At 46.5% G+C, this 71,747-nt stretch overlaps 3 protein-coding genes and 1 long non-coding RNA gene across 4 annotated transcripts in view; all 4 read right to left on the reverse strand.

Annotated features, from left to right (window-relative positions):
• LOC116980251 (immunoglobulin superfamily member 11-like) overlaps positions 1-6,582 on the reverse strand; it is a 21,068-nt gene extending 14,486 nt beyond the window's left edge. Inside the window, exon 1 of the mRNA XM_033032304.1 lies at positions 6,415-6,582. Within this exon, the coding sequence (XP_032888195.1) occupies positions 6,415-6,567 (153 nt within the window). The 5' untranslated portion in view covers positions 6,568-6,582. The remainder of the gene's footprint in view (positions 1-6,414) is intronic.
• Positions 6,583-35,845: 29,263 nt separating this feature from the next.
• LOC116980801 lies at positions 35,846-37,539 on the reverse strand. The gene is made up of 2 exons (XR_004414066.1): positions 37,308-37,539; positions 35,846-35,909 (listed from the first exon to the last, which is right to left on the reverse strand). It is a non-coding gene; the product is annotated as an uncharacterized LOC116980801 (long non-coding RNA).
• A 3,127-nt stretch (positions 37,540-40,666) lies between these two features.
• On the reverse strand, positions 40,667-55,960 carry LOC116980253 (immunoglobulin superfamily member 11-like). The gene is made up of 6 exons (XM_033032305.1): positions 55,856-55,960; positions 55,428-55,527; positions 46,827-46,999; positions 42,875-43,088; positions 41,536-41,594; positions 40,667-40,825 (listed from the first exon to the last, which is right to left on the reverse strand). The coding sequence occupies exons 1-6, from the start codon at positions 55,922-55,924 to the stop codon at positions 40,667-40,669; spliced, it is 774 nt and encodes a 257-aa protein (XP_032888196.1). The 5' UTR covers positions 55,925-55,960.
• A 14,935-nt stretch (positions 55,961-70,895) lies between these two features.
• The window catches only part of LOC116980800 (cell surface A33 antigen-like), a 21,472-nt gene continuing 20,620 nt past the window's right edge, over positions 70,896-71,747 (reverse strand). Inside the window, exon 7 of the mRNA XM_033033394.1 lies at positions 70,896-71,354. Within this exon, the coding sequence (XP_032889285.1) occupies positions 71,314-71,354 (41 nt within the window). The 3' untranslated portion in view covers positions 70,896-71,313. The remainder of the gene's footprint in view (positions 71,355-71,747) is intronic.

The raw sequence follows: 71,747 nt of genomic DNA on the forward strand, positions 1-71,747 counted from the left end.
CTTCACCTTGGCTCCTAACAATCTGTATAGGTTCCAAAGCCTTCAAAACATTCATTCCGATAAGTAGATCAACACTAGAATTTATTTCAGTTATCTTGACATCCTTCAGGTAAGGCCATTGGTTTATGTCTTCATATCTTGGTATATTTTGACGACCAACCGGCATAGTTCCATGCGTAAACACTTCAGATATTGGTATGAAATGATCTTCATCCAAACTGGATATCTCCATACTCGTAATGTAATGACTCATGCTCTCGTTATCTTTATTCATGGTACGTAATCGAATCTTAGTCTCTTCTCCTGTGACATTCAATCTTCTCGTCAGGCTTTCTGTACAAAAGGTAGTCGAACCTCCGTGATCCAGGAAAGCATATGTTTGCAACACTGCATTCGTCTTGCTGTTCCTTACTTGCACTGGTAAGATAGAAAAATTACAAGCTTCTACCCCGACCCCAATTTGAGCAGTTATTAAAACTCTGATCATGAACGCTTTTGGCCCACTGTGCTGCGATTTCCAACAGAACGCCGCCACCTATGGCCATTTTGGCCACCTCGCTCAGAGCCCCCCTCCGCTTTACGGGTGCGGAGGATTTTTCCCATCGATGACAAATCAGAGAGATATTAATGTTTTTTTAAAAATCTCCATTCTCTCTGCTGCCCCTGCTGGAGGGAGGGGGAGGGACTATAAAACCAGGAAGTGGTGTGCCTCACTCAGTCTCTGCAAGATGGATGAAGCCAAGGGTCACGTCTCTCTGAGCTCTGAATAGCACTGAACAAATGTCTACACAACTGTGAGTCCCCTTAATGTGGGTTGAAAATGAAAATATGGTTTGTTTGAAGTAAAAAGGCACTGCCTGCAAATGGTTGTTTGGGTGCTTTGGCTTGAAGTCGAAAGGCACTACTTACTGCAAATGGTGGCTTGGGTGCTTTGGCTTGAAGTTGAAACGCACTTCTTACTGCAAATGGTGGGTTGGGAGTTTTGGCTTGAAGTTGAAAGGCACTACTGACTGAAAATGGTGGCATGAAGTTGAAAGGCACTACTTACTGCAAATGGTGGCTTGGGTGCTATGGCTTGAAGTTGAAAGGCACTACTTACTACAAATGGTGGCTTGGGTGCTTTGGCTTTAAGTTGATAGGCACTACTTACACCAAATGGTGGCTTGGGTGCTTTGGCTTGAATTTGAAAGGCACTACTTACAGCAAATGGTGGCGTGGATGCATTGGCTTGAAGTTGAAAGGCACTACTTACTGCAAATGGTGGCACTTGAATTTGGTGGCCTTGCACCCTGCTTGAATAGGAATTTCAAGGAATAGTCATGAGTCAACTGCCAGCCCACCAGCCATGAGTGAGCTGCCAGCAGATCAGGCTTGAGGGACTGAGATGCCACCCCAAGAACCCATACCAGCACTCAGGAAAGCCCCCCCACTGGCCACCAATATTGGAATTGGTGGAGAGGTGAAATATTGCTTCGGGGGACCCGCCCTCCCGTGTGAACACTTAGTCTAGTATCATTTAAAAACGCATTCAAAGACCTGGACATTTTACATGAAAGCTAGTAATGACACATTACTACTAAGCAAGCTGAAATCTGCATAGAAATATTTTCCGAAGCCCTTACCCAATACAGTCACATCCACTGTTTCTTTCCGCGTACCAACCAAGTCAAAAGGTGTTGTGATTTCTACCACGTAGGTTCCAGTGTCAGTTATCTGCGCATTCTGGATCGCTATTGAACAATCTTCCCCGTTGGCATCTCCTGTAAAGTTTACTCTGCCCTTGTAGTTTTTTCCAACGCTGTATAATCCGTCGTAGAAGTACTGGATTACATCGATCTTAAAAGAACAGTAGAACTTAGTATTGGACAAAGCAGACACAAAGAACTACAGATGCTGGTTTACAAAAAAAGACACAAAGTACTGGAGTAACTCAGTGGGTCAGGCAGTATCTGTGGAGAACGTGAATAGGTGACGTTTCGAGTCGAGACCCTTCGGCATATCCTGTCCATCATGACCAAGTTGTCCCTACTTAACCTCTTTTGCCTGCATTTGCAGCTTCCATAAGCAGCTCAGTCCAGATAAGGACTACACTGTGAGTGAAAAGGTTACCCCTCTTAAATCTCTCACCTTAACCCTGTGCCCTCTAGATTTAGAATCCTCTACCCTGGGACAAAGACAGTGAGCGTTCACTCTCTCCATGCCCATCGTGATCTTGTAGACCTCAATAAGGTGGAAGTGGATCCTGAGGCTTAACTGCCACCCAAGAGGTGCTCGACCGATGGGATACCTGGGTCAGTTTCTTTTTTTTTTTCAATTCAATTTATTGTCATTTGGACCCCTTGAGGTCCAAACGAAATGCCGTTTCTGCAGCCATACATTACAAACAAATAGACCCAAGACACAACATATTTTACATAAACATCCATCCCATTGCTGTGATGGAAGGCCAAAAAAACTTTTCTCTCCACTGCACTCTCCCCCCCGATGTCAGAGTCAAAGTCAAAGCCCCCGGCGGGCGATGGCGATTGTCCCGTGGTCATTTAAGCCACGCCGGGTGATGCAAGGTCGCACACCGGGTCTTGGTGTTAGAGCCCCCGGCGTGCGCTCGCAGAGACCCGCGGCCATTCCAAGCCGCGCGGGGCGGTGATGTAGGCCCCGCTCCAGGAGCTCCTCAACCCCGCAACTCGGGCGGGAGAAGTCGCCGTTGCGGGAGCCCCGAAAAGCGGTCTCCCTCCAGGGACCCGCGGGCTCCCGGTGTCGCCGTCCGCCAAACCCGCAGTTGCAGCCTCCGAATCTCCGGGGGTCGGGTCGCAGCAGCGTCCACCACAGCTCCACCCGCTCTGGACTCGGCCAGCTCCGCGACGGCGAGGTGAGTGTCGGCACTGGAGCCCCCGGTCTTCCTGTTGGAGGCCGCTCCTCGTTGCAGCCCCAACGACAACGGAGACCCGACAAAGAAAAGGTCGGGTCTCCCGTGCAGGGAGAGATTTAAAAGTTACCCCCAACCCCCCCACACCCCCCACACACATACCCCAACAAAAATAACAAAAACTACATTAAAACATAGACATAAAATAATAAAAACGCAGACGGACTGCAGAGGCCGCTGCTGACGAGAGTCGCGCCGCCTACCGGAGACTTGGTTCCAAGGGCGGAGGTGGTGAGAACAGCCGCTGGATGTGAGGGCGGACATTGGACACACTCCTGCCCATCTTTATTGACAGTTCTGAGATACATAGAAACATAGAAATTAGGTGCAGGAGTAGGCCATTCGGCCCTTCGAGCCTGCACCGCCATTCAATATGATCATGACTGATCATCCAACTCAGTATCCCATCCCTGCCTTCTCTCCATACTCCCTGATCCCTTTAGCCACAAGGGCCACATCTAACTCCCTATTAAATATAGCCAATGAACTGGCCTCAACTACCTTCTGTGGCAGAGAATTCCACAGATTCACCACTCTCTGTGTAAAAAATGATTTTCTCATCTCGGTCCTAAAAGACTTCCCTCTTAAGACTTCCCTTAAACTGTGACCCCTAGTTCTGGACTTCCCCAACATCGGGAATAATCTTCCTGCATCGAGCCTGTCCAACCCCTTAAGAATTTTGTACGTTTCTATAAGATCCCCCCTCAGTCTTCTAAATTCTAGCGTTGCAGCGGCCTCTGCAGTCCGTCTGTCTTTTTATTATTTTTTGTCTCGTTTGAATGTAATTTGTTTTTTTTTTAACTGGGTATGTGTGTGGGGTATGTGTGTGGGGGGCGGGGGGTGGTGAAACTTTTAAAATCTTTTCCCTGTAAGGAGAACCCGACCTTTTCTCTGTCGGGTCTCCGTTGTCGTTGGGGCCTAGCACCGTGGAGCGGCCTCCAGCAGGAACGACCTGGGGCCCCAGTCACGGAGCTGCGGACCTACTCACCATCGCGGAGCTGGCCGAGTTCGGAGCGGGAGGAGCGGTGGTGGCGCACGGCTGCGACCCGACCCCAGGGATTCGGAGGCTTACTGCAGGTCTGGTAGACAGTAACACCGGAAGCCCACGGGTCCCTGCTGGGAGACCGCTTTTCGGGGCTTCTGCAACGGCGACTTCACCCGCCCGAGTTGCAGGGTTGAAGATTATCTGGAGCGGGGCCTTACATCATTGCCCGGCGCGGTTTATTGACCGCGGGACACTTACCATCGCCCGCCGGGGGCTTTGACTCTGACATCGGGAGGAGAATGGGGAGAGCAGGGGAAAGATAAGTCTTTGCCTTCTATCACAGCGAGGAGGAGATGTGCTGTGATGGATGTTTGTGTAAATTGTGTTGTGTCTTGGTTCTTTTCCTTGTGTGTATGACTGCAGAAACCAAATTTCGTTTGAACCTCAATGAGGTTCAAATGACAACAAATAAATTGTATTGTATTGTACAAGCCGAGTCTATCCGTTCTTTCTTCATATGAAAGTCCTGCCATCCCAGGAATCAGTCTGGTGAACATTCTCTGTACTCCCTCTATGGCAAGAATGACTTCCCTCAGATTAGGAGACCAAAACTGTACACAATACTTCAGGTGTGGTCTCACCAAGACCCTGTACAACTGCAGTAGAACCTCCCTGCTCCTATACTCAAATCCTTTTGCTATGAATGCCAACATACCATTTGCTTTCTTCACTGCCTGCTGCACCTGCATGCCTACTTTCAATGACTGGTGTACCATGACACCCAGGTCTCGTTGCATCTCCACTTTTCCTAATCGGCCACCATTCAGATAAAAGTCTACTTTCCTGTTTTTGCCACCAAAGTGGATAACCTCACATTTATCCACATTATACTGCATCTGCCATGCATTTGCCCACTCACCCAACCTATCCAAGTCACCTTGCAGCCTCCTAGCATCCTCCTCACAGCTAACACTGCCCCCCAGCTTCATGTCATCCGCAACCTTGGAGTTGTTGCATTCAATTCCCTCATCCAGATCATTAATAAAAAAAGTAAATAGCTGGGGTCCCAGCACTGAGCCTTGCGGTACCCCACTCGTCACTGCCTGCCATTCTGAAAAGGACCCGTTTACTCCTACTCTTTGCTTCCTGTCTGCCAGCCAGTTCTCTATCCACATCAATACTGAACCCCCAATACCGTGTGCTTTAAGTTTGTATACTAATCTCTTATGTGGGACCTTGTCGAAAGCCTTCTGAAAGTCCAGATATAACACATCCACTGGTTCTCCCTTATCCACTCTGCTAGTTACAAAACACTGAACCTTTCCAGCATAAACAGACTGCACCCATACAAAAATAAATTCAACTTGAAAATCCTTTATGACTAAAAGCAATGGATATGTGTTTAGTTTTGAGACACAGCATGGAAACAGGACCATCAGGCCACCGAGTCCACGCTGACCATCGATCGATCACCTGTTCACACCAGTTCTATATTATCTCCCTTTCCCCATCCACTCTCTACACACTGGGGGCAATTTACAGAGCACCAATTAACCTACAAACCCGCACGTCTTTGGGATGTGGGAGGAAACCGGAGCATCCGGAGGAAACCCACACGGTCACAGGGAGAACGTGTAAACTCCACTGTCCCGCCAAAGATATTTAAGAAATAAGGCACAAGCAAGGTGCTGTAGACTATTCAATTCAATTACTAGATCTAAACATCTATCCATTTCTTAAGAATAGATTAACATTTTTAAATAGCCTAAGTGTCCAAATAACATTCACACAAGAATTCAGAATATAACATAATTTTTAAATCTCATTGTCTTGGGTTTATAGGCCAAATGGAAGGAATTTAATGTTTAATACCTGTAAATTAATGGCCATTTAAATCAGCTTGCGAGTGGGGTTTTCTGGAACGCGACCATTTGGAACGTTGAGGCTGCGGTGCTTTTATTCCCCCATATTGGCAGCAAATACACTGCCGGTTCTTCGGGGAATAAAATCACCGTTTCGCAACTTAAAATGTGAATTAAATGCATCTTAAGAAACACTTTTATATATATAAATGAACTACTTTCTTTTACCTGTCCCCTACATAAAATCCGGCCCCGTTGTCGGCGTTGATGGCTTCAGAAGCTGATTTTAAAATCACTCCAGCGATTAACTTGTCGGGCGAATTTTTTTTTTAAAACACACAGAACGGCCGTCAGAACGATTCTTTAGCAAAATTTTGCACTCCAACAAAATATAATCCAGGACCAGGTCGGAAAAAAAACGCGTTTTAACCCAGCCCCCGCCCCCCTCAAACGCGCCAAAATCGTGCACACGGCCAGTGGCAGAATTTCAACGCCGCTGAAGGTAAGTATTGTAACATACCTACTCACTGAGTGACGGAACTTGTGAATTGACTGGCCATCTCGAGTGTATGGACATCACCATTAATAGTACTTGTAAGCAAGTCATTTCAAGAAGTACTACCGCAGAGACAAATGCTTACCGTTGGTTCCTCTTCACTCGGTACTTCTTCGACTAGAGTCCATTCAATGTTAAGATGGTTTTTCGTTGGTGCGGTGGTTTGATAGGTACATTGTAAATGTAAAGCATCTCCTCGAGCTATTTCCATGTGCGGGACCTTCACGTTGACCATCATTGCATTCAAGGATGTAAGTGCTTTAGATTTTAAAAAAGAGAATAAAAAATGTTAGCCAAATTATAGGCCCAACTGAATCTCAAAAACATCATTTACCATTCTCTCAAATCATCTGTGATCTACATACAGCTCCGACACCACAATCCTGATTAGAATTCTCATCCCACCAGCTTGCCTGACACACCAATACATTTGGTATAGTCAGCTCTCTCTGAGAACTATGACCCTGACAAGCGCAAGTGGACCGGGATGCCTTCTCCGGCAGTGTGAAACAGAATGGTGGTAACTGGGAAGAGATTGAGAGCTGAAAAACCTATAAAGACATTGTGTGAAATCTTTTAACTTAAAAAATAGGCCCAGCCCTCCACATCATCAAATGCAGCCACAACAGGCGCTGCCTCAAGAAGGCGGCATCTATCATGAAGGTAGTGTTGCCAACTGTCCCGTATTAGCCGGGACATCACATATATTGGTTTGTCCCATACGGGACCGCCCTTGTCCCGTATTTGACTACTACTCGGCTCGAGGGGAATGTCGGGTCGGAGCTCCTCATCTGGCACCGCCTCACCCATCCCGATGTAGTGCAGCCCATGGAGTGCAGCAGCAGCTCCTTGCCCGTGGCCCCGTCGTTCAGTATTCCGGCCTTTGGACCTTCGCTTACCGCCGACACCACCACCACCTCTCCTTCTCATGGCCTCCTTCATCATCGGTTCATGAGTTGGACGGGGCGCTGGACTTTGCGTGGCCTGGGCCAAAACTCCTCAACTGGGCTGGGCTTTGTGTGCAGTCCAGCACCCGGGCCAACTCATACACCCAGCCACGGCGAGTCAGTCAATGAATTGCTGTCGGGAATTTGTCCCATATTTTGACCTTTTGTCCCTTAGTTGGGAGTGAGAAAGTTGGCAACCCTACATGAAGGATCCCCACCATCCGGGCCGTACCCTCTTCTCATTGCTACCGTCGGGCAGGACGTACAAAAGCCGGAAGTCCCACACCTCCAGGTTCAGGAACAGCAACTTTCCTACATCAGACACAGGCAACTTTAATCCAACCTCCCTACAGAATACCACTGTACCACTTATTTGGATTGATTGAAAGATACAGCATGGAAACAGGCCCTTTGGCCCACCATCGATCACCCGTTCACACTAGTTCTATGTGATCGCACTTTCCTATCCACTTCCTCCACACTAAGGGCAATTTACAGAGGGCCAATTAACCTACAAACAAGCACGTCTTTGGGATGTGGGAGGAAACCAGAGCACCCAGAGGAAACCCACGTGGTCACGGAGAGAGTGTGCAAACTCCACGTAGACAGCATGAGGTCAGGATCCAACCTGGGTCTCTGATGGTATGTGGCAGCATTTCCACCCACTGCATCACATATGCCTAAATGCTGCTGCAAGATTTTCACTGTCCCCTCGACTTAAGTCTATGCCCTCTAGTTATGGAATCCTCTACCCTGGGAAAAAGCTTGTGAGCATTCACTTTATCCGTCCTGCTCATGTTCTTGTGAACCTCCACAAGCTCAGCCCACAGTCTCCTACGTTCAAAAATAAAAGGTCCCGGCCTATCCAACCTTTCCCTACAATTGATTTCAGACCGATGGTCTCAAAAAGGGTTCCAGCACAAAACATTGTCTGCCCATCCCTCCCACAAGTGCTGCCTGACCCGCTGAGTTCCTCCAGCACTTTGCGTTTTTCTAGACTGTGACAGTTAGTTGACTGCAAAAGTTTATTTTGATATCTGAAGATGTTTTGTCAGCAAAGAGTCTGTTTGCTGACATAAATGATTTGAACATCCTCTCCCTGTTTGTAAGGATTGAAAAAAATCCTCAGTACAGAATGGTGATAAGGTTTGGTTAATTTAAAGTTTTGAACATACTCGTAAATAAAATTGTACTTTAATACAAAATTACAGAATTACAAAATTCTTAAGGGGTTGGACAGGCTAGATGCAGGAAGATTGCTCCCGATGTTGGGGAAGTCCAGGACAAGGGGTCACAGCTTAAGGATAAGGGGGAAATCCTTTAAAACCGAGATGAGAAGAACTTTTTTCACACAGAGAGTGGTGAATCTCTGGAACTCCCTGCCACAGAGGGTAGTCGAGGCCAGTTCATTGGCTATATTTAAGAGGGAGTTAGATGTGGCCCTTGTGGCTAAGGGGATCAGAGGGTATGGAGAGAAGGCAGGTACGGGATACTGAGTTGGATGATCAGCCATGATCATATTGAATGGCGGTGCAGGCTCGAAGGGCTGAATGGCCTACTCCTGCACCTAATTTCTATGTTTCTATGTTTCTAATAATCTCTAATGTAATCAGGAGCACAAGGAAATGCAGTTGTTGATTTACAAAAAAAGACACAAAGTGCTGGAGTAACTCAGTGGGTCAGGCAGCATCACTGAAGAACATGGATAGGTGACATTTCAGGTCAGGACCATTCTTCAGGGCTGCTGTTCGAAGTTCAGTCTGAAGAAGGGTCCCGACCTGAAATGCCAGCTATCCATGTTCTCCAAAGATGCTGCCTGATGCACTGAGTTACTCCAGCACTTTGAATTTCTAATGTAGGTTACAGATAGCTGAGCTAGTTATCTTGGGTTGCGTGTAGCTTAAGGTTGGAGACACCTTCATAGAGTCGAACTGCACAGAAACAGACCCTTCAGCCCAACTCATCCATGCCGACCGAGGTTCCCATCCAAGCCAGTCCCATTTGTCTACTTTTGGCCCATATCCCTCCAAGCCTATCCTATCCACATATCTGTCCAAGTGTCTTTTAAATGTTGTTATAGTCCCTGCCTCAACTACCTCCTCTGGCATCTTATTCCCTACACCCACCATCCTCTGAGTGAAAAAGTTGCCCCTCAGGTTCCTATTAAATCTTTCCCCTCATACCTAAACCCTGTGCCCTCTGGATTAAGAATCCTATACGCTGGGAAAAAGCCGGTGAGAATTCATTTTATCCGTGCCCCTCATGATCTTGTCCACCGCACCAGCCTCTTACGCTTCAAACAAAATAGTCCCAGCCTATCAAACCTCTACCTGTAACTCAAGTCCAGGTCAGCATTTGGTGGCCCCTTATTAGATATCAACTTTTATTGCTTTGTTTTTATGATATTAAATTTAGTTTTACTAGAATGTTGCCTGGGTTTCAGCAACTAAGTTACAGAGAAAGGTTGAACAAGTTAGGGCTTTATTCTTTGGAGCGCAGAAGGTTAAGGGGGGACTTGATAGAGGTCTTTAAAATGATGAGAGGGATAGACAGAGTTGACGTGGATAAGCTTTTCCCACTGAGAGTAGGGAAGATTCAAACAAGGGGACATGACTTGAGAATTAAGGGACAGAAGTTTAGGGGTAACAGGAGGGGGAACTTCTTTACTCAGAGAGTGGTGGGTGTGTGGAATGAGCTTCCAGTGAAGGTGGTGGAGGCAGGTTCGTTTTTATCATTTAAAAATAGATTGGATAGTTATATGGACGGGAAAGAAATGGAGGGTTATGGTCTGAGCGCAGGTATATGGGACTAGGGGAGAATACGTGTTCGGCACGGACTAGAAGGGTCGAGATGGCCTGTTTCCGTGCTGTAATTGTTATATGGTTATTGTCACGTGTACCGAGGTACAGTGAAAAGCTTTTTTTGTTGCATGCTATCCAGTCAGCAAATTGATTCATGATTACAATCATGCCGTCCACAGTGTACAGATACAGGATAAAGGGAATAATGTTCAGTGCAAGGTAAAGTCCAGCAAAATCAGATTAAAGATCATTTTAAGGTCTCCAATGAGGTAGATGGTTGGTTGGGACCGCTCTCTAGTTGGTGATAGGATAGTTATGTTGCCTGCTAACAGCCATGAAGAAACTGTCTCTAAATCTGGAGGTATGCGTATTCACACGTCAGTACCTCTTGCCCGAAGGTAGAGGGGAAAAGAGGGAGTGACTGGGGTGAGACTGGTCCTTGATTATGCTGGTGGCCTTGCCGAGGCAGCGTGAGGTGAAGATGGAGTCAGTGGAAGGGCGGTTGGTTTGTGTGATGGTCTGGGCAGCGTCCACAACCCCCTACAGGTCTTCAATGGAGCTGTTCCCAAATTATGCTGTGAAGCATCCTGATAAAATACCACCTACACCGCATTTGTAGAAGTTGGTGAGAGTTGTTGGGGACTTGCCGAACTTCCTCAGCCTAGTAAGGAAGTCGAGGCTCTCTCGGCCATTGCTTCGATATGGCTGGTGCAGGACAAATGGCTGGTGATATTTACTCCTAGAAACGTGATATTTTCATCCATCTCTACTATGGTGCCATCAATGTATTCCGAGGTGTGAGTACCGCTTCACTTCCTGAAGTTGATCACTATCAAGATACAAGATACATATATTTGTCACATGTACCAACTGGTACAGTGAAATGTGTGGTCGCCATACAGCCATACGAATAATAATAGTCTTTAACACAAACATCCCCACACAGCGGGATCAAAGTTTCCCACTGTGAGGGAAGGCTCCAAAATTCAGTCATCCTCCTCTGTTGTCCTCCCGTGGTCGGGGGGCTCCCGAACCCCCCGCTGTCACCGCTACGGGCAGCCCGATGTTCAGGCCCGCTCGACGGGGTGATGGAAGTCCGACGTTGGGACTGGAGGGCATCCTCAGCGGCTTGGACATCCAAATTGGCCACCTCCTACTGGAGTCCGTGGCTCCCGAAGTCCACAGGCCGCAATGGGCCGAGATTCAACGCAGGCGGCCCTCGGAAAAGGCCCTTAGGACTCCGCGATGTTGAAGTCAGCGCCGCCCACGCTGGGAACTCTCCAAACCGCAGCTCCGATGTAGAAGCAGCAGGCCCAACACTCCGGAGCTTCGACGGCGATCCAGGTGAGCAATCGCCCGCTCCGCTATGTATCGGGCGCTGCGCTGCCGCTGCTGAAGCTCTGGTCCGTGTCCCCGGCACGAAAGGCCGCTCCAATCCAGGTGGTAGGGCGAGGACGCGACTCGGAGAATAGTCGCATCCTCTCCTTCGTGTTGCTGACATTGAGAGAAAGGTTGTTGTCTCGGCACCAGTTTACGAGTTTCTCAATCACCTTCCCATACCCTGTTCACTATTTGACATAAGCCACCGAATCGTACGTTTTCCCCAAATGATTAGCTCAGCACACCGATATTCTGGGTGACAACGGAGGGCCAAACAACACAGACAGCTTAATGCATTGATTTAAAAGTTTCCATTCACAAAATGACTGATTTAGGCCAAAGGTACCAGAACCAGAAGCTGCCTCAAAGATCCTTAGTTTTCAGCATTTCTCCCTACGATCAAATGATAGGAAAACAAACTCCTTCAGAGAACATTAGTCGGGAGATTGGAAGTACATTCAAAAGCAGCAACTATTTCACTGGGTAAATAATGCATATTTCTGGTCAGCAAAAACAAAAATAAAGTAGTGGTTAATGATTGAGGAAGTCACTCACCTACAGTCTGCTAAAGGGAATCGTGAATAACACTCAAAAAGGAACCATGTGGACTGTTTCAAAAAACAGATCTTTGGAGATTGGGAAAGGGAGAAAATCTGGACAGGCCTTACGATAGAGTGAACAAGGGCAGAACCAATTGATCTATCTCATTGGAGGAGAACATAGAACTGTACAGCAGCAGAATAGGCCATTCGGCCCACAATGTTTGCCAAACCGGATGACAAGACCAAGACTAATCTGCCTGCATGTGATCTATGCATGTCCATGTACCTATCCAAAAGTCTCTTAAACACCATCATCATATCTGCCTCCACCACCACCCCCAGCAGTGCGTTCCAGGCCTCCACTACCCTCTGTGTAAAAAAACATGCCCTGCACATCTTTCAAACGTTGTCCCTCTCATCTTAAAGCTATTTCCCCTTATATTTGAGTTTTCCACCCTAGTTAGTTTAGTTTATTGTCACGTGTACCGAGGGACAATGAAACATTTTTGTTGTGTGCTATCCAGTCAGCAGAAATACACAATTACTCTCGAGCCGTTCCCAATGTACGGATAAATGATAAGGGAGTCATAGAGTCATAAAGAGATACAGCACGGTCCAACGTACCCACACCGGCCAACATGTCCCAGCTAAACTAGTCCCACCTGCCTGCGTTTGGCCCATATCCCTCCAAACCTGTCCTATCCATGTACCAGTCTAACTGTTTCTTAAAAGATGGGATAGTCACAGCCTTAACTACCTCCTCTGGCAGCTTGTTCCACCCACCCACCCTTTGTGTAAACAAGTTACCCCTCTGATTCCTATTAAATCTTTTCCCCTTCACCTTAAACCTATGTCCTCTGGTCCTCAATTCACCTACTCTGGGCAAGAGACGTTGTGCATCTACCCAATCTATTCCTCTCATGATTTTATACACCTCTCATAGATTTTAAAAAAAACGTTTAGTGCAAGATAAAGTCAGTAAAGCACAATCAAAGATAGTCTGAGGGTCACCAATGAGGTAGATAGCAGTTCAGGACAGCTCTATGGTTGTGGTAGGATGGTTCAACTGTCCCTGAATCTGGAGGTGTGCATTTTCACACATCTATACCTTTTGCCCGATGGGAGAGTGGGGAAGAAGGAATGGCCAGGGTGCAACTCATCCTTGAGAAAAAGTTGATGTCTGTCTACTCTATCTCTGCCTCTCATCATTTCATATGCTTCTCTCAGGTAAAGAAAGTTTTGTGGTGTGGTTTGATGGAGGAGGAGAGGACTGTTGCTGATTGAGATGGAGTTAGGGGGGGAAATTGTTTTTAGTCAAAGAGCTTTTATGATCCCTGATGTCGAAAATGGAATTGGCGATTTCAAACAGGATTGGATATGCATCTGTGGATGCATAACGTGCCGGGCAAGGGACAAAGAGCGAGAGAATGGGGCCACGCAGTTACTCTTGTGTACCCCAGCGTATACCTGTGTCAGAACAATGCTGGAAATAACTCTTTGCTGCCCTGTGTCATTTTGTGATTAACACATTCGATTTGCAAGTTTCATTTCACATTAATAATGTAGACAAAATGATGATGAACAAAGTTGTGTTTTGATCACAGGTTGGGAAGAAGGATTGTTTGTATCTTCCAACGGCCTGTTTATTGCACAATTGTGGCACAGGTTTCAGGCACGCCCAGTTTCTGGCACGACACACCTCACCTCTGCATGAAACAGCTCTGCGACAAGGAGAAGGAAGTGGCAATTACCCACAGCAGTGCTACTGTTGAAAGATGGGATAGTCCCAGCCTGAACTACCTCCTCTGGCAGCTTGTTCCAAGTCAGCTTTGGCCTGAGTTAGGTTTAGGTTTATTATTGTCAACTGTACTGAGGTAGCATGAAAAAAAATGCTGCTTGCTATGATAATACTACACATAAATACAGTCAAGCCAAACTCCAGTACAATTGATAGAGCTATGGGGAAGATACAGAATGCAGAATATAGTTATCAGCATGGCAGCAAACCAGTTCCAGAGACAAAGTCCAATGTCCGCAATGGGGTAGAGGTGAATCAGACAGTATTCTACCTCATGGAAGGACAGTTCAGAAGCCTGATAACAGAGGGGAAGAAGCTGTTTCTGAGTCTGGTGGTGCACGCTTTCAAGAGAAGAACTTTTTTCACACAGAGAGTGGTGAATCTCTGGAACTCCCTGCCACAGAGGGTAGTCGAGGCCAGTTCATTGGCTATATTTAAGAGGGAGTTAGATGTGGCCCTTGTGGCTAAGGGGATCAGAGGGTATGGAGAGAAGGCAGGTACGGGATACTGAGTTGGATGATCAGCCATGATCATATTGAATGGCGGTGCAGGCTCGAAGGGCCGAATGGCCTACTCTTGCACCTAATTTCTATGTTTCTATGTTTCTGTACCTTCTGCCGGACAGGAGCGAGGAGACGAAGGAATGACTCTGGCAGGAGAAGTCTTTGATGATGTTGGCAGCTTTTGCGAGACAGCATGAGGATTAGATAGTCAGTGGTGGGGAGTTGGGTCTGTGTGATGGACTGGGCTACATCTAAAACTCTCTGCAATTTCTTGCAGTCTTGGGCAGAGCTGTTTCCAAACCAAGCTGTGATGCAACTCGACAGTGTGCTTTCTGTGTTGCATCTGTAGAAGTTTGTAAGAGCCACTGGAGACACGCCAAACTTCCTCAGTCTCTTGAGCAAGTAGAGGCGGTGATGTGCTTTCTTGCTACAGACCATTAATCAACGACCCACTCACAAGAAATGAAGAGTCTTTTAACATTTTAAAAAGAAAGTTCTTCTAAAGCAAAACACAACGTGCTGGAGGAACTCAGCAGGTCAGGTCGTATCTATGGAGGGAATGGACCAGTGACGTTTAGTTTCGGGTCCCTTCTTCAGACTGATGGAGTAAGGGGGGTAAGAAAGGTGGGGGGAGGGAAGGGGGCAGGACAAAGCCTGGCAAGTGATAGGTGGATACAGATGAGGGGGTGATCGGCTGGTGGGTGGAGTAAGTGACTAAGGAACCAAAAGAATGTCAAATAAGGAGAGAGGAGGAGGAGTGGAGCTGGAAGGAGGGATATGGGTGGGAGGGAGAGGGGATGAGAGGGGGGTGGGTGAAGGGAGATGTGGTCGTTGGGGGTGAGAGCTGAATGTAAGGATGAGGGGAAATGGCTCTACCCGAAATGTCACCCATTCCTTCTCTCCAGAGATGCTGCCTGTCCCGCTGAGTTACTCCAGCATTTTGTCTACCTGGAGTGATTTGAAATGTACATGTAATGGGAATATCGATAAACAATGCGGGCGGTGCGGGCAGGCCCGGTGCGGTTGGGTTTAGACTGAGCTGCCGGAGACGTGACAGGGAGCGGGCAGCCGGGTGTTGGGGGTTAAACACTGACATTACTAAACCCCACCACCACACAACCCGCCGTTAAACGCAGGCCAACTCCAACCCCGAAACCGGACGGTCAGACAGTCACACACAAAACGCTGGAGTAACCCAGCGGGACAGGCAGCATCTCTCGAAAGATGAAATAGGGGAACCGGCCCTTCGGCCCAACCGTCCATGCCGACCGAGATACGCCATCTAAAATAATCCCAGTTCATGGAGATCCTGAATAAAACACAAAGTGCTGGAGTAACCCAGCGGGACAGGCAGCATCTGTGGAGAACATGGATATGTGATGTTTTTGGTCGGGACCATTCTTCACACTGGTCTCCAACATTCCTCCAGTCTGTGTCTTTTTTTGTGCACTTTGTGTCTCCCCCCCCCCCCCTAAACCAACATCTGCAGTTCCCTCCGTCTCCTCGCGGAAACCCAACCCATGTTTCCAAGCCCCAAATGTGGCCGCACAAGTTCCCGCACAGTTGCCAACACGACCCAAGGTCAGAACAAGATCCAACCAGGTGCACCTTTTGAGTCGGGGGGGAGATTTAATGGAGACCTGAGCGGTAATTACTTTACACAAAGGGCGGTGGATATAATGTTGGAGCTGCCGGAGGAGGCAGTTGAGGCAGACACTGTCGCGACGTTTAAGAAACATTTGGACATGGATAGGACAGGGTTTGGGGGATACGGGCCAAACGCAGGCGGTGGTGTAACTGGGACATGTTGCTCGGTGCGGGCCAGTTGGACCAGTTTCCACAAGCTATGACTCAATGATTCCAGGTATTTTAAAGATGAGATTCATAATGATAGATGAACTAGGCCCAACTGTACAAGTTACCAACTCTCCCAGTCTCGGCTGTGCTTACACCGCGCACAACTCTCGGAGTTTTGGAGACTTTCACTATTTGAAAGTTAATGTCCGGGCGACCAGGTAAAGGTGCTACAGGTTGCAATGTCCCGGAAGCCGAGAGCAGCGGCCGCGGGAGCTTCGCCCCGACAGGGAGGGAGGGAGGACAGGTGAGCCGGGTCCAGGTGAGCCGGGGTCGGGCACAGGTGAGCCGGGTCCAGGTGAGCTGGGGTCGGGCACAGGTAAGCACAGCCGCGACGCTCCCCTCCACCCGGAAAACGGGGATTGTGTCGATCAGAGCACCTCCACCACCCTCCCCGCCGCGGTGATTGGGCTCAGACACACCCCGGTCCTGCCCCCTCTATCTCTACCTCTCCCCTCCTGTACTCTCCGTGCGGACAGGCAGAGGAAGCACAGGTGAGCCGGTTCCAGGTGAGCCGGGGTCCTCCCTCTCAGCGGCCGCTGGTGTCCCGGGGTCATTATAAAAACGGTCTTTATGAAAACCAATAAAGAATGTCTGAGGAAGAGCTCCGACCCGAAACGTCACCCGTTCCTCCTCTCCAGGGATACTGCCTGTCCCGCTGCGTTACCCCAGTAAACAGGCAACTGCAGTTCCTTCCTGCACAAGGACGTTTTCATTTGCTTAGATGAACGAGAAGAGATTGTTGTGTACAAGTTTCCTCCCCATCTCTCCCCTGTCCTTTACCCCCTTTCTCTCTCCATCCCCCCGCACCTACCCCATCCCTTCCTCTGGCTTCACAATATGCAATTTGTCCAACCGTCTGTTTAACAACCCTCTCCCCTCACCTGTATCTGCCAGGCTTTGTCCCACCCCATTTCTCTTCCAGCCTTCTCCCCCCCTCCCCCATCGGTCTGATGAAGGGTGCCGACCCGAAACATCACCTATCCATGTTCTCCAGAGATGCTGCCTGACCCACTGAGTTACTCCAGCACTTTCTGTGCTTTTTTTTGTTCAATGATACTTTATTGTCACAGGTACCTGGCATATAGCAACCTGATCTCCCGGTGGCTCAGCACTTCAACTCCCTCTCCCATTCCGAATCCGACCTTTCTGTCCTGGGCCTCCTCCATGGCCAGAGTGAGGACCACCGTTAATTGGAGGAGCAGCACCTCATATTTCGCTTGGGCAGTTTGCACCCCAGAGGTATGAACATTGACTTCTCTAATTTCAGTTAGTCCATACTTTCTCCTCCCCTTCTCAGCTCTCCCTCAGCCCACTGGCTCCACCTCTTCCTTTCTTCTTCCCGCCCCCACCCTCACATCATTCTGAAGAAGGGTCTCAACCCGAAACGTTGCCTATTTCCACTGCTCCATAGATGCTGCTGCACCCGCTGAGTTTCTCCAGCATTTTTGTCTACCTTCGATTTTCCAGCATCTGCAGTTCCTTCTTAAACAGGTACACTGAAACTCCTTGTTTTTGCATACAATGCACAAAGTACGCAAAGGGTGGCCACGTAATTGGCTCAGACAAAGTTACAAGAGATACGAGGAACTGCAGACGCTGGTTTACAAAAACGACACGCGCTGGAGTAACTCAGCGGGTCAGACAGCATCTCCAGAGAACATTTCGGGCTGGAAGCCGGTGTTACTGCTTGAATCATTGAAAGATACAGCATGGAAACAGGCTCTTCAGCACACCAAGTCCATGCTGACCATTGATCACCCGTTCATACTAATTCTAAGGTAGACAAAAATGCTAGAGTACCACAGCATCTATGGAGCGGGCGGGGGGGGGGGGAGGGTTAATGCGATCCGAGCGGAGGTGTTGAGCGAAGCGATCGCCAAGCCTACGCTTGGTCTCACCGATATAGAGCAGCTGACACCTAGAGCAGCAGATGCAATAGATGAGGTTGGAAGAGGTGCAGGTGAACCTCTGCCTCACCTGGAAAGACTGCTTAGGATCTTGAATGGAGTCAAGGGGGAAGGTAAAGCGACAAGTGTAGCATTTCCTGCGGTTGCAAGGGAAAGTACCGGGGAGGGCATGGTTTGGGTGGGAAGGGACGAATTGACCAGGGAGTTATGGAGGGAGCAGTCTCTGCGGAAAGCTGAAAGGGGAGGAGATGGGAAGATGTGGCCAGTGGTGGGATCCCATTGGAGGTGGCGAAAATGTCGGGGGATTATCTGTTGTATGTGACGGTGGAAGGTGAGGATGACGGGGAATGGTTGATTCTGCGGTCGAGGAAGAAATGGAGGGCTTTAAGACCCTCCTGATGGAGGTGTAGAGTGATTGGACATCCATGGTGAAGATGAGGGAGTGGGGGCCTAGAAAACGGAAGTCATGGAGGAGACGAAGTGCGTGTGATCTATTAATTCTGTTATCCCACTTTCTCATCCACTCCCTGCACACTAGGTGTAGGAAGGAACTGCAGATGCTGGTTTAAACCGAAGATAGACACAAAAAGCTGGAGTAACTCAGCGGGCCAGGCTACATCTCTGGAGAGAAGGAATGGGTGACGTTTTGGGTCGAGACCCTTCTTCATGTCTCCACCTGAAACGTCACCCATCCCTTCTCTCCAGACATGCTGCCTGTCCCACTGAGTTTCTCTACGTCCCTACACACTAGGGGCAATTGTCCCTCAAACCCGCATTTGGGATGTGGGAGGGAATTGGAGCACCCAGAGGAAACCCACACGGTCACATGGAGAACATGCAAACTCCACACAGACAACAGCCGAGGTCTGGATCAATCGGGTCTCTGGCGCTGTAAGGCAGCAGCTTTACCAACTGCTGTACAAACCATTCATTGCCTATCTCCCTGCCAGTAATGGGTAAAAACCTGTGATGCCTGTGACACATTTTCGATCCTAAGTTACTCTTCTATCGTTCAATCCTTCTTGGACAATTTCAGGTAAAATTTTGAACTAAGGAGAGATGAATGGGAGATAGACACAAAAAGCTGGAGTAACTCAGCGGGACAGGCAGCGTCTCTGGAGGGAAGGAATGGGTGACGTTTCGGGTCGAGACCCTTCTACAGATTAAGGACATGGGCAAATAAACAGTCACTGTTTAAAATCTCCAAACAATGCTTTGTGTGTAAAGAATGAAGATTCATGTGTTGTCTTTTCTCTGACTGGACAGCACCAAACAAAAGCTTCACTGTATCTCGATACACGTGACAATAATAAACTAAACTAAACTCAATTAAACATTTGTAGCGGCAAATTTCTGATATCCATTCGATTTCTTCAGTGGTTTGGATTTACAATTACAACTGGTACACACAAATGCTGGAGAAACTCAGCGGGTGCAGCAGCATCTATGGAGCGGAGGAAATAGGCAACGTTTCGGGCCGAAATCCTTCTTCAGACTGACAACTGTTGTTTTTCAGGAAGAACCAGCGAGAACATTATGCAGCTCCACTCTACTCCACATTTCCATGGCGTGCCTTTCTGCTGAAACTGTTGGTGGTTTTAAGGTAACCCATGGCAACTGATCTAGAAACGTACTACTTCCCATATGGTCTGGTACGTACAGGGAACTGGACTCCCATAATGGTGAGCACGATAATCTACCACAACAGCTGGGCTTGAGGTGATGGAAACACAGAACTTTTATTATATTGTTTACAGTGTACTATGTTTACATATACTGTTGTGCTTCTGCAAGAAAGAATATCATTGTTCTTTCTGGGACATCTATCTATATATTATCCTTTTTTCTATGTGTGTGTGTGTCCATCAGTGTGATTGTATTTTCGCCAAAACGGTACACGGTAGCGCTAATTTGTTTGCAGAATCTTACTCCGCTTTTACCCGTCGTCGGTCTAATCAACTTTCCTTCAAATTTGAAGTTATATTTCACAAGTTAATGATATTTAAAGCTTTAAAAAATCCAACATTAACAAGATTTTTACTGTTAAAATCCTTCCTGCCAGTTTCCAACAAGCTTCGATAAAAAGTTGCAATACAGAAACACTCTGTGCTTCCACCAACCTTTCACCTGAATGGGATATCACAGTCCTCCACTCGACATTTGCAACAATGTTGCCATCATACAACACTTACTCCAGCTGCTGACAGGATGGGGAGGGTGAATTGGTATTGCAATTTGGGAAGTGCAATTGCAAAGACCAGTGCATGGGTTTGCTGGAATCTTACGTTCGGCAATGGGTTGAGTTGGGGAACCACGCCTCCCGCGGGGGCTACCGGTTAGTGGTGCAATATTGCATTGGGGAACGGGTTGTGTTGCGGGACCAGGTCTCCCATATGACAGGGACCCAACGGGTCCCATTTGGTCTAGTATGAGTGACAATAAAACCCTCTTGACTCTTGAATGAAAGCTGATATGATGGACATTTTGTCCTGGTCGTGCTGCTGTCCCACAGCGGCAGGGACCCAGGTTCGATCCTGACCTCGGGTACTGTCTGTGGGTTTCCTCTGGGTGCTCCGGTTTCCCAAAGACATGCGGGTTTGTCGGTTTGTCGGTTAATTGACCCTCTGTAAATTGCCCCAAGTATGTAGGGAGTGGATGTGAAAGTGGGATAACATAGAACTAGTGTGAAGGGGTGACTGCTGGTTGGCATGGACTCAGTGGGCCGAAGGGCCTGTCTCCATGCTGTATCTCACAAACTAAAACTATTACTATATAAAGATTTCCAAAAACTTAGCACAATAGGAGTAATCCATTTGACCCAACTTGCCATTCGAAAAGCAACCTGTTTACATTTTTCCCAATTATCAGTCTGAAGAAAGGTTCCAAGCTAAAATGCTGTCTGTCCATTCACTCCTCAGATGCTGCCTGACCCACTGAGTTCCTCCAGCACTTTGTGCTTAGGCAGGGGGAGCAGTGATTTAGTTGAAGACACAACTCCTCTGTGTCAGGTACGGGCCATGAGGAAATGCTGAGTGTAATATTCATCTTGAAGCATCAGGAACTGACTTTATTGACCAATTCAGCTTTAATATGCCAGCTCCCCATCATTGGTGATGTCCATGAATAATAATGGCAAAATCAACTTACAAACAAGGGTGAAAGTGTGGGCGGTTCTGGTTTCTAAAACACCTTACACAAAAATATCAGCTTGACTGAGTTATGACACAGTCTGTAAAAGTAGGTGAGGTAGAGATCACAGTGTGTTGTATTGGGCGTGGATGCAAAACTACTGCCTCCACAGTGTGTGATCACACAATCCCAGGCATTCAAACAATAACAATAGTAATATCAATGAGTAGGCAGGTACTGCAGATGCTGGAGTAACTCAGGGGGTCAGGCAGCATCTCTGGAGAAAAAGGATGGGTAATGTATTGGGTCGGGACCCTTCTTCATAATTTTCACTAAGTGAAGGTCACTAAAGGGCCTGTCCCACTTGGGTGTCATTAGCGCGTCATTTACCCGTCAGGCCGACAGTGACTGTTGTGCGAAAATAGTCGAGCAGTAAAACAGTCGCGCGCCAAATAGCGCCAGTCTCCGGGGCAAATATTTTCCCAGTGAAAAATGTGTAAAACTCGGCGTGGTTTATACCCGGGTGATCACGTGGTGCGGCGCTCAAATGACGCTAGAATGGCACGACAACAGCGTACGGCCGGCGCGCGGCAACGCATGGTTATGGACGTTGACGCACGGTAACGCATAATAAATCAGCATAGGCAATGTTTGTGTGTCACTGTGCGCCACCACGCGCTACACGTACGCTATCAGTACGTCAGCGTGCGCAAGGGATACGTCACGCAGGTGGCGCACGAGGATTTTGAACATTCCAAAATCCTGGGGCGATAGGGAAGCACCGCGTGTCACTGCATACGCCACCACGCCTCGCCACGCGGGAACCAATTTTTAGGATGTCGCGTAAATGACGCGCAAATGACGCCCAAGTGGGCCAGGCCCTTTACTGTGAACAGGTGATCAAAGGTATATCTTTCATATTTTTATATGTGTTTTCTTCTGAAGAATAAACATTATCTTATCCATTTTTGAATGTTCTGAATGGACATAGGGGAGTAATGGGACATCTATCTATCTGTCCTGTGGATATTATTCCCTTACCCTGTGAGTTACCAAACAACTTCATTTCACACACCAGAGCCGCCAAGACTGCAGGCACCAACATGTTTTGAAAGAATCCTGAGCTCCAGTTGTGGGAGGTGTGGTGAAGATGTCAGCTCGTGGGTTAAAAATAGCGTGGGCCCGAATAATTCAAACCGCACAGGTCAGATGTTATGACAGAAGTCATAAAGCCACAGATCACGGAAACAGGCCCCTCAAATATAGAAACATAGAAAATATGTGCAAGAGGAGGCCATTCGGCCCTTCGAGCCAGCACCGCCATTCATTGTGTCCCCAATCATTAACCCGTGCCTGCCTTCACCCCATATTCCTTGATTCCACTAACCCCTAGAGCTCTATCTAACTCTCTCTTAAATCCATCCATTGACTTGGCCTCCACTGCCCGCTGTGGCAGGGAATTCCACAAATTCACAACTCTCTGGCTGAAAAAGTTTTTTTCTCTCACCTCACTATTAAATGGCCTCCCCTTTGTTCTAATACTGTGGCCCCTGGTTCTGGACTTGCCCAACATTGGGAACATATTTCCTGCATCTAGCTTGTCCAGTCCTTTTATAATTTTATATGTTTCTATAAGATCCCCCTCATTCTACTAAACTCCCGTGAATACAAGCCTAATCTTTTCAATCTTTCCTCATATGACAGTCCCGCCATCCCAGGGATCAATCTCGGGAACCTACGCTGCGCTGCTTCAATCATAAGGATGTCCTTCCTCAAATTAGGAGACCAAAACTGTACACAATACTCCAGATGTGGTCTCACCAGAACCCTATACAACTGCAGAAGGGGCCACATTTAGAGCATTGTGTTCAGTTCTGGGCACCATGTTATAGGAAAGGTGTTGTCAAGCTGGAGAGGGTACAGAAAAGATTTATGAGGATGTTGCAAGGACTATGTGAGCTATAGGGAGAGGTTGAGTAGGCTGGGACTTTATTTCCTGGAGAGCAGGTGGAAGATGGGTGATCTTATAGAGGTGTACAAAATCATCAGAGAAATAGATCAGGTAGATGCACAGTCTCTTGTCTAGTGTAGGGGAATCGAGGACCAGTGGACATACAGTAAGTTTAAGGTTAAAGTATGTAAGTAGTTAAAATATGGTTTGTTTGAAGTAAAAAGGCACTGACTACAAATGGTTGTTTGGGTGCTTTGGCTTGAAGTTGAAAGGCACTACTTACTGCAAATGGTAGCTTGGGTGCTTTGGCTTGAGGTTGAAAGGCACTACTTACTGCAAATGATGGCTTGGGTGCTTTGCTTGAAGTTGAAAGGCACTACTTACTGCAAATGGTGGCTTGGGTGCTTTGGCTTGAAGTTGAAAGAGCTGCTGTAGCTTTGGAAGCAACAGCAGGAGCAGATTAGCAAGAGATAAGACTGATTGGCTCTAGCCCAAGTGGGAGGAGAGAAGTGTGTGTGCAGGGAAAACAGTTGAAAACTGAGGAATTTGGTTTGTAAATTGGTAAATTAGGCAATTTATCAGTCAATATAAGCAAGACTGCTCTTAGGGAGCGGCCTTGTGAGGGAAGTGTGAGTCTTTGGCTCGAGAGTCTTCGGAGGGGAGGAGACTACGCAATACGCTTGAGAGGTAGAGACGAAAGAAGGAGATGTCAGGCAAGCTGATTCAGTGCGATGCTTGCAGTATGTGGGAGGTCTAGGACACCGCTGGTGCCTCTGGCTGCTACAAATGCGAGAAGTGCATCCAGGTAGAGCTCCTGAAGGACCGTGTTGGGGAACTGGAGAAGCAAGTGGACGACCTCCGGTTCGTCCGAGAAACGGAGTCGTTCCTCGACAAGTCCTACAGTACGATTGTTACACCTCGGGTACTGGAAGAGAGAAGGTGGGAGACAGTGAGAAAGGGAGGGAAGCATGGAATGCCAATGTCCCCGGGTGTTGTACCTCTTGTGAACAGGTTCACCCACTTAGAAGCTGTCGCGACAGAAGACGTGTTTATACCGAGCGGCGGACTGGCTTGTGATGTGAATAGGGCTGTTGAGCCAGAACCAAAAAGGCCTAAGGCAGGCAACGCCATTGTAGTGGGAGACTCCATTGTGAGAGGTACGGACAGGGGTTTCTGCGGCAACAGACGGGATGCGAGGATGGTGTGCTGCCTTCCTGGTGCCAGGATCCAGGATGTCACGGACAGAGTGCAGAAAATCCTCAAGGGCGAAGGTGAACAGCCGGATGTGGTAGTGCATGTCGGCACAAATGATGTCAGAAAGAAAGGGATGAATATTCTGCAGCGTGACTTTAGAGAGCTCGGAAAAATGCTGAAAAGCAGGACCTCCAGGGTTGTTATCTCCGGTTTGCTTCCAGTTCCTCGTGCTGGCAAGAGCAGGAACAGGGAGATACGGGACCTGAACGTGTGGCTGAGGAACTGGTGCACGGGGCAGGGATTTAGATTCTTAGATCACTGGGATTTGTTTTGGGGTAAGGGGGAACTGTACAAAAGGGACGGATTGCATCTTAACAGGTGGGGGACCAGCATTCTGGCAGGCAGGTTTGCCACTGCTACACGGGTGGTTTTAAACTGAATAAGGGGGGTGGGGTGTCGAATGGGATAGTTGAGGATGGAGTTAAAGGGAAGGGTTTCTTAAATGTGTGAGCGTAGAGACAGAGGGGTGTAAAATGAGGGTAGAAGCAATAGGTAGCAAGGTGAAATGTGGCAGGCAGACAAATCCAGGGCAAAAATCAAAAAGGGCCACTTTTCAACATAATAGTATAAGGGGTAAGAGTGTTGTAAAAACAAGCCTGAAGGCTTTGTGTCTCAAAGCAAGGAGCATTCGTAATAAGGTGGATGAGTTGAATGTGCAGATAGCTATTAATGACTATGATACAGTTGGGATCACGGAGACATGGCTCCAGGGTGACCAAGGCTGGGAGCTGAACATCCAGGGATATTCAATATTCAGGAGGGATAGACAGAAAGGGAAAGAAGGTGGGGTGGCGTTGCTGGTTAGAGAGCAGATTAACGCAATAGAAAGGAAGGACATTAGCTTGGAGGATGTGGAATCGATATGGGTAGAGCTGCGAAACACTAAGGGGCAGAAAACTCTAGTGGGAGTTGTGTCACCTAACAGTATTAGTGGAGTTGGGGATGGCATCAAACAGGAAATTAGAAATGCGTGCAACAAAGGTAAAACAGTTATAATGGGTGACTTCAATCTACATATAGATTGGGTGAATCAAATTGGCAAGGGTGCTGAAGAAGAGGATTTCTTGGAATGTCTGCGGGATAGGTTTCTAAACCAACATGTAGAGGAACCAACGAGAGAGCAGGCTATTCTAGATTGGGTTTTGAGTAATGAGGAAGGGTTAGTTAGCAGTCTTGTTGTGCGTGGCCCCTTGGGCAAGAGTGACCATAATATGGTTGAGTTCTCCATTAGGATGGAGAGTGACATTGTTAAGTCAGAAACAAGGGTCCTGAACTTAAAGAAAGGTAACTTTGAGGGTATGAGACGTGAATTGCCCAAGATATACTGGCAATTGATTCTTAATGGGTTGACGGTGGATATGCAATGGAAGGCATTTAAAGACTGCATGGATGAACTACAACAATTGTTCATCCCAGTTTGGCAAAAAAATAAATCAGGGAAGGTAGTGCATCCGTGGATAACAAGGGAAATCAGGGATAGTATCAAAACAAAAGATGTAGCATACAAATTAGCCAGAAAAAGCAGCCTACCAGAGGACTGGGAGAAATTCAGAGTCCAGCAGAGGAGGACAAAGGGCTTAATTAGTCAAGGGAAAATAGATTATGAAAGAAAACTGGCAGGGAACATAAAAATTGACTGCAAAAGCTTTTATAGATATGTGAGGAGAAAAAGATTAGTTAAAACAAATGTAGGTCCCTTGCAGTCAGAAACAGGTGAATTGATCATGGGGAACAAGGACATGGCAGACCAATTGAATAACTACTTTGGTTCTGTCTTCACTAAGGAAGACATAAATAATCTGCCGGAAATAGCAGGGGACCGGGGGTCAAATGAGATGGAGGAACTGAGTGAACTCCAGGTTAGCCGGGAAGTGGTGTTAGGTAAATTGAATGGATTAAAGGCCGATAAATCCCCAGGGCCAGATAGGCTGCATCCTAGAGTACTTAAGGAAGTAGCCCCAGAAATAGTGGATGCATTAGTGATAATTTTTCAAAACTCTTTAGATTCTGGAGTAGTTCCTGAGGATTGGAGGGTAGCTAATGTAAACCCACTTTTTAAAAAGGGAGGGAGAGAGAAAACGGGGAATTACAGACCAGTTAGTCTAACTTCGGTAGTGGGGAAACTGCTTCAATCAGTTATTAAAGATGGGATAGCAGCGCATTTGGAAAGTGGTGAAATCATTGGACAAAGTCAGCATGGATTTATGAAAGGTAAATCATGTCTGACGAATCTTATAGAATTTTTCGAGGATGTAACTAGTAGAGTGGATAAGGGAGAACCAGTGGATGTGTTATATCTGGACTTTCAGAAGGCTTTCGACAAGGTCCCACATAAGAGATTAGTATACAAACTTAAAGCACACGGTATTGGGGGTTCAGTATTGATGTGGATAGAGAACTGGCTGGCAGACAGGAAGCAAAGAGTAGGAGTAAACAGGTCCTTTTCACAATGGCAGGCAGTGACTAGTGGAGTACCGCAAGGCTCAGTGCTGGGACCCCAGCTATTTACGATATATATTAATGATTTGGACGAGGGAATTGAATGCAACATCTCCAAGTTTGCGGATGACACGAAGCTGGGGGGCAGTGTTAGCTGTGAGGAGGATGCTAGGAGGCTGCAAGGTGACTTGGATAGGCTGGGTAAGTGGGCAAATGCATGGCAGATGCAGTATAATGTGGATAAATGTGAGGTTATCCACTTTTGTGGCAAAAACAGGAAAGTAGACTGTTATCTGATTGGTGGCAGATTAGGAAAGGGGGAGATGCAATGAGACCTGGGTGTCATGGTACACCAGCCATTAAAAGTAGGCATGCAGGTGCAGCAGGCAGTGAAGAAGGCGAATGGTATGTTAGCATTCATAGCAAAAGGATTTGAGTATAGGAGCAGGGAGGTTCTACTGCAGTTGTACAGGGTCTTGGTGAGACCACACCTGGAGTATTGCGTACAGTTTTGGTCTCCTAATCTGAGGAAAGACATTCTTGCCATAGAGGGAGTACAGAGAAGGTTCACCAGACTGATTCCTGGGATGTCAGGACTTTCACATGAAGAAAGACTGGATAGACTCGGTTTGTACTCGCTAGAATTTAGAAGATTGAGGGGGGATCTTATAGAAACTTACAAAATTCTTAAGGGGTTGGACAGGCTAGATGCAGGAAGATTGTTTCCGATTTTGGGGAAGTCCAGAACAAGGGGTCACAGTTTAAGGATAAGGGGGAAATCTTTTAGAATCGAGATGAGGAAAACATTTTTCACACAGAGAGTGGTGAATCTCTGGAATTCTCTGTCACAGAAGGTAGTTGAGACCAGTTCGTTGGCTATATTTAAGAGGGAGTTAGATGTGGCCCTTGTGGCTAAAGGGATCGCGGGGAATGGAGAGAATGCAGGTACAGGATACTGAGTTGGATGATCAGCCATGATCATATTGAATGGCGGTGCAGGCTCGAAAGGCCGAATGGCCTACTCCTGCACCTATTTTCTATGTTTCTATGTTTCTAAAGGCAGTACTTACTGCAAATGGTGGCATAGTGGCTTGGGTGCTTTGGCTTGAAGTTGAAAGGCACTACTTACTGCAAATGGTGGCTTGGGTGCTTTGGCTTGAAGTTGAAAGGCACTACTTACTGCAAATGGTGGCGTGGGTGCTTTGGCTTGAAGTTGAAAGGCACTACTTACTGCAAATGGTGGCTTGGGTGCTTTGGCTTGAAGTTGAAAGGCACTACTTACTGCAAATGGTAGCTTGGGTGCTTTGGCTTGAAGTTAAACGGCACTACTTACTGCAAATGGTGACATGAAGTTGAAAGGCACTACTTACTGCAAATGGTGTCTTGGGTGCGTTGGCTTGAAGTTGAAAGGCACTACTTACTGCAAATGGTGGTGTGGGTGCATTGGATTGAAGTTGAAAGGCACTACTTACTGCAAATGGTGGCATGAGGTTGAAAGGCACTACTTACTGCAAATGGTGTCTTGGGTGCTTTGGCTTGAAGTTGAAAGACACTACTTACTGCAAATGGTGGTGTGGGTGCATTGGATTGAAGTTGAAAGGCATTACTTGCTGCAAATGGTGGTGTGGGTGCTTTGGCTTGAAGTTGAAAGGCACTAACTGCAAATGGTGGCTTGGGTGCTTTGGCTTGAAGTTGAAAGACACTACTTACTGCAAGTGGTGGCTTGGGTGCTTTGGCTTGAAGTTGAAAGGCACTACTTACTGCAAACGGGGGTGGCTTGGGTGGTTTGGCTTGAAGTTGAAAGGCACTACTTACTGCAAATGGTGGCATGTAGTTGAAAGGCACTACTTACTGCAAATAATGTCTTGGGTGCTTTGGCTTGAAGTTGAAAGACACTACTTACTGCAAATGGTGGTGTGGGTGCATTGGATTGAAGTTGAAAGGCACTACTTGCTGCAAATGGTGGTGTGGGTGCTTTGGCTTGAAGTTGAAAGGCACTAACTGCAAATGGTGGCTTGGGTGCTTTGGCTTGAAGTTGAAAGGCACTACTTACTGCACCTGGTGGCTTGGGTGCTTTGGCTTGAAGTTGAAATGCATTTCTTACTGCAAATTGTGGCTTGGGTGCTTTGGCTTGAAGTTGAAAGGCACTACTTACTGCAAATGGCGGCTTGCGTGCTTTGGCTTGAAGTTAAAAGGCACTACTGCAAATGCACTTACTTCCTGTTTGCACTGTATATTGATTTTAAGTAAAACACTACCACTTACGGCTGTGATTTTAGGCCATCTTACTCAGTCCGCTGAGCAGGTGCAGAGAATTCTTCCCATCAATGAAAAATAAAAGTGTTATTAGTGTTTAAAAAATGTTGAGAATCTCTCTCCTGTCAATCACGCCCTGAAAGCCACACCTTTTCCGGTGGGATTGGGAGGGGTTATAAAACCCGGAAGTGTGGATGTGGCTCAGTCTCTGCATGATGGGGGAGGGAGAGGTCATGACTCTGTCTGAGCTGTGAATCAACTGAACACACTGAATGCCTACTGAACTGTGAGTTTGGTGTTTTGTGTGGTTTTATGGTGGTTTCACCCTGCATGAAATGGTATGAAGCTGAATTTGAATTTGGTGGCCTTGGACCCTGCTTGAAGTGGAATAAAACTGCACTTGAATTTGGCGGCCTTGCATCCTGCTTGAAGTGGTATGAATGCAACGAATTTGGTGGCCTTGCACCCTGCTGAAAGTGGTATGAAACTGCACTTGAATTTGGTGGCCTTGCACCCTGCTTGAAATGGTAGGAACATGGATTTGAATTTGGTGGACTTGCACCCTGCTTGAAATGGTAGGAACATGGATTTGAATTTGGTGGCCTTGCACCCTGCTTGAAATGGAATTTCAAGGAATAGTCACGAGTCAACTGCCAGCCCACCAGCCGTGAGTGAGCTGCCAGCAGATCAGGCTTGAGGGACTGAGCTGCCACCCCAAGAACCCATACCAGCACTCCAGAAAGCCACCCCATTGGCCACCAATATTGGATTTGGTGGAGAGGTGGAATATTGCGTCGGGGGACCAGCCCTCCCGTGTGAACATGGGACCCAACGCGTCCCACTTAGTCTAGTTTTCTATGTATCTATGTTTCTACCAACGTCTTATACAACTGCAACATGACCTCCCAACTTCTATACTCTGACTGATGAAGGTGCGGAAGGTAAGACCCCCCCCCCCCCCGGTTCTTCCTCCTGGGCCCTTCGTCCAGCGACCGCCGCCATCTCCCGCCATCTCCTCTCCGGGCAGATTCCCGGTTCCACCAGTCAGACCTGGCATTCCAATCGTACAAAGCAATTAAAACACAAAGCATTAAAATACATTCATCAGCAGTGAATTAAAATCCCAATTCTTTACTAATCCCAAACCCTTGAAAAAAATTTTTTTTTCAATTCTGCAAACTGTGTGGAAGATCCTGCCTCCCCAACAATGAGTGACCATTTACAATCCACAACTCTCTGCTCCATTGGTGTGTGAAATATTGATCTTGTGCACAGAGACATTACCCATCTTGTCCGTGGCGCTCAGTCTGGTACGTTTAAACTCTTTCCACAGCTGACATTTGACAGCAGCATCCGGGTGCTCCCTCTCAACCTGCTGCAGAAAGAACAAGATCCATGATTGTTTGATTTAATCTCTGATTTGTTGTCAGCGCATGCTGCTGAAGTATTGCTCTTGCTGCAACCCACCACCCTTAATGCAGCGGCATATTTTCGTATCTTTCAGGTAATTAGCACCCTAGCCACTAAATGAATGCGAATGGTTGAAGGGGGTGTCTTCTAAACGCATGCGAGCTCACTCACAGAGACCTTCAGAGCTTCTCTTCAAAACACAGTCTTTTGATGAATAAATGCTTTATTGTTGATAGAAAACAGTAAGATACATCCAAACTTTTTTCGACTCGTTATTACAATCTTCTTCGAACTCCAGCTTATCACTTCTGCTTAAGCATCTAAGTTCCAAACATGCCCAAAAACTCGTCATAAATCCCACCCACAATATAACGGGCAGTCTAAAATTTAAAGGCACATGCCATCATTAATGACAGGCAAAACAGGCCAAATGGCCACTGCATAGTGGCCCCTAATTGTTCCAAGTATATAACGAGGCAATTACTAATAAACATTTAAAAAGTAGCCATGAAGGCTTAACATATATCAAAATCAAAAGGTCAGGGAATAAAACCCTGTGGCTCCTCGTCGGGAAATTAAACCCCGGTCTCCCGCGTGACAGGCAGGGATACTAATCACTCTACTAACGAGGAAAAAAATAGCATGCACTTTAAATCCGCAATCAGATTTCTTCATCGACTCTTCCATCTTCACTTTCGCCTTCTAGAAGCAAGCACAACTTGGTTATTAATCTTATTACAACAGTGGTTTTAGTTCAAAGTCGTATCGTGCATACCAAACCCTTAAAATCAGGCATGATACCCAGTATATGGTCCAAAAGATAATAGTCCAAACCTTTGATGGCATGAAACGTCTTCCTCCATGTCCGATCAACTTATTGATGTGTTGTAACAGTAAAGTTGAAACAGTGATTGGTAGAATAAGTGCCATAAAGATGGTATTTCTACCACAGTTGTTATATTTGTTTCAGGCTATTCCTTTTTTTCTTCCGAAAACTTTTTTTTTTTAAATTGATAATATTGTTAATAGTTTTATTTGGGATTATAAAAATCACAGAATAAATAAAAAACATCTATGCAAAGCTAAGATAAATGGAGGATTAGCACTTCCAAACTTTTTATATTATTTTTGGGCTGTTCAGATTAAGAATATTAATTTCTGGTGGGTAAATATGGATCATGAACCGACATGGTTAAATATAGAAAAGGAAGACTGTCTACCTTTCAATGTAGGTTCGATAATTTTTGCACCAACGGAAGTACAAAAAAAAAATTATAAAGACAACCTAATAATATATAATAATAGACGTATTTGGAAACAAATAGTTAAGACTCTACATTTGGATAATCTCTCATTTAGATTACCAATTATGAACAACCCATTGTTTAAACCTGCTATATTAGATGGGGGGTTTAAACAATGGGATGATTTAGGAATTACAAGGATAGAACACCTTTATAGAAAAGGAAAATTTCTTTTATTCCAGGAGTTACAAGATATTTATGGATTGTCTCCACAACATTTGTTTAGGTATTTACAAATTAGAGATTATATTAAATCCAATACACAAGATTATAAAAATAAAGAAGCAGGATTGTTAGACGAACTGTTTAATTTATATCCAAATACAGAAAAATTAATAGCCTATATATATAACATCATTTTGGATAAGGAGAATCCAATAACGGAAATATATCGTCAAGCATGGGAAAATGAAATGGGATTGGCTATAACAAAAGAAAACTGGGAAGAAAGTCTACAACGAATACACCGGTGTTCATTAAATGCCAGACATATATTGATACAATTTAAAGTATTATATAGGTTACATTATTCGAAATCTAAATTAAATAGTATTTTTCCGAATCTCTCCGCTATTTGTGATAAGTGCAAGAAAGCAGAGGCAAATTTAATACATAGTTTCGTTACATGTCCTAAATTGAATTATTACTGGACAGAAATTTTTAAAGTTATTTCTGAAGTCATCAAAGTTAAATTGGACCCTAACCCAAAGCTAATAATATTTGGGATTCCGGATTTACATCTATCACTTACAGTAAATCAAAGAAATTTCTTTGATTACTGTTTGATAATTGGGAAAAAAATCATATTGAAATTTTGGAAGGGAACATTATCCCCCACAACCAAAATGTGGGCAACAGAGATGATGGAGACGTTACATCTGGAAAGAATTAGATTTGTCCTATTGGACAAGTATAATTCTTTTGAACAGACATGGTCTCCATATATACAGTATTTAGAGAAGTAGCTATTCTTGGCAACATAGCTCGGCGTGCACCCTGCGGGATTTGGTGAGAATAATTCATTTTTATATTGGAATTAACATGTATGTCTTTATTGATACTATCACTTGTAGTAGTGTTATTAACAATACATATTGTGGTTTTTCATTTTTTTTTTTTTTTTTTTTTTTTTTTTTTTTTTCGTTTCTCTTTTCTTTCTTATATATAATCAAATTATTATTTAATCACTCTCTTAATGATTTATAACTGTTCTATTCTTTTTCTATCATTATTTCTAAAAAAATAGTAGATAAGTATTACTAGTGTTTTACTTAATGCAAATTGAATTAATTTGATATAAAGTTGTTTGAAGCATTGTAATTGATTACCTTTAATAAAAAAATATATATAAAAAAAAGAATAGTATAAACAAACAAACTACATACATATATACATATAACCGTCGCTCAGTGGACGTCAGGAAAGGCTTGGGAGTATAGATAAGATTTTGGTCTTGACTTAAAGGAGTCGATGGAGGGGGCAGTTCTGATGGGAAGGGGGATGCTGTTCCACAGTCTAGGAGCTGCAACCGCAAAGGCACGGTCACCCCTGAGCTTATGCCTAGACCGCGGGATATTCAGTAACCCCAAGTCGGCCAATCTGAGGGACCTGGAGGTGGAGTGGTGGTTGAGAAGACTTTTTATGTAGGTGGGGGCAAGCCCATTGAGGGCTTTGTAGCCATAGAGGAGGATCTTGAAATGTATACGGAACCACACAGGGAGCCAGTGGAGAGAGGCCAGGATCGGGGTGATGTGGCCCCTTTTTCGGGTGCCCGTCAGGAGTCTCGCTGCGGCGGTTTGGACCAGTTGCAGGCGGGACAGGGAATAACAGGATCTTTAGCAATAAAGTTCACCATTAAGTTTGATTTAATGTCCGAGTCATTAGCAAAGATTTCAAATCCCAGCTCAAGCTTTGGCCATTCTCTGTCTGGCTTGCAAAGAGATTTTAGTTCATTGGTCCATTTCTTCTTGCTTAAGAAACGGTTCACTGTCAATTCTCTGGAAACTTCATTTGCAGAATTTTCTTCTGTGTCAACATACTTCAGTTGCACCACAGTTGTAACTCACGATGCTCTTTCCATTGGCAGATCGTCTTTGTCCAAATCCAACTCTCTGGTTTCTTTGGCTCTATCATCTAGTGGAATGCTTTCACAATTGTCACTGTTCCACTTAGAAAGTGTGAATCCTCCCTTATTGCAAAGAGAAGTCAAATGTTCTATTGGTAGAATCGCTTTCTGCTCAGTAGACCTGGATTTTAAGCAATCATCCTTGTAGAAATTATTCTTCAAAGAGATTCTTCTTTCATGAAATTTACTCTTCTCGCCAAACTTGTGTTTCAAAGTCTGGGTACGTTGCTCTGCCATACTACGATTATTTGGCTGATTAACACTTTCTTGTTTGAAAGGTAAGTCCACACAACAGTGTCTGTCAGTTTTCACTGAGTAGTTCATAACATCCATGAACTTCAACTCTTCTTTCGACATCTCTCCCGATTCCTTGCTGGTACTTTCATTAGAGTCATGATTGTATGGCTTCATCACCGACTTTTCTAATTTATCAGTAGACATTTGATTAATAGCAACAGCAGGACAGTTCTTCTGATTTCCGATTTCGTGGTTCCTTTTCAAGGAGCCATAGATAACCCATCCAAGTCGTGTTTTCATAGCATACTGTCCTTCACCTTGGCTCCTAACAATCTGTATAGGTTCCAAAGCCTTCAAAACATTCATTCCGATAAGTAGATCAACACTAGAATTTATTTCAGTTATCTTGACATCCTTCAGGTAAGGCCATTGGTTTATGTCTTCATATCTTGGTATATTTTGACGACCAACCGGCATAGTTCCATGCGTAAACACTTCAGATATTGGTATGAAATGATCTTCATCCAAACTGGATATCTCCATACTCGTAATGTAATGACTCATGCTCTCGTTATCTTTATTCATGGTACGTAATCGAATCTTAGTCTCTTCTCCTGTGATATTCAATCTTCTCGTCAGGCTTTCTGTACAAAAGGTAGTCGAACCTCCGTGATCCAGGAAAGCATATGTTTGCAACACTGCATTCGTCTTGCTGTTCCTTACTTGCACTGGTAAGATAGAAAAATTACAAGCTTCTACCCCGACCCCAATTTGAGCAGTTATTTGAGGCGAGGTGCTAGCATTTCTAGTGGTTGGTTTCTTGCCCTTTTCTGTTTGTTCTGGTTCATCTTCTTCTACCCAATGCTCTGGTAGCTCTTCTTCAATGTGAAGTGCTTCAGGATGATATTGATTGCACTTATAACAAATTATAGGACTCTTACAGTCTCTTACCATATGTTCCTTTTTCAAACATCCAAAACAGGTTCCCTGCTCAAGAACTTCAAGAACTCCATCTTGTCTTCATATTTTTTTCATCTTGAAGCTTCGACACCATCTTATGGTGTGACCAACTTCATCGCATAATAAACAAAATGCTATTTGCTTGCTAGTAGACACCTTTCTTTTTCTTCCACCTGTCTTTTCCACAGGTATGGTCGTGATAGCAAAACTACTTCTCTTAGATTCAGATCTTTCTTCAGTTTTGGAATAGGTAGAACCTTTGTTAGTTGCCATCGGTTTGAAGTCTTCAATATTCCCGTAGTGTGGCTCTAACATGTACCGTACTTCCCTGTCCAAGAATTCCACCAGTTCTGGTAGCCTGGCTACTTGGTTCCTTTCCTGCCCAACCTCTCCCTGTAGCTCAGGCCCTCAAGACCTGGCAATATCATCGTGAATCTCCTCTTGCACTCTTTCCAGCTTAATGGCATCTTTCGTACAGTTGGTTGACCAGAACTGAGCATAGTACTCCATGTGTGTGCTTCGTGTATTAAAGATTATTAGAAATAAAGATAGAAGTGCTGTACTTCACATCATAAAATATCTGCGGCAATTGTACAGATAAATTAGAACAAAATAAATGAATACAAATAAAATTGAACAGAGTGACTTCTGTCGGATACTCACGTGGCATTACTGCTAAGGTGATATTGCAGATCGCAGCTCTGATCTTATTTTTCGAGGTACAAATGAAGAAGCCAGATGTCTTGGCTGAAATATTTCTTAATGTTAAACCATCTGTCTCTGAAGATTAAAATAATAAATATTTTAGAATATTTAATTCAGAGTTAAGTTCGTCATCCTCAATCATGATTTTTCCTCTAATTGTGTTACTTTGCTGATGATGTGGTCATCTCTCAAAATTAAGCTGTGCTTGAAAATTTAGAGGTAAGTAGGCCTTCCGATGACTTTTATTAAAATTATTGATGATATCACAATTCGCACTGTTAAATTGTCTTTTTATTTATTTTTCATGCTTTAAAATCGAGCAATTCATAACTGGCAATCTAATTGTTGAATATAGGAGCAAAGAGTTAAGTTGAGTATAGGAGCAAAGAGGTTCTTTGTGCCTGGAGTATTGTGTGCAGTTTTGGTCCCCTAATTTGAGGAAGGACATTCTTGCTATTAAGGGAATGCAGTGTAGGTTTACAAAGTTAATTCCCGGGATGGTGGGACTGTCATATGCTGAGAGAATGGAGCGGCTGGGCTTGTATACTCTGGAATTTAGAAGGATGAGAGGATATCTCATTGAAACATTATTGAGGGTTTGGACATGCTAGAGGCAGGAAACATGTTCCCGATGTTGCGGGAGTCCCGAACCAGGGGCCACAGTTTAAGAATAAGGGGTTAGGCATTTAGAACGGAGACGATGAAACTCTTTTTCAATAAGAATGTTATGACGTTTTTAAAAAGTGTCTTTAAGAATGTTCTAGATCATTGGTTTTGCTTGTTCATGGCAGATTTTACATCAGAGTAAATATAGTGGGGTGTTAGCAGAAGTTAAGAAAAGATCATTTCAAAATTACTGGTGTTTTAAGTTTATTTTGCCTGAAAGTGGAAACCCTTTCATTTAACAGCAGAGGTGTGGATTGGTGATGTATCCACAAGGACCACATACATAAAGAAAACTCTCACAATAGGTCCAATTCGCCAAGGTGTAGAGATTGAAATGGAAATAATAGAAATGAGAGCACTGATATAATGCTGTATTAGATTACCCAAGAACTGGGTGCGATCAATGATTGATTGAAACATGGAAACAGGCCCTTCGGCCCACCGAGTCCATGCCGACCGGTTCACACTAGTTCTGTTATCCCACTTTCTCATCCACTCCCGACACGAGAGGGATAATTTACAGAGGGCCAATTGACCTACAAACCCGCACGTCTTTGGGATGTGGGAGGAAACACACACGATCACAGGGAAAACGTGCATACTCCACACAGACAGTACCCAAGGTCTTTGGCGTTGTGAGGCAGCAGCTCGACCTGCTGCACCACTGTGTGCCCCAATAAGTTATTCTCATGACTGAAATAAAATCACAAGTTGGTATCTGCTTCATGAGGGACACATTGTGTTAAACAGCTGTGCGCTAAGTCAGATCACACGCAGGTTTTGATGAATATTTACAAGGCTACGAACCCTGAATGGACATTTGAGGCAGTTCCCGTGGCTGATTCATGGGGCAGTAGTTTTGCCAGGAGTACACTGGGGCAGGCGACCCTTCCTCCGAGTGGCACATCAGTTTGACAGTCTCCCCATATTCTGCTTTGCCCTCTATTTTGCAAATGGGCGGCGTTGGAGGAACTGCAATTCAAAGACAGAAGTTTGTAAGTTCATGTCATAGGAGCAGAATTAGGCCATTCAGCCCATAGTCTACCCTGCATTTCGATCATGGCTAAAGATAGATACAGAGTGCTGGAGTAACTCAGTGGGACAGGCAGCATCTCTGGAGAGAAGGAATGGATGACGTCTCGGGTCGAGACCATTCTTCAGACTGATGATCATGGCTGATCTATCCTTCCCTCCCAACCCCATTCTCCTGCCTTCTCATCATAACCTTTGACACCCTTACTAACCAAGAACCTACCAATCTCTGCTTTAAAAATACCCAACAATTTGACCTCCACCATCATCTGAGGTAATTCCACAGATTCACCACCCTCTGACTAAAGACATTTCTCCTCATCTCCTTTCTAAAGGTACATCCTTTTATTCTGTGGCTGTGCCCTCTGGACCTAGAATCTCCCACTAGTGTAAAAATCCTCTCCACATCAACTCTATCCAGGCATTTCACTATTCGGTACGTTTCAATAAGGTGCCCCCTCATCCTTCTAAACTCCAGCGAGTACAGGCCCAGTGTTGTCAGACGCTCACCATATGTTAACCAAAATCATCCCCAGGATCATTCTTGTAAACCTCCTCTGGCCTCCTTCCTCAGATATGGTGCCTTCCTCAGGACTCCTTATTCAGACATGGTGCCCAAACCCCGCGTCAGACCCCGTCTCACCCGTCCCGACGTAGTGCAGCCCATGGAGTGCAGCAGCAGCACCTCGCCCGTGGCCCCGTCGGTCGGCAGCCCAGCCAACTGTCTGACCTTCGGACCTTCATTTACCGCTGACACCACTGATACATCGGTTCATGAGTTGGATGGGGAGCCGGACTTTGCGTGCGACGTCGCGCGGCCCGGGCCGAAACTCCTCAGCTGGTCCGCCGACTGGGCTTTGTGTGCAGTCCAGCACCCGGGCTAACTCATCATTCACCCAGCCATGGCCAAGTCGATCAATGAATTGCTGTCTGAATTTGCCCCTTATTTTGACCGTTTGTCCCTTATTTGGGAGTGAGTGTAACCAAGAGATTCACACGATATGTAATCCAAGATCATCTTTAATCGATATGCAAACTATAGCAGTACAGTAGCTTGTTAGTTGTCAGAGCATCCTGACTGCTTCCAGAACTGAGCAGTGTAGGAAGTGGGTGTTAATATAAATGGCACAGTAAGGTGGGGTTAGTGATGCTAACCTATATGATTGGTTGTCATGCATAAACCAATCTACAGTTGGCAACCCTCATTACATCCCTACTTTTGTATTCAAGTCCTCACAAAATAAATGCTAACATTGCATTTGCCTTCCTTACCACCGATACAAATGAGCATTTGGGAATCCTGCACCAGCACTCCCAACCTAAGTCCCTTTACACCTCTGATTACTGAATCCTCTCCCCAATGAGAAAATAGTCTACGCCTTTATTACTACTACCAAAATGCATGACTCTACACTTTGTTACGTTGTATTCCATCTGTCACTTCTTAGATAGACACAAAAAGCTGGAGTAACTCAGCGGGACAGGCCGCATCTCTACTTCTTCTTCTTCTTCTTCTTCTTAAGCCCTTTGCTCCTCTAGGGAGCATAGGCCATTGACAAATGTCCTCCACCTCACTTGGTTGTTGGCAGTTCTTTCGAGATCTCCCCAGTTGAGATGTCTGCCTGGACACCTCTTCTCCAGCTGTTCCTGGGGCAACCTCTTTTCCTTTTTCCTTGGGGGTTCCATTTCAGGGCTTGTCGGGTGATGTTTGTGGCAGGTTTCCTGAGGGTGCGTCCAATCCAACTCCATTTTCTCCTTCGAATTTGTAAGTCAATGGGCTCCTGACTTGTTCTTTTCCACAGGTCCACATTGCTTACTTTGTCTCTCCAGCAGATGTTAAGTATTCTCCTAAGGCAGGTGTTAATGAATGTTTGTAGCCTGTTTGCAGTGTGTTTTGTGGTTTTCCATGTCTCTGATCCATACAGCATCACCTGTTTCACATTTGAGTTAAAGATGCGTATGTTGCTGGTGATTGAGATGTGTTTTGAGCTCCAGATCTTTCTGACCATGTTAACCATCACGCTAGCCTTATTGATTATACTTTTTATGTCTGCCTCAGCCCCTCCAGTGATGTCCACAACACTGTCTAGGTATGTGAATGTTTCTACCTCCTCTAGAGCAGTGCTGTGCATAAGGAAAGTATTGCTGGTTTTGGAGTGGATCCTCATCACCTCTGGAGCATCTCTAGAGAAAAGGAATGGGTGACGTTTCAGGTCAAGACCCTTCTTCAGACTGGTTAGGGATAAGGGAAACGAGAGATATAGACGATGATGTAGAGATAAAGAACAATGAATGAAAGATATGCTAAAGAGACAGGCCATTGGTAGCTGTTTGTTGGGTGAAAATGAGAAGCTGGTGCGACTTGGTTGGGGGAGGGATGGAGAGAGGGAATGCCGGGGCTACCTGAAGTGAGAGAAATCAATATTCATACCACTGGGCTGTAAGCTGCCCAAGTGAAATATGAGATGCGGTTCCTCAAATTTGCATTTAGCCTCACTCTAACAATGGAGGAGACCGAGGACAGAAAGGTCTGTGTGGGAATGAGAAGGAGAATTAAAGTGTCCAGCAACCGGGAGATCAGGTTGGTTCAGGCGGGCTGAGCGAAGGTGTTCAGCAAAACGATCGCCCAGTCTGCGTTTGGTCTCGCCGATGTACAAGAGTCCACATCTTGAACAACGGATACAGTAGATGAGGTTGGAGGAGGTGCAAGTGAACCTCTGCCTAACCTGAAAGGACTGTCGAGGTCCCTGGACAGAGTCAAGGGAGGAGGTACAGTGACAGGTGTTGCATCTTCTGCGGTTGCAGGGGAAGGCACCTGGGGAGGGGGTGGTTTGGATGGGATGTGTTAACCAGGGAATTGTGGAGGGAACGGTCTCTGCTGAAGGCGGAAAGGGCTGGAGATGGGAAAATGCGGCTAGTTGGAGGTGGCGGAAATTTTGGAGGATTATGTGTTGTATGCGACGGCTGATGGGGTGAACGTAAGGACTAGGGGGACTCTTGTCTCTGTTGCGACTAGGGGGAGGGGGAGCAAGGGCAGAGCTGTGGGGTAACGAGGAGACAAGATTGAGGGTCATATGTATGATGGGAGGGGAACCCCCGTTTCTTAAAGAATGAGGACATCACGGATATCTTCGTCACTTCTTAGCCCACTCTCCGTACTTGTCCAAGTCCTTCTGCAGACTCCCTGCTTCCTCTACACCGCCTGCCCCTACACCTATCTTTGTATTATCTGCATTCTTGTCCATAAAGCCATCATCCAAATCATTGATGTACAACGTGAAGGTTTCAATTGCCTGTCTCGAGCGGCAAGTTCATGCCAATCTTACTAATTCCAGTATAGGGTCATGCATCAGGATGGGACATTTCCTGTGGAACCATATGTACCTTTGTACCTTTAATGTAGTAAATATCTAAATTGCATTTCAGAAGCCTGTAATGGTTGCACTTGGGACTTTGGGGGGGGGGGGGGGGGGGGGTTTGCGGGAATGTTGGGGTTATTTTTAATGTATTTAACTTTCTATTGTTTATTGTATTTTCCATGAGCAGTGTGTTCGCAGGCCTGTTATGCTGCTGCAAGGAAGAACTTCATTGTCCTGTTTTCGGTACAGATGACAATTAAAACACTCTTGACTCTTATGAAACCAAGTTTGGTGTTATTAGAAGGGAAGAACAAAATGACGGGCCTGCAATGAACTGCAGCTGCTGGTATCCTGAATAAAAGGTACAGTGGTGGAGGAACTCAGCGGGTCAGGCAGCATCTGCAGAGGGAATGGACAGGCATCGTTTCGGGTCAGGACCCTTCTTCGCTCTGCACAAACCTCTTATGACGGTACATAACAACAACCTCAAACTACATTTTAATATTCACGGCAAAATCTGCGACTCAAAGTTTGTGGTGTTACTGTCAAGTAAGATAGAGTCTTACTGGAGACATTTCCAATGTTTGTTGTTCAGTCACACACAAGGTCACAGCAGCATTTCTAATATAGAAAAGCTGTCCAACCTTAATGATTCTCATTGTGAAGAACTTATTACAAGGCAAAACATCCTGGCTGATGTCACCTTCAAGAAATACGTCAAGGATTTTGAGTAACGAACGGCAAGCTATGTTTTCGAATATAACCTTGATATCTATATTACTAAAACTCTGATCATGAACGCTTTTGGCCCACTGTGCTGCGATTTCCAACAGAACGCCGCCACCTATGGCCATTTTTGGCCACCTCGCTCAGAGCCCCCCTCCGCTTTACGGGTCCGGAGGATTTTTCCCATCGATGACAAATCAGAGAGATATTAATGTTTTTTTAAAATTCACCATTCTCTCTGCTGCCCCTGCTGGAGGGAGGGGGAGGGACTATAAAACCAGGAAGTGGTGTGCCTCACTCAGTCTCTGCAAGATGGATGAAACCAAGGGTCACGTCTCTCTGAGCTCTGAATAGCACTGAACAAATGTCTACACAACTGTGAGTCCCCTTAATGTGGGTTGAAAATGAAAATATGGTTTGTTTGAAGTAAAAAGGCACTGCCTGCAAATGGTTGTTTGGGTGCTTTGGCTTGAAGTCGAAAGGCACTACTTACTGCAAATGGTGGCTTGGGTGCTTTGGCTTGAAGTTGAAAGGCACTTCTTACTGCAAATGGTGGGTTTGGAGCTTTGGCTTGAAGTTGAAAGGCACTACTGACTGAAAATGGTGGCATGAAGTTGAAAGGCACTACTTACTGCAAATGGTGGCTTGGGTGCTTTGGCTTGAAGTTCAATGGCACTGCTTACTGCAAATGGTGGCTTGGGTGCTATGGCTTGAAGTTGAAAGGCACTACTTACTACAAATGGTGGCTTGGGTGCTTTGGCTTTAAGTTGATAGGCACTACCTACACCAAATGGTGGCTTGGGTGCTTTGGCTTGAATTTGAAAGGCACTACTTACTGCAAACGGTGCCGTGGATGCATTGGCTTGAAGTTGAAAGGCACTACTTACTGCAAATGGTGGCACTTGAATTTGGTGGTCTTGCACCCTGCTTGAAAAGGAATTTCAAGGAATAGTCATGAGTCAACTGCCAGCCCACCAGCCATGAGTGAGCTGCCAGCAGATCAGGCTTGAGGGACTGAGATGCCACCCCAAGAACCCATACCAGCACTCAGGAAAGCCCCCCCACTGGCCACCAATATTGGAATTGGTGGAGAGGTGGAATATTGCGTTGGGGGACCCACCCTCCCGTGTGAACACTTAGTCTAGTATCATTTAAAAACGCATTCAAAGACCTGGACATTTTACATGAAAGCTAGTAATGACACATTACTACTAAACAAGCTGAAATCTGCATAGAAATATTTTCCGAAGCCCTTACCCAATACAGTCACATCCACTGTTTCTTTCCGCGTACCAACCAAATCATAAGGTGTTGTGACTTCTACCACGTAGGTTCCAGTGTCAGTTATCTGCGCATTCTGGATCGCTATTGAACAATCTTCCCCGTTGGCATCTCCTGTAAAATTTACTCTGCCCTTGTACTTTTTTCCAACGCTGTATAATCCGTCGTAGAAGTACTGGATTACATCGATCTTAAAAGAACAGTAGAACTTAGTATTGGACAAAGCAGACACAAAGAACTACAGATGCTGGTTTACAAAAAAAGACACAAAGTACTGGAGTAACTCAGTGGGTCAGGCAGTATCTGTGGAGAACGTGAATAGGTGACGTTTCGAGTCGAGACCCTTCGGCATATCCTGTCCATCATGACCAAGTTGTCCCTACTTAACCTCTTTTGCCTGCATTTGCAGCTTCCATAAGCAGCTCAGTCCAGATAAGGACTACACTGTGAGTGAAAAGGTTACCCCTCTTAAATCTCTCACCTTAACCCTGTGCCCTCTAGATTTAGAATCCTCTACCCTGGGACAAAGATAGTGAGCGTTCACTCTCTCCATGCCCATCGTGATCTTGTAGACCTCAATAAGGTGGAAGTGGATCCTGAGGCTTAACTGCCACCCAAGAGGTGCTCGACCGATGGGATACCTGGGTCAGAGTTTCTTGGTTCCCAGGGTGGAGGTGGTGAGAACAGCCGCTGGATGTGAGGGCGGACATTGGACACACTCCTGCCCATCTTTATTGACAGTTCTGAGATACATAGAAACATAGAAAATAGGTGCAGGAGTAGGCCATTCGGCCCTTCGAGCCAGCACCGCCATTCAATATGATCATGACTGATCATCCAACTCAGTACCCCATCCCTGCCTTCTCTCCATACTCCCTGATCCCTTTAGCCACAAGGGCCACATCTAACTCCCTATTAAATATAGCCAATGAACTGGCCTCAACTACCTTCTGTGGCAGAGAATTCACAGATTCATCACTCTCTGTGTAAAAAATGACTTTCTCATCTCGGTCCTAAAAGACTTCCCCCTTATCCATAAACTGTGACCCCCTTGTTCTGGACTTCCCCAACATTGGGAACAATCTTCCTGCATCTAGCCTGTCCAACCCCTTAAGAATGTTGTACGTTTCTATAAGATCCCCTCTCAGTCTTCTAAATTCTAGCGTCGCAGCGGCCTCTGCAGTCCGTCTGTCTTTTTATTATTTTTTGTCTCGTTTGAATGTAGTTTTTTTTTTTTTAACTGGGTATGTGTGTGGGGTATGTGTGTGGGGGGCGGGGGGTGGTGAAACTTTTTAAATCTTTTCCCTGTAAGGAGAACCCAACCTTTTCTCTGTCGGGTCTCCGTTGTCGTTGGGGCCTAGCACCGTGGAGCGGCCTCCAGCAGGAACGACCTGGGGCTCCAGTCACGGAGCCTGCGGACCTACTCACCATCGTGGAGCTGGCCGAGTTCGGAGCGGGAGGAGCGGTGGTGGCGCACGGCTGCGACCCGACCCCGGGGATTCGGAGGCTTACCGCAGGTCTGGTAGACAGTAACACCGGGAGCCCGCGGGTCCCTGCTGGGAGACCGCTTTTCGGGGCTTCCGCAAGGGCGACTTAACCCGCCCGAGTTGCGGGGTTGAAGATTATCTGGAGCGGGGCCTTACATCATCGCCCGGCGCGGCTTTAATGACCACGGGACACTTACCATCACCCGCCGGGGGCTTTGACTGACATCGGGAGGGGAATGGGGAGAACAGGGGAAAGATAAGTCTTTGCCTTCCATCACAGCGAGGAGGAGATGCGCTGTGATGGATGTTTGTGTAAATTGTGTTGTGTCTTGGTTCTTTTCCTTGTGTGTATGACTGCAGAAACCAAATTTCGTTTGAACCTCAATGAGGTTCAAATGACAACAAATAAATTGTATTGTATTGTACAAGCCGAGTCTATCCGGTCTTTCTTCATATGAAAGTCCTGCCATCCCAGGAATCAGTCTGGTGAACCTTCTCTGTACTCCCTCTATGGCAAGAATGACTTCCCTCAGATTAGGAGACCAAAACTGTACGAAATACTGCAGGTGTGGTCTCACCAAGACCCTGTACAACTGCAGTAGAACCTCCCTGCTCTTATACTCAAATCCTTTTGCTATGAATGCCAACATACCATTTGCTTTCTTCACTGCCTGCTGCACCTGCATGCCTACTTTCAATGACTGGGGTACCATGACACCCAGGTCTAGTTGCATCTCCCCCTTTTCCTAATCGGCCACCATTCAGATAAAAGTCTACTTTCCTGTTTTTGCCACCAAAGTGGATAACCTCACATTTATCCACATTATACTGCACCTGCCATGCATTTGCCCACTCACCCAACCTATCCAAGTCACCTTGCAGCCTCCTAGCATCCTCCTCACAGCTAACACTACCCCCCCAGCTTTGTGTCATCCGCAACCTTGGAGATGTTGCATTCAATTCCCTCATCCAGATCATTAATAAAAAAAGTAAATAGCTGGGGTCCCAGCACTGAGCCTTGCGGTACCCCACTAGTCACTGCCTGCCATTCTGAAAAGGACCCGTTTACTCCTACTCTTTGCTTCCTGTCTGCCAGCCAGTTCTCTATCCACATCAATACTGAACCCCCAATACCGTGTGCTTTAAGTTTGTATACTAATCTCTTATGTGGGACCTTGTCGAAAGCCTTCTGAAAGTCCAGATATAACACATCCACTGGTTCTCCCTTACCCACTCTGCTAGTTACAAAACACTGAACCTTTCCAGCATAAACAGACTGCACCCATACAAAAATAAATTCAACTTGAAAATCCTTTATGACTAAAAGCAATGGATATGTGTTTAGTTTTGAGACACAGCATGGAAACAGGACCATCAGCCCACCGAGTCCACGCCGACCATCGATCGGTCACCTGTTCACACCAGTTCTATAATATCTCCCTTTCCCCATCCACTCTCTACACACTGGGGGCAATTTACAGAGCACCAATTAACCTACAAACCCGCACGTCTTTGGGGTGTGGGAGGAAACCGGAGCATCCGGAGGAAACCCACACGGTCACAGGGAGAACGTGTAAACTCCACTGTCCCGCCAAAGATATTTAAGAAATAAGGCACAAGCAAGGTGCTGTAGACTATTCAATTCAATTACTAGATCTAAACATCTATCCATTTCTTAAGAATAGATTAACATTTTTAAATAGTCTAAGTGTCCAAATAACAGTCACACAAGAATTCAGAATATAACATAATTTTTAAATCTCATTGTCTTGGGTTTATAGGCCAAATGGAAGGAATTTAATGTTTAATACCTGTAAATTAATGGCCATTTAAATCAGCTTGTGAGTGGGGTTTTCTGGAACGCGACCATTTGGAACGTTGAGGCTGCGGTGTTTTAATTCCCCCATATCGGCAGCAAATACACTGCCGGTTCTTCGGGGAAAAAAATCACCGTTTCGCAACTTAAAATGTGAATTAAATGCATCTTAAGAAACACTTTTATACATAAAAATAAACTACTTTCTTTTACCTGTCCCCTACATAAAATCCGGCCCCGTTGTCGGCGTTGACGGCTTCAGAAGCTGATTTTAAAATCACTCCAGCGATTAACTTGTCGGGCGATTTTTTAAAAAAAACACACAGAACGGCCGTCAGAACGATTCTTCAGCAAAATTTTGCACTCCAACAAAATATAATCCAGAAACAGGTCGGAAAAAAAAAAACGCGTTTTAACCCCGCCCCCCCCCTCAAACGCGGCAAAATCGCGCACACGGCCAGTGGCAGAATTGCAACGCCGCTGAAGGTAAGTATTGTAACATACCTACTCACTGAGTGACGGAACTTGTGAATTGACTGGCCATCTCGAGTGTATGGACATCACCATTAATAGTACTTGTAAGCATGTCATTTCAAGAAGTACTACCGCAGAGACAAAGGCTTACCGTTGGTTCCATTTCACTCGGTACTTCTTCGACTAGAATCCATTCAATGTTAAGATGGTTTTTAGTTGGTGCGGTGGTTTGATAGGTACATTGTAAATGTAAAGCATCTCCTCGAGCTATTTCCATGTGCGGGACCTTCACGTTGACCATCATTGCATTCAAGGATGTAAGTGCTTTAGATTTTAAAAAAGAGAATAAAAAATGTTAGCCAAATTATAGGCCCAACTGAATCTCAAAAACATCATTTACCATTCTCTCAAATCATCTGTGATCTACATACAGCTCCGACACCACAATCCTGATTAGAATTCTCATCCCACCAGCTTGCCTGACACACCAATACATTTGGTATAGTCAGCTCTCTCTGAGAACTATGACCCTGACAAGCGCAAGTGGACCGGGATGCCTTCTCCGGCAGTGTGAAAAAGAATGGTGGTAACTGGGAAGAGATTGAGAGCTGAAAAACCTATAAAGACATTGTGTGAAGTCTTTTAACTTAAAAAATAGGCCCAGCCCTCCACACCATCAAATGCAGCCACAACAGGCGCTGCCTCAAGAAGGCGTCATCTATCATGAAGGTAGTGTTGCCAACTGTCCCGTATTAGCCGGGACATCACATATATTGGTTTGTCCCATACGGGACCGCCCTTGTCCCGTATTTGACTACTACTCGGCTCCAGGGGAATGTCGGGTCGGAGCTCCTCATCTGCCACCGCCTCACCCATCCCGATGTAGTGCAGCCCATGGAGTGCAGCAGCAGCTCCTTGCCCGTGGCCCCGTCGTTCAGTATTCCGGCCTTTGGACCTTCGCTTACCGCCGACACCACCACCACCTCTCCTTCTCATGGCCTCCTTCATCATCGGTTCATGAGTTGGACGGGGCGCCGGACTTTGCGTGGCCTGGGCCAAAACTCCTCAACTGGGCTGGGCTTTGTGTGCAGTCCAGCACCCGGGCCAACTCATACACCCAGCCACGGCGAGTCAGTCAATGAATTGCTGTCGGGAATTTGTCCCATATTTTGACCTTTTGTCCCTTAGTTGGGAGTGAGAAAGTTGGCAACCCTACATGAAGGATCCCCACCATCCGGGCCGTACCCTCTTCTCATTGCTACCGTCGGGCAGGACGTACAAAAGCCTGAAGTCCCACACCTCCAGGTTCAGGAACAGCAACTTTCCTACATCAGACACAGGCAACTTTAATCCAACCTCCCTACAGAATACCACTGTACCACTTATTTGGATTGATTGAAAGATACAGCATGGAAACAGGCCCTTTGGCCCACCATCGATCACCCGTTCACACTAGTTCTATGTGATCGCACTTTCCTATCCACTTCCTCCACACTAAGGGCAATTTACAGAGGGCCAATTAACCTACAAACACGCACGTCTTTGGGATGTGGGAGGAAACCAGAGCACCCAGAGGAAACCCACGTGGTCACGGAGAGAGTGTGCAAACTCCACGTAGACAGCATGAGGTCAGGATCCAACCTGGGTCTCTGATGGTATGTGGCAGCATTTCCACCCACTGCATCACATATGCCTAAATGCTGCTGCAAGATTTTCACTGTCCCCTCGACTTAAGTCTATGCCCTCTAGTTATGGAATCCTCTACCCTGGGAAAAAGCTTGTGAGCATTCACTTTATCCGTCCTGCTCATGTTCTTGTGAACCTCCACAAGCTCAGCCCACAGTCTCCTACGTTCAAAAATAAAAGGTCCCGGCCTATCCAACCTTTCCCTACAACTGATTTCAGACCGATGGTCTCAATAAGGGTTCCAGCACAAAACATTGTCTGCCCATCCCTCCCACAAGTGCTGCCTGACCCGCTGAGTTCCTCCAGCACTTTGTGTTTTTCTAGACTGTGACAGTTAGTTGACTGCAAAAGTTTATTTTGATATCTGAAGATGTTTTGTCAGCAAACAGACTCTTTGCTGACATAAATGATTTGAACATCCTCTCCCTGTTTGTAAGGATTGAAAAAAATCCTCAGTACAGAATGGTGATAAGGTTTGGTTAATTTAAAGTTTTGAACATACTCGTAAATAAGATTGTACTTTAATAATCTCTAATGTAAACAGGAGCACAAGGAAATGCAGTTGTTGATTTACAAATAAAGACACAAAGTGCTGGAGTAACTCAGTGGGTCAGGCAGCATCACTGAAGAACATGGATAGGTGACATTTCAGGTCAGGACCATTCTTCAGGGCTGCTGTTCAAAGTTCAGTCTGAAGAAGGGTCCCGACCTGAAATGCCAGCTATCCATGTTCTCCAAAGATGCTGCCTGATGCACTGAGTTACTCCAGCACTTTGAATTTCTAATGTAGGTTACAGATAGCTGAGCTAGTTATCTTGGGTTGCGTGTAGCTTAAGGTTGGAGACACCTTCATAGAGTCGAACAGCACAGAAACAGACCCTTCAGCCCAACTCATCCATGCCGACCGAGGTCCCCATCCAAGCCAGTCCCATTTGTCTACATTTGGCCCATATCCCTCCAAGCCGATCCTATCCATGTATCTGTCCAAGTGTCTTTTAAATGCTGTTATAATCCCTGCCTCAACTACCTCCTCTGGCATCTTATTCCCTACACCCACCATCCTCTGAGTGAAAAAGTTGCCCCTCAGGTTCCTATTAAATCTTTCCCCTCATACCTAAACCCTGTGCCTTCTGGATTAAGAATCCTATACGCTGGGAAAAAGTCGGTGAGAAGTCATTTTATCTGTGCCCCTCATGATCTTGTCCACCGCACCAGCCTCCTACGCTTCAAACAAAATAGTCCCAGCCTATCAAACCTCTCCCTGTAACTCAAGCCCAGGTCAGCATTTGGTGGCCCCTTATTAGATATCAACTTTTATTGCTTTGTTTTCATGATATTAAATTTAGTTTTGTTTATTATTGTCACGTGTACCGAGGTACAGTGAAAAGCTTTTTTTGTTGCATGCTATCCAATCAGCAAATTGATTCATGATTACAATCAAGCCGTCCACAGTGTACAGATACAGGATAAAGGGAATAATGTTCAGTGCAAGGTAAAGTCCAGCAAAATCAGATTAAAGATAGTTTTAAGGTCTCCATTGAGGTAGATGGTTGGTTGGGACCGCTCTCTAGTTGGTGATAGGATAGTTAAGTTGCCTGCTAACAGCTGTGAAGAAACTGTCCCTAAATCTGGAGGTATGCGTATTCACACGTCAGTACCTCTTGCCCGAAGGTAGAGGGGAAAAGAGGGGGTGACTGGGGTGAGACTGATCCTTGATTATGCTGGTGGCCTTGCCGAGGCAGCGTGAGGTGAAGATGGAGTCGGTGGAAGGGCGGTTGGTTTGTGTGATGGTCTGGGCAGCGTCCACAACCCCCTACAGGTCTTCAATGGAGCTGTTCCCAAATTATGCTGTGAAGCATCCTGATAAAATACCACCTACACCGCATTTGTAGAAGTTGGTGAGAGTTGTTGGGGACTTGCCGAATTTCCTCAGCCTAGTAAGGAAGTCGAGGCTCTCTCGGCCATTGCTTCGATATGGCTGGTGCAGGACAAATGGCTGGTGATATTTACTCCTAGAAACATGATATTTTCATCCATCTCTACTATGGTGCCATCAATATATTCCGAGGTGTGAGTACCGCTTCGCTTCCTGAAGTTGATCACTATCAAGATACAAGATACATATATTTGTCACATGTACCAACTGGTACAGTGAAATGTGTGGTCGCCATACAGCCATACGAATAATAATAGTCTTTAACACAAACATCCCCACACAGTGGGATCAAAGTTTCCCACTGTGATGGAAGGCTCCAAAATCCAGTCATCCTCCTCTGTTGTCCTCCCGTGGTCGGGGGGCTCCCGAACCCCCCGCTGTCGCCGCTACGGGCAGCCCGATGTTCAGGCCCGCTCGACGGGGTGATGGAAGTCCGACGTTGGGACTGGAGGGCATCCTCAGCGGCTTGGACATCCAAATTGGCCACCTCCTACTGGAGTCCGCGGCTCCCGAAGTCCACAGGCCGCAATGGGCAGAGATTCAACGCAGGCGGCCCTCGGCAAAGGCCCTTAGGACTCCGCGGTGTTGAAGTCAGCGCCGCCCACGCTGGGAACTCTCCAAACCGCAGCTCCGATGTAGAAGCAGCAGGCCCAACACTCCGGAGCTTCGACGGCGATCCAGCTGAGCAATCGCCCGCTCCGCTATGTATCGGGCGCTGCGCTGCCGCTGCTGAAGCTCTGGTCCGTGTCCCCGGCAGGAAAGGCCGCTCCAATCCAGGTGGTAGGGCGAGGACGCGACTCGGAGAATAGTCGCATCCTCTCCTTCGTGTTGCTGACATTGAGAGAAAGGTTGTTGTCTCGGCACCAGTTTACGAGGTTCTCAATCACCTTCCCATACCCTGTTCACTATTTGACATAAGTCACCAAAATGTACGTTTTCCCCAAATGATTAGCTCAGCACACCGATATTCTGGGTGACAACGGAGGGCCAAACAACACAGACAGCTTAATGCATTGATTTAAAAGTTTCCATTCACAAAATGACTGATTGAGGCCAAAGGTACCAGAACCAGAAGCTGCCTCAAAGATCCTTAGTTTTCAGCATTTCTCCCTACGATCAAATGATAGGAAAACAAACTCCTTCAGAGAACATTAGTCGGGAGATTGGAAGTACATTCAAAAGCAGCAACTATTTCACTGGATAAATAATGCATATTTCTGGTCAGCAAAAACAAAAATAAAGTAGTGGTTAATGATTGAGGAAGTCACTCACCTACAGTCTGCTAAAGGGACTCGTGAATAACACTCAAAAAGGAACCATGTGGACCGTTTCAAAAAACAGATCTTTGGAGATTGGGAAAGGGAGAAAATCTGGACAGGCCGTACGATAGAGTGAACAAGGGCAGAACCAATTGATCTATCTCATTGGAGGAGAACATAGAACTGTACAGCAGCAGAATAGGCCATTCGGCCCACAATGTTTGCCAAACCGGATGACAAGACCAAGACTAATCTGCCTGCATGTGATCTATGCATGTCCATGCACCTATCCAAAAGTCTCTTAAACACCATCATCATATCTGCCTCCACCACCACCCCCATCAGTGCGTTCCAGGCCTCCACTACCCTCTGTGTAAAAAAACATGCCCTGCACATCTTTCAAATGTTGTCCCTCTCATCTTAAAGCTATTCCCCCTTATATTTGAGTTTTCCACCCTAGTTAGTTTAATTTATTGTCACGTGTACCGAGGGACAATGAAACATTTTTGTTGTGTGCTATCCAGTCAGCAGAAATACACAATTACTCTCGAGCCGTTCCCAATGTACGGATAAATGATAAGGGAGTCATAGAGTCATAAAGAGATACAGCACGGCCCAACGTACCCACACCGGCCAACATGTCCCAGCTAAACTAGTCCCACCTGCCTGCGTTTGGCCCATATCCCTCCAAACCTGTCCTATCCATGTACCAGTCTAACTGTTTCTTAAAAGATGGGATAGTCCCAGCCTGAACTACCTCCTCTGGCAGCTTGTTCCACCCACCCACCCTTTGTGTAAACAAGTTACCCCTCTGATTCCTATTAAATCTTTTCCCCTTCACCTTAAACCTATGTCCTCTGGTCCTCAATTCACCTACTCTGGGCAAGAGACTTTGTGCATCTACCCAATCTATTCCTCTCATGATTTTATACACCTCTCATAGATTTAAAAAAAAACGTTTAGTGCAAGATAAAGTCAGTAAAGCACAATCAAAGATAGTCTGAGGGTCACCAATGAGGTAGATAGCAGTTCAGGACTGCTCTATGGTTGTGGTAGGATGGTTCAACTGTCCCTGAATCTGGAGGTGTGCATTTTCACACATCTATACCTTTTGCCCGATGGGAGAGTGGGGAAGAAGGAATGGCCAGGGTGCAACTCATCCTTGAGAAAAAGTTGATGTCTGTCTACTCTATCTCTGCCTCTCATCATTTCATATGCTTCTCTCAGGTAAAGAAAGTTTTGTGGTGTGGTTTGATGGAGGAGGAGAGGACTGTTGCTGATTGAGATGGAGTTAGGGGGGGAAATTGTTTTTAGTCAAAGAGCTTTTATGATCCCTGATGTCGAAAATGGAATTGGCGATTTCAAACAGGATTGGATATGCATCTGTGGATGCATAACGTGCCGGGCAAGGGACAAAGAGCGAGAGAATGGGGCCACGCAGTTACTCTTGTGTACCCCAGCGTATACCTGTGTCAGAACAATGCTGGAAATAACTCTTTGCTGCCCTGTGTCATTTTGTGATTAACACATTCGATTTGCAAGTTTCATTTCACATTAATAATGTAGACAAAATGATGATGAACAAAGTTGTGTTTTGATCACAGGTTGGGAAGAAGGATTGTTTGTATCTTCCAACGGCCTGTTTATTGCACAATTGTGGCACAGGTTTCAGGCACGCCCAGTTTCTGGCACGACACACCTCACCTCTGCATGAAACAGCTCTGCAACAAGGAGAAGGAAGTGGCAATTACCCACAGCAGTGCTACTGTTGAAAGATGGGATAGTCCCAGCCTGAACTACCTCCTCTGGCAGCTTGTTCCAAGTCAGCTTTGGCCTGAGTTAGGTATAGGTTTATTATTGTCAACTGTACTGAGGTAGCATGAAAAAAAATGCTGCTTGCTATGATAATACTACACATAAATACAGTCAAGCCAAACTCCAGTGGTGGGGAGTTGGGTCTGTGTGATGGACTGGGCTACATCTAAAACTCTCTGCAATTTCTTGCAGTCTTGGGCAGAGCTGTTTCCAAACCAAGCTGTGATGCAACTCGACTGTGCTTTCTGTGTTGCATCTGTAGAAGTTTGTAAGAGCCACTGGAGACACGCCAAACTTCCTCAGTCTCTTGAGCAAGTAGAGGCGGTGATGTGCTTTCTTGCTACAGACCATTAATCAACGACCCACTCACAAGAAATGAAGAGTCTTTTAACATTTTAAAAAGAAAGTTCTTCTAAAGCAAAACACAACGTGCTGGAGGAACTCAGCAGGTCAGGTAGTATCTATGGAGGGAATGGACCAGTGACGTTTAGTGTTGGGCCCCTTCTTCAGACTGATGGAGTAAGGGGGGTAAGAAAGGTGGGGGGAGGGAAGGGGGCAGGACAAAGCCTGGCAAGTGATAGGTGGATACAGATGAGGGGGTGATCGGCTGGTGGGTGGGGTAAGTGACTAAGGAACCAAAAGAATGTCAAATAAGGAGAGAGGAGGAGGAGTGGAGCTGGAAGGAGGGATATGGGTGGGAGGGAGAGGGGATGAGAGGGGGGTGGGTGAAGGGAGATGTGGTCGTTGGGGGTGAGAGTTGAATGTAAGGATGAGGGGAAATGGCTCTACCCGAAATGTCACCCATTCCTTCTCTCCAGAGATGCTGCCTGTCCCGCTGAGTTACTCCAGCATTTTGTCCACCTGGAGTGATTTGAAATGTACATGTAATGGGAATATCGATAAACAAAGCGGGCGGTGCGGGCAGGCAGGCCCGGTGCGGTTGGGCTCAGACTGAGCTGCTGGAGACGTGACAGGGAGCGGGCAGCCGGGTGTTGGGGGTTAAACACTGACATTACTAAACCCCATCACCACACAACCCGCCGTTAAACGCAGGCCAACTCCAACCCCGAAACCGGACGGTCAGACAGTCACACACAAAACGCTGGAGTAACCCAGCGGGACAGGCAGCATCTCTCGAGAGAAGAAATAGGGGAACCGGCCCTTCGGCCCAACCGTCCATGCCGACCGAGATACGCCATCTAAAATAATCCCAGTTCATGGAGATCCTGAATAAAACACAAAGTGCTGGAGTAACCCAGCGGGACAGGCAGCATCTGTGGAGAACATGGATAGATGATGTTCTTGGTCGGGACCATTCTTCACACTGGTCTCCAACATTCCTCCAGTCTGTGTCTTTTTTGTGCACTTTGTGTCTTTTCCCCCCTAAACCAACATCGGCAGTTCCCTCCGTCTCCTCGCGGAAACCCAACCCAGTTTCCAAGCCCCAAATGTGGCCGCACAAATTCCCGCACAGTTGCCAACACGACCCAAGTTCAGAACAAGATCCAACCAGGTGCACCTTTTCAGTCGGGAGGAGATTTAATGGAGACCTGAGCGGTAATTGCTTTACACAAAGGGCGGTGGATATAATGTTGGAGCTGCCGGAGAAGGCAGTTGAGGCAGACACAGTCGCGACGTTTAAGAAACATTTGGACATGGATAGGACAGGGTTTGGGGGATACGGGCCAAACGCAGGCGGTGGTGTAACTGGGACATGTTGCTCGGTGCGGGCCAGTTGGACCAGTTTCCACAATCTATGACTCAATGATTCCAGGTATTTTGAAGATGAGATTCATAATGATAGATGAACTAGGCCCAACTGTACAAGTTACCAACTCTCCCAGTCTCGGCTGTGCTTACACCGTGCACAACTCTCGGAGTTTTGGAGACTTTCACCATTTGAAAGTTAATGTCCGGGCGACCAGGTAAAGGTGCTACAGGTTGCAATGTCCCGGCAGCTCGGTGTGAGCCCAGACCCTTGTGTGGGCTGAACGGGGGGAGTGGGTGTGAGCAGGGCGAGTGTGCAAGGTGTGCCCGGTCCAGATCCCACACTTACCGGCCAGCAGGTAGAGGAGCGCGGCGCCGCTCATTGCGCCGAGAGCAGCGGCCGCGGGAGCTTCGCCCCGACAGCGAGGGAGGGAGGACAGGTGAGCCGGGTCCAGGTGAGCCGGGGTCGGGCACAGGTGAGCCGGGTCCAGGTGAGTCGGGCGCAGGTGAGCCGTTTCCAGGTGAGCTGGGGTCGGGCACAGGTGAGCCGGGTCCAGGTGAGTCGGGCGCAGGTGAGCCGGGTCCAGGTGAGCTGGGGTCGGGCACAGGTAAGCAGAGCCGCGACTCTCCCCTCCACCCGGAAAACGGGGATTGTGTCGATCAGAGCACCTCCACCACCCTCCCCGCCGCGGTGATTGGGCTCAGACACACCCCGGTCCTGCCCCCTCTATCTCTACCTCTCCCCTCCTGTACTCTCCGTGCGGACAGGCAGAGGAAGCACAGGTGAGCCGGTTCCAGGTGAGCCGGGGTCCTCCCTCTCAGCGGCCGCTGGTGCCCCGGGGTCATTATAAAAACGGTCTTTATGAAAACCAATAAAGAATGTCTGAGGAAGAGCTCCGACCCGAAACGTCACCCGTTCCACCTCTCCAGGGATACTGCCTGTCCCGCTGCGTTACCCCAGTAAACCGGCAACTGCAGTACCTTCCTGCACAAGGACGTTTTCATTTGCTTAGATGAACGAGAAGAGATTGTGTTGTGTACAAGTTTCCTCCCCATCTCTCCCCTGTCCTTTACCCCCTATCTCTCTCCATCCCCCCCCTCCCCCCCCCGCATCTACCCCATCACAATATGCAATTTGTCCAACCGTCTGTTTAACAACCCTCTCCCCTCACCTGTATCTGCCAGGCTTTGTCCCACCCCACTTCTCTTCCAGCCTTCTCCCGCCCCCCCCACCCCCCATCGGTCTGATGAAGGGTGCTGACCCGAAACGTCACCTATCCATGTTCTCCAGAGATGCTGCCTGACCCACTGAGTTACTCCAGCACTTTCTGTGCTTTTTTTTGTTCAATGATACTTTATTGTCACAGGTACGTGGCATATAGCAACCTGATCTCCCGGTGGCTCAGCACTTCAACTCCCTCTCCCATTCCGAATCCGACCTTTCTGTCCTGGGCCTCCTCCATGGCCAGAGTGAGGACCACCGTTAATTGGAGGAGCAGCACCTCATATTTCGCTTGGGCAGTTTGCACCCCAGAGGTATGAACATTGACTTCGCTAATTTCAGTTAGTCCATACTTTCTCCTCCCCTTCTCAGCTCTCCCTCAGCCCACTGGCTCCACCTCTTCCTTTCTTCTTCCCGCCCCCACCCTCACATCATTCTGAAGAAGGGTCTCAACCCGAAACGTTGCCTATTTCCACTGCTCCATAGATGCTGCTGCACCCGCTGAGTTTCTCCAGCATTTTTGTCTACCTTCGATTTTCCAGCATCTGCAGTTCCTTCTTAAACAGGTACACTGAAACTCCTTGTTTTTGCATACAATGCACAAAGTATGCAAAGGGTGGCCACGTAATTGGCTCAGACAAAGTTACAAGAGATACGAGGAACTGCAGACGCTGGTTTACAAAAACGACACGCGCTGGAGTAACTCAGCGGGTCAGTCAGTATCTCCGGAGAACATTTCGGGTCAGGACCTTTCTGGAGATAATCAAGGCACCAGGTAAAATGAACTGTACATCAGAGCTGTACATCAGCTGTTAAAGCCTTCCACTTCTCACCTATCCATGTTCTTCACAGATGCTGCCTGACCCAATGAATTACTCCAGCACTTTGTGTTTTTTTCCCCCCTTATAATGTGTAAAATCTATAGTTAATATTATTTGTTGTGATAAACTGGAAGAGCTGGAAGCCGGTGTTACTGCTTGAATCATTGAAAGATACAGCATGGAAACAGGCTATTCAGCACACCAAGTCCATGCCGACCATTGATCACCCGTTCATACTAATTCTAAGGTAGACAAAAATGCTAGAGTACCACAGCATCTATGGAGCGGGCGGGGGGGGGTTAATGCGATCCGAGCGGAGGTGTTGGGCGAAGCGATCGCCAAGCCTACGCGTGGTCTCACCGATACAGAGCAGTTGACACCTAGAGCAGCAGATGCAATAGATGAGGTTGGAAGAGGTGCAGGTGAACCTCTGCCTCACCTGGAAAGACTGCTTAGGATCTTGAATGGAGTCAAGGGGGAAGGTAAAGCGACAAGTGTAGCATTTCCTGCGGTTGCAAGGGAAAGTACCGGGGAGGGCATGGTTTGGGTGGGAAGGGACGAATTGACCAGGGAGTTACGGAGGGAGCAGTCTCTGCGGAAAGCTGAAAGGGGAGGAGATGGGAAGACGTGGCCAGTGGTGGGATCCCATTGGAGGTGGTGAAAATGTCGGGGGGTTATCTGTTGTATGCGACGGTGGAAGGTGAGGATGACGGGGAATGGTTGATTCTGCGGTCGAGGAAGAAATGGAGGGCTTTAAGACCCTCCTGGTGGAGGTGTAGAGTGATTGGACATCCATGGTGAAGATGAGGGAGTGGGGGCCTAGAAAACGGAAGTCATGGAGGAGACGAAGTGCGTGTGATCTATTAATTCTGTTATCCCACTTTCTCATCCACTCCCTGCACACTAGGTGTAGGAAGGAACTGCAGATGCTGGTTTAAACCGAAGATAGACACAAAAAGCTGGAGTAACTCAGCGGGCCAGGCTACATCTCTGGAGAGAAGGAATGGGTGACGTTTTGGGTCGAGACCCTTCTTCATGTCTCCACCTGAAACGTCACCCATCCCTTCTCTCCAGACATGCTGCCTGTCCCACTGAGTTTCTCTACGTCCCTACACACTAGGGGCAATTGTCCCTCAAACCCGCATTTGGGATGTGGGAGGGAACTGGAGCACCCAGAGGAAACCCACACGGTCACATGGAGAACATGCAAACTCCACACAGACAACAGCCGAGGTCTGGATCAACCGGGTCTCTGGCGCTGTAAGGCAGCAGCTTTACCAACTGCTGTACAAACCATTCATTGCCTATCTCCCTGCCAGTAATGGGTAAAAACCTGTGATGCCTGTGACACATTTTCGATCCTAAGTTACTCTTCTATCGTTCAATCCTTCTTGGACAATTTCAGGTAAAATTTTGAACTAAGGAGAGATGAATGGGAGATAGACACAAAAAGCTGGAGTAACTCAGCGGGACAGGCAGCGTCTCTGGAGAGAAGGAATGGGTGACGTTTCGGGTCGAGACCCTTCTACAGATTAAGGACATGGGCAAATAAACAGTCACTGTTTAAAATCTCCAAACAATGCTTTGTGTGTAAAGGATGAAGATTCATGTGTTGTCTTTTCTCTGACTGGACAGCACCAAACAAAAGCTTCATTGTATCTCGATACACGTGACAATAATAAACTAAACTAAACTCAATTAAACATTTGTAGCGGCAAATTTCTGATATCCATTCGATTTCTTCAGTGGTTTGGATTTACAATTACAACTGGTACACACAAATGCTGGAGAAACTCAGCGGGTGCAGCAGCATCTATGGAGCGGAGGAAATAGGCAACGTTTCGGGCCGAAATCCTTCTTCAGACTGACAACTGTTGTTTTTCAGGAAGAACCAGCGAGAACATTATGCAGCTCTACTCTACTCCACATTTCCATGGCGTGCCTTTCTGCTGAAACTGTTGGTGGTTTTAAGGTAACCCATGGCAACTGATCTAGAAACGTACTACTTCCCATATGGTCTGGTACGTACAGGGAACTGGACTCCCATAATGGTGAGCACGATAATCTACCACAACAGCCGGGCTTGAGGTGATGGAAACACAGAACTTTTATTATATTGTTTACAGTGTACTATGTTTACATATACTGTTGTGCTTCTGCAAGAAAGAATATCATTGTTCTTTCTGGGACATCTATCTATATATTATCCTTTTTTCTATGTGTGTGTGTGTCCATCAGTGTGATTGAATTTTCGCCAAAACGGTACACGGTAGCGCTAATTTTTTTGCAGAATCTTTCTCCGCCTTTACCCGTCGTCGGTCTAATCAACTTTCCTTCAAATTTGAAGTTATATTTCACAAGTTAATGATATTTAAAGCTTTAAAAAATCCAACATTAACAAGATTTTTACTGTTAAAATCCTTCCTGCCAGCTGCCAACAAGCTTCGATAAAAAGTTGCAATACAGGAACACTCTGTGCTTCCACCAACCTTTCACGTGAATGGGATATCACAGTCCTCCACTCGACATTTGCAACAATGTTGCCATCATACAACACTTACTCCAGCTGCTGGCAGGACAGGACGGGGAGGGTGAATTGGTATTGCAATTTGGGAAGTGCAATTGCAAATTTTTTTAAAGACCAGTGCATGGGTTTGCTGGAATCTTACTTTCGGCAATGGGTTGAGTTGGGGAACCACGCCTCCCGTGGGGGCTACCGGCTAGTGGTGCAATATTGCGTTGGGGAACGGGTTGTGTTGCGGGACCAGGCCTCCCATATGACAGGGACCCAACGGGTCCCATTTGGTCTAGTATGAGTGACAATAAAACCCTCTTGACTCTTGAATGAAAGCTGATATGATGGACATTTTGTCCTGGTCGTGCTGCTGTCCCACAGCGGCAGGGACCCAGTTTCGATCCTGACCTCGGGTACTGTATGTGGGTTTCCTCTGGGTGCTCCGGTTTCCCAAAAACATGCGGGTTTGTCGGTTAATTGACCCTCTGTAAATTGCCCCAAGTATGTAGGGAGTGGATGTGAAAGTGGGATAACATAGAACTAGTGTGAAGGGGTGACTGCTGGTTGGCATGGACTCAGTGGGCCGAAGGGCCTGTCTCAATGCTGTATCTCACAAACTAAAACTATTACTATATAAAGATTTCCAAAAACTTAGCACAATAGGAGTAATCCATTTGACCCAACTTGCCATTCGAAAAGCAACCTGTTAACGTTTTTCCCAATTATCAGTCTGAAGAAAGGTTCCAAGCCAAAATGCTGTCTCTCCATTCACTCCTCAGATGCTGCCTGACCCACTGAGTTCCTCCAGCACTTTGTGCTTAGGCAGGGGGAGCAATGATTTAGTGGAAGACACAACTCCTCTGTGTCAGGTACGGGCTATGAGGAAATGCTGAGTTTAATATTCATCTTGAAGCATCAGGAACTGACTTTATTGACCAATTCAGCTTTAATATGCCAGCTCCCCATCATTGGTGATGTCCATGAATAATAATGGCAAAATCAACTTACAAACAAGGGTGAAAGTGTGGGCGGTTCTGGTTTCTAAAACACCTTACACAAAAATATCAGCTTGACTGAGTTATGACACAGTCTGTAAAAGTAGGTGAGGTAGAGATCACAGTGTGTTGTATTGGGCGTGGATGCAAAACTACTGCCTCCACAGTGTGTGATCACACAATCCCAGGCATTCAAACAATAACAATAGTAATATCAATGAGTAGGCAGGAACTGCAGATGCTGGAGTAACTCAGGGGGTCAGGCAGCATCTCTGGAGAAAAAGGATGGGTAATGTATTGGGTCGGGACCCTTCTTCATAATTTTCACAAAGTGAAGGTCACTAAAGGGCCTGTCCGACTTGGGTGTCATTAGCGCGTCATTTACCCGTCAGGCCGACAGTGACTGTTGTGCGAAAATAGTCGAGCAGTAAAACAGTCGCGCACCAAGTAGCGCCAGTCTCCGGGGCAAATATTTTCCCAGTGAAAAATGTGTAAAACTCAGCGTGGTTTATACCCGGGTGATCACGTGGTGCGGCGCTCAAATGACGCTAGAATGGCACGACAACAGCGTACGGCCGGCGCGCGGCAACGCATGGTTATGGACGTTGACGCACGGTAACGCATAATAAATCAGCATAGGCAATGTTTGTGTGTCACTGTGCGCCACCACGCGCTACACGTACGCTATCAGTACGTCAGCGTGCGCAAGGGATACGTCACGCAGGTGGCGCGCGAGGATTTTGAACATTCCAAAATCCTGGGGCGATAGGGAAGCACCGCGTGTCACTGCATACGCCACCGCGCCTCGCCACGCGGCAACCAATTTTTAGGATGTCGCGTAAATGACGCTCAAGTGGGTCAGACCCTTTACTGTGAACAGGTGATCAAAGGTATATCTTTCATATTTTTATATGTGTTTTCTTCTGAAGAATAAACATTATCTTATCCATTTTTGAATTTTCTGAATGGACATAGGGGAGTAATGGGACATCTATCTATCTGTCCTGTGGATATTATTCCCTTACCCTGTGAGTTACCAAACAACTTCATTTCACACACCAGAGCCGCCAACACTGCAGGCACCAACATGTTTTGAAAGAATCCTGAGCTACAGTTGTGGGAGGTGTGGTGAAGATGTCAGCTCGTGGGTTAAAAATAGCGTGGGCCCGAATGATTCAAACGGCACAGGTCAGAAGTTATGACAGTAGTTATAGAGCCACAGATCACGGAAACAGGCCCCTCAAATATAGAAACATAGAAAATATGTGCAGGAGGAGGCCATTCGGCCCTTCGAGCCAGCACCGCCATTCATTGTGATCATGGCTGATCGTCCCCAATCATTAACCCGTGCCTGCCTTCACCCCATATCCCTTGATTCCACTAACCCCTAGAGCTCTAACTAACTCTCTCTTAAATCCATCCATTGACTTGGCCTCCACTGCCCGCTGTGGCAGGGAATTCCACAAATTCACAACTCTCTGGGTGAAAAAGTTTTTTTCTCTCACCTCACTATTAAATGGCCTCCCCCTTGTTCTAATACTGTGGCCCCTGGTTCTGGACTTGCCCAACATTGGGAACATATTTCCTGCATCTAGCTTGTCCAGTCCTTTTATAATTTTTTATGTTTATATAAGATCCCCCTCATTCTACTAAACTCCCGTGAATACAAGCCTAGTCTTTTCAATCTTTCCTCATATGACAGTCCCGCCATCCCAGGGATCAATCTCGTGAACCTACGCTGCACTGCTTCAATCATAAGGATGTCCTTCCTCAAATTAGGAGACCAAAACTGTACACAATACTCCAGATGTGGTGTCACCAGAGCCCTATACAACTGCAGAAGAGGCCACATTGGTGAGGCCACATTTATATAAATTGTAGGTACACAAAATTGCTGGAGAAACTCAGCGGGTGCAGCAGCATCTATGGAGCGAAGGAAATAGGCGACGTTTCGGGCCGAAACCCTTCTTCAGACTGATGGGGGGTGGGGGGGAGAAGGAAGGAAAAGGGGAGGAGGAGGAGCCCGAGGGCTGGGGGGATGGGAGGGTGGGAGGAGACAGCTAGAGGGCTGAGGAAGGGGAGGAGACAGCAAGGACTAGCAAAATTGGGAGAATTCAATGTTAATGCCATCCGGACACAAGGTCCCCAGACGGAATATGAGGTGCTGTTCCTCCAATTTCCGCTGTTGCTCACTCTGGCAATGGAGGAGACCCAGGACAGAGAGGTCGGATTGGGAATGGGAGGGGGAGTTGAAGTGCTGAGCCACCGGGAGGTCAGGTTGGTTATTGCGGACTGAGCGGAGGTGTTCGGCGAAACGATCGCCCAACCTCCGCTTAGTCTCCCCGATGTAAATCAGCTGACATCTAGAGCAGCGGATGCAGTAGATGAGGTTGGAGGAGATACAGGTGAACCTTTGTCGCACCTGGAACGACTGCTTGGGTCCTTGAATGGAGTCGAGGGGGGAGGTGAAGGGACAGGTGTTGCATTTCTTGCGGTTGCAACGGAAAGTGCCCGGGGAGGGGGTGGTGCGGGAGGGAAGGGAAGAATTGACGAGGGAGTTGCGGAGGGAGCGGTCTTTGCGGAAGGCAGACATGGGGGGAGATGGGAAGATGTGGCGAGTGGTGGGGTCACGTTGGAGGTGGCGGAAATGGCGGAGGATTATGTGTTGTATTTGCCGGCTGGTGGGGTGAAAGGTGAGGACCAGAGGGACTCTGCCCTTGTTGCGAGTGCGGGGATGGGGAGAGAGAGCAGTGTTACGGGGTATGGATGAGACCCTGGTGTGAGCCTCATCTATGGTGGCGGAGGGGAATCCCCGTTCCCTGAAGAACGAGGACATTTCCGATGCCCTGGTATGGAATGTCTCATCCTGGGAACAGATGCGGCGTATGCGGAGGAATTGGGAGTAGGGGATGGAGTCTTTACAGGGGGCAGGGTGGGAAGACGTGTAGTCCAGATAGCCATGTGAGTCAGTGGGTTTGTAATGTATGTCGGTCAGGAGTCTGTCCCCTGCGATGGAGATGGTGAGGTCAAGGAATGGTAGGGAAGTGTCGGAAATCGTCCAGGTGTATTGGAGTGCCGGATGGAAGTTGGTGGTGAAGTGGATGAAGTCAGTCAGTTGTGTGTAGGTGCAGGAGGTGGCCCCAAAGCAGTCGTCAATGTAACGGAGGTAGAGGTCGGGGATGGGGCCCTGGTACGTCTCGAACAAGGATTGTTCAACGTACCCGACAAAGAGGCAGGCGTAGCTGGGGCCCATGCGTGTGCCCATAGCTACACCTTGTGTTTGGAGGAAATGGGAGGAGTCAAATGTAAAGTTGTTGAGGGTGAGGACCAACTCCGCTAAGCGGAGGAGAGTGTCAGTGGCTGGGTATAGGTTGTTCCTCTGGTCGAGGAAGAACCGGAGGGCTCCGAGGCCATCCTGGTGGGGGTTGGAGGTGTAGAGTGACCGGACATCCATGGTGAAGATGAGGGGGTGAGGGCCAAGAGAGTGGAATGCGTGGAGGCGGCGGATAAATTGTGTTCAGTTCTGGGCACCATGTTATAGGAAAGGTGTTGTGAGGATGTTCCAAGGACTATGTGAGCTATAGGGAGAAGTTGAGTAGGCTGGGACTTTATTTCCTGGAGAGCAGGTGGAAGATGGGTGATCTTATAGAGGTGTACAAAATGATATGAGAAATAGATCTGGTAGATGCACAGTCTCTTGTCTAGTGTACATACAGTAGGTTTAAGGTTAAAGTATGTAAGTAGTTAAAATATGGTTTGTTTGAAGTAAAAAGGCACTTACTGCAAATGGTGGCTTGGGTGCTTTGCTTGAAATTGATAGGCACTACTTACTGCAAATGGTGGCTTGGGTGCTTTGGCTTGAAGTTGAAAGGCACTACTTACTGCAAATGGTGGCATGAAGTTGAAAGGCACTACTTACTGCAAATGGTGGCTTGGGTGCTTTGGCTTGAAGTTGAAAGGCACTAACTGCAAATGGTGGCTTGGGTGCTTTGGCTTGAAGTTGAAAGAGCTGCTGTAGATTTGGAAACAACAGCAGGAGAAGCTTAGCAAGAGATAAGACTGATTGGCTCTAGCCCAAGTGGGAGGAGAGAAGTGTGCGTGCAGGGAAAACAGTTGAAAACTGAGGAATTTGGTTTGTAAATTGGTAAATTAGGCAATTTATCAGTCAATATAAGCAAGATTGCTCTTGAGGAGCAGCCTTGTGAGGGAAGTGTGAGTCTTTGGCTCGAAGTGCCCAGTGAGTAAAGTGTGAGTCTTTGTCGAGGAGAGGAGACTACGCAATACGCTTGAGAGGGAGAGACGAAAGAAGGAGTTGTCGGGCAAGCTGATTCTGTGCGATGCTTGCAGTATGTGGGCGGTCAAGGACACCGCAGGTGCCTCTGGCTGCTACAAATGCGAGAAGTGCATCCAGGTAGAGCTCCTGAAGGACCGTGTTGGGGAACTGGAGAAGCAAGTGGATGACCTCAGGTTCTTCCGAGAAACGGAGTTGTTCCTCGACAAGTCCTACAGTACGATTGTTACACCTCGGGTACTGGAAGAGAGAAGGTGGGAGACTGTGAGAAAGGGAGGGAAGCATGGAATGCCAACGTCTCCGGGAGTTGTACCTCTTGTGAACAGGTTCACCCACTTAGAAGCTGTCGGGACAGAAGACGTGTTTACACTGGGCGGCGGACTGGCTTGCGATGCAAATAGGGCTGTTGAGCCAAAACTAAAAAGGCCTAAGTCAGGCAAAGCCATTGTAGTGGGAGACTCCATTGTGAGAGGTACGGACAGGGGTTTCTGCGGCAACAGACGGGATGCGAGGATGGTGTGCTGCCTTCCTGGTGCCAGGATCCAGGATGTCATGGACAGAGTGCAGAAAATCCTCAAGGGCGAAGGTGAACATCCGGAAGTGGTAGTGCATGTCGGCACAAATGATGTCGGAAAGAAAGGGATGAATATTCTGCAGCGTGACTTTAGAGAGCTCAGAAAAATGCTGAAAAGCAGGACCTCCAGGGTTGTTATCTCCGGTTTGCTTCCAGTTCCTCGTGTTGGCGAGAGCACGAACAGGGAGATACGGGACCTGAACGTGTGGCTGAGGAATTGGTGCACGGGGCAGGGATTTAGATTCTTAGATCACTGGGATTTGTTTTGGGGTAAGGGGGAACTGTACAAAAGGGACGGATTGCATCTTAACAGGTGTGGGACCAGCATTCTGGCAGGCAGGTTTGCCACTGCTACACGGGTGGTTTTAAACTGAATAAGGGGGGTGGGGTGTCGAATGGGATAGTTGAGGATGGAGTTAAAGGGAAAGGGTTTCTTAAATGTGTGAGCGTAGAGACAGAGGGGTGTAAAATGAGGGTAGAAGCAATAGGTAGCAAGGTGAAATGTGGCAGGCAGACAAATCCAGGGCAAAAATCAAAAAGGGCCACTTTTCAACATAATTGTATAAGGGGTAAGAGTGTTGTAAAAACAAGCCTGAAGGCTTTGTGTCTCAATGCAAGGAGCATTCGTAATAAGGTGGATGAGTTGAATGTGCAGATAGCTATTAATGACTATGATATAGTTGGGATCACGGCGACATGGCTCCAGGGTGACCAAGGCTGGGAGCTGAACATCCAGGGATATTCAATATTCAGGAGGGATAGACAGAAAGGGAAAGGAGGTGGGGTAACGTTGCTGGTTAGAGAGCAGATTAACGCAATAGAAAGGAAGGACATTAGCTTGGAGTAGTGGAATCGATATGGGTAGGGCTGCGAAACACTAAGGGGCAGAAAACTCTAGTGGGAGTTGTGTACAGGCCACCTAACAGTAGTAGTGGAGTTGGGGATGGCATCAAACAGGAAATTAGAAATGCGTGCAACAAAGGTAAAACAGTTATAATGGGTGACTTCAATCTACATATAGATTGGGTGAATCAAATTGGAAAGGGTGCTGAAGAAGAGGATTTCTTGGAATGTATGCGGGATAGGTTTCTAAACCAACATGTAGAGGAACCAACGAGAGAGCAGGCTATTCTAGATTGGGTATTGAGTAATGAGGAAGGGTTAGTTAGCAGTCTTGTTGTGCGTGGCCCCTTGGGCAAGAGTGACCATAATATGGTTGAGTTCTCCATTAGGATGGAGAGTGACATTGTTAAGTCAGAAACAAGGGTCCTGAACTTAAAGAAAGGTAACTTTGAGTGTATGAGACGTGAATTGCCCAAGATAGACTGGCAATTGATTCTTAATGGGTTGACGGTGGATATGCAATGGAAGGCATTTAAAGACTGCATGGATGAACTACAACAATTGTTCATCCCAGTTTGGCAAAAAAATAAATCAGGGAAGGTAGTGCATCCGTGGATAACAAGGGAAATCAGGGATAGTGTCAAAACAAAAGACGAAGAGTACAAATTAGCCAGAAAAAGTAGGCTACCAGAGGACTGGGAGAAATTCAGTCCAGCAGAGGAGGACAAAGGGCTTAATTAGGAAAGGGAAAATAGATTATGAAAGAAAACTGTCAGGGAACATAAAAACTGACTGCAAAAGCTTTTATAGATATGTGAAGAGAAAAAGATTAGTTAAAACAAATGTAGGTCCCTTGCAGTCAGAAACAGGTGAACAAGGACATTGCAGACCAATTGAATAACTACTTTGGATCTGTCTTCACTAAGGAAGACATAAATAATCTGCCGGAAATAGCAGGGGACCGGGGGTCAAATGAGATGGAGGAACTGAGTGAAATCCAGGTTAGCCGGGAAGTGGTGTTAGGTAAATTGAATGGATTAAAGGCCGATAAATCCCCAGGGCCAGATAGGCTGCATCCCAGAGTACGTGAGGAAGTAGCCCCAGAAATAGTGGATGCATTAGTGATAATTTTTCAAAACTCTTTAGATTCTGGTGTAGTTCCTGAAGATTGGAGGGTAGCTAATGTAACCCCACTTTTTAAAAAGGGAGAGAGAGAGAAAACGGGGAATTACAGCCCATGTTAGTCTAACTTCGGTAGTGGGGAAACTGCTTGAATCACTTATTAAAGATGGGATAGCAGCACATTTGGAAAGTGGTGAAATCATTGGACAAAGTCAGCATGGATTTATGAAAGGTAAATCATGTCTGACGAATCTTATAGAATTTTTCGAGGATGTAACTAGTAGAGTGGATAAGGGAGAACCAGTGGATGTGTTATATCTGGACTTTCAGAAGGCTTTCGACAAGGTCCCACATAAGAGATTAGTATACAAACTTAAAGCACACGGTATTGGGGGTTCAGTATTGATGTGGATAGAGAACTGGCTGGCAGACAGGAAGCAAAGAGTAGGAGTAAACGGGTCCTTTTCACAATGGCAGGCAGTGACTAGTGGGGTACCGCAAGGCTCAGTGCTGGGACCCCAGCTATTTACGATATATATTAATGATTTGGACGAGGGAATTGAATGCAACATCTCCAAGTTTGCGGATGACACGAAGCTGGGGGGCAGTGTTAGCTGTGAGGAGGATGCCAGGAGGCTGCAAGGTGACTTGGATAGGCTGAGTGAGTGGGAAAATGCATGGCAGATGCAGTATAATGTGGATAAATGTGAGGTTATCCACTTTGGTGGCAAAAACAGGAAAGTAGACTTATCTGAATGGTGGCAGATTAGGAAAGGGGGAGATGCAACGAGACCTGGATGTCATGGTACACCAATCATTAAAAGTAGGCATGCAGGTGCAGCAGGCAGTGAAGAAAGCGAATGGTATGTTAGCATTCATAGCAAAAGGATTTGAGTATAGGAGCAGGGAGGTTCTACTGCAGTTGTACATGGTCATGGTGAGACCACACCTGGAGTATTGCGTACATTTTTGGTCTCCAAATCTGAGGAAAGACATTCTTGCCATAGAGGGAGTACAGAGAAGGTTCACCAGACTGTGATTCCTGGGATGTCAGGACTTTCATATGAAGAAAGACTGGATAGACTCGGTTTGTACTCGCTAGAATTTAGAAGATTGAGGGGGGATCTTATAGAAACTTACAAAATTCTTAAGGGGTTGGACAGGCTAGATGCAGGAAGATTGTTTCCTATTTTGGGGAAGTCCAGAACAAGGGGGGTCACAGTTTAAGGATAAGGGGGAAATCTTTTAGAACCGAGATGAGGAAAACATTTTTCACACAGAGAGTGGTGAATCTCTGGAATTCTCTGACACAGAAGGTAGTTGAGGCCAGTTCGTTGGCTATATTTAAGAGGGAGTTAGATGTGGCCCTTGTGGCTAAAGGGATCGCGGGGTATGGAGAGAAGGCAGGTACAGGATACTGAGTTGGATGATCAGCCATGATCATATTGAATGGCGGTGCAGGCTCGAAGGGCCGAATGGCCTACTCCTGCACCTATTTTCTATGTTTCTATGTTTCTAAAGGCACTACTTACTGCAAATGGTGGCTTGGGTGCTTTGGCTTGAAGTTGAAAGGCACTTCTTACTGCAAATGGTGGCTTGGGTGCTTTGGCTTGAAGTTGAAAGGCACTACTGCAAATGCACTTACTTCCTGTTTGCACTGTATATTGATTTTAGGTAAAACGCTACCACTTACGGCTGTGATTTTTGGCCATCTTACTCAGTCCGCTGAGCAGGTGCAGAGAATTCTTCCCATCAATGAAAAATAAAAGTGTTATTAGTGTTTAAAAAATGTTGAGAATCTTCCTCCTGTCAATCACGTCGTGAAAGCCACACCTTTTCCGGTGGGGGGGGAGGGGTTATAAAACCCGGAAGTGTGGATGTGGCTCAGTCTCTGCATGATGGGGGAGGGAGAGGTCATGACTCTGTCTGAGCTGTGAATCAACTGAACACACTGAATGCCTACTGAACTGTGAGTTTGGTGTTTTGTGTGGTTTTATGGTGGTTTCACCCTGCATGAAATGGTATGAAGCTGCATTTGAATTTGGTGGCCTTGGACCCTGCTTGAAGTGGAATGAAACTGCACTTGAATTTGGTGGCCTTGGATCCAGCTTGAAGTGGTATGAAACTGCACTTGATTTCGGTGGCCTTGCACCCTGCTTGAAGTGGTTGGAAACTGCACTTGAATTCGGTGGCCTTGCACCCTGCTTGAAATGGAATTTCAAGGAATAGTCATGTGTCAACTGCCAGCCCACCAGCCGTGAGTGAGCTGCCAGCAGATCAGGCTTGAGGGACTGAGCTGCCACCCCAAGAACCCATACCAGTGCTCCAGAAAGCCACCCCATTGGCCACCAATATTGGATTTGGTGGAGAGGTGGAATATTGCGTCAGGGAACCAGCCCTCCCGTGTGAACATGGGACCCAACGGGTCCCACTTAGTCTAGTTTTCTATGTATCTATGTTTCTACCAACGTCTTATACAACTGCAACATGAACTCCCAACTTCTATACTCTATACTCCGACTGATGAAGGTGCGGAAGGTAAGACCCCCCCCCCGGTTCTTCCTCCTGGGCCCTTCGTCCAGCGACCACCACCATCTCCTCTCCGGGCAGATTCCCGGTTCCACCAGTCAGCCCTGGCATTCCAATCGTACAAAGCAATTAAAACACAAAGCATTAAAATACATTCATCAGCAGTGAATTAAAATCCCAATTCTTTACTAATCCCAATCCCTTGAAAAAAATCCCTTTTTTTTTCAATTCTGCAAACTGTGTGGAAGATCCTGCCTCCCCAACAATGAGTGACCATTATCTCTCTGCACCTTTGGTATGTGAAATATTGATCTTGTGCACAGAGTCATTACCCATCTTGTCCGTGGCGCTCAGTCTGGTACGTTTAAACTCTTTCCACAGCTGACATTTGACAGCAGCATCCGGGTGCTCCCTCTCAACCTGCTGCAGAAAGAACAAGATCCATGATTGTTTGATTTAATCTCTGATTTGTTGTCAGCGCATGCTGCTGAAGTATTGCTCTTGCTGCAACCCACCACCCTTAATGCAGCGGCATATTTTCGTATCTTTCAGGTAATTAGCACCCTAGCCACTAAATGAATGAAAATGGTTGAAGGGGGTGTCTTCTAAACGCATGCGAGCTCACTCACAGAGACCTTCAGAGCTTCTCTTCAAAACACAGTCTTTTGATGAATAAATGCTTTATTGTTGATAGAAAACAGTAAGATACATCCAAACTTTTTCCGACTCGTTATTACAATCTTCTTCGAACTCCAGCTTATCACTTCTGCTTAAGCATCTAAGTTCCAAACACGCCCAAAAACTCGTCATAAATCCCACCCACAATATAACGGGCAGTCTAAAATTTAAAGGCACATGCCATCATTAATAACAGGCCAAATGGCCACTTCATACCGGCCCCTAATTGTTCCAAGTATATAACGAGGCAATTACTAATAAACATTTAAAAAGTAGCCATGAAGGCTTAACATATATCAAAATCAAAAGGTCAGGGAATAAAACCCTGTGGCTCCTCGTCGGGAAATTAAACCACGGTCTCCCGCGTGACAGGCAGGGATACTAATCACTCTACTAACGAGGAAAAAAATAGCATGCACTTTAAATCCGCAATCAGAATTCTTCATCGACTCTTCCATCTTCACTTTCGCCTTCTAGAAGCAAGCACAACTTGGTTATTAATCTTATTACAACAGTGGTTTTAGTTCAAAGTCGTATCGTGCATACCAAACCCTTAAAATCAGGCATGATACCCAGTATATAGTCCAAAAGATAATAGTCCAAACCTTTGATAGCATAAAAAGTCTTCCTCCATGTCCGATCAACTCATTGATGTGTTGTAACAGTAAAGTTGAAGCGTGAAAATCCTTGAAAAGAATAGTCAAGTCAAGTCAAGTCGTCACATTTATTTATACAGCACATTTAAAAAACAACTCTCGTTGGCCAAAGTGCTTTACATTTGTTATAAGAATAGTATAAACAAACAAACTACATACATATATACATATAGCCGTCGCTCAGTGGACATCAGGAAAGGCTTGGGAGTACAGATAAGATTTTAGTCTTGACTTAAAGGAGTCGATGGAGGGGGCAGTTCTGATGGGAAGGGGGATGCTGTTCCACAGTCTAGGAGCTGCAACCGCAAAGGCGCGGTCGCCCCTGAGCTTATGCCTGGACCGCGGGATATTCAGCAGCCCCAAGTCGGCCGATCTGAGGGACCTGGAGGTGGAGTGGTGGGTGAGAAGACTTTTTATGTAGGT

This window comes from Amblyraja radiata, chromosome 14, assembly GCF_010909765.2.
Source record: "Amblyraja radiata isolate CabotCenter1 chromosome 14, sAmbRad1.1.pri, whole genome shotgun sequence".
Classification (NCBI taxonomy): Eukaryota; Metazoa; Chordata; class Chondrichthyes; order Rajiformes; family Rajidae; genus Amblyraja; species Amblyraja radiata.

Excerpts from the sequence above, each read along its gene's own strand:
- LOC116980253 (XM_033032305.1), bottom strand. The coding sequence starts at position 55,924 with ATGACCCCGGGGCACCAGCGGCCGCTGAGAGGGAGGACCCCGGCTCAC. Across the intron at positions 55,528-55,855 it reads TGGAACCGGCTCACCTGTGC|CCGGCTCACCTGTCCTCCCT; the intron begins TTCCTCTGCCTG and ends GCTCACCTGGAC. Across the intron at positions 40,826-41,535 it reads TCACAATGAGAATCATTAAG|GCAATTGAAACCTTCACGTT; the intron begins GTTGGACAGCTT and ends CGCTCGAGACAG.